Source organism: Eriocheir sinensis, chromosome 50, assembly GCF_024679095.1.
Source record: "Eriocheir sinensis breed Jianghai 21 chromosome 50, ASM2467909v1, whole genome shotgun sequence".
Taxonomy (NCBI): Eukaryota; Metazoa; Arthropoda; class Malacostraca; order Decapoda; family Varunidae; genus Eriocheir; species Eriocheir sinensis.
The window spans coordinates 6,658,449-6,730,537 of NC_066558.1; the positions used below are offsets into that span (position 1 = coordinate 6,658,449).

At 44.5% G+C, this 72,089-nt stretch overlaps 2 protein-coding genes across 8 annotated transcripts; one reads left to right on the forward strand and one right to left on the reverse strand.

The window, feature by feature from the left end:
• Window positions 1-15,360: 15,360 nt before the first annotated feature.
• Window positions 15,361-58,504, forward strand: LOC126982335 (von Willebrand factor A domain-containing protein 5A-like). Of its 5 annotated transcripts, none has more exons than XM_050834339.1 (20): window positions 15,361-17,260; window positions 19,535-19,653; window positions 25,595-25,696; window positions 28,408-28,519; window positions 30,003-30,143; window positions 30,579-30,748; window positions 30,968-31,181; window positions 33,056-33,182; window positions 37,516-37,660; window positions 38,989-39,183; window positions 39,926-40,090; window positions 42,173-42,326; window positions 44,248-44,358; window positions 48,459-48,507; window positions 49,309-49,490; window positions 49,834-49,870; window positions 50,811-50,985; window positions 52,546-52,991; window positions 53,091-54,051; window positions 57,850-58,504. In XM_050834339.1, exons 1-18 carry the CDS (start codon window positions 17,194-17,196, stop codon window positions 52,717-52,719), a joined length of 2,439 nt encoding a protein of 812 aa, XP_050690296.1. In that variant the 5' UTR covers window positions 15,361-17,193; the 3' UTR covers window positions 52,720-52,991; window positions 53,091-54,051; window positions 57,850-58,504. The 5 variants fall into 5 exon arrangements, with proteins under 5 accessions (XP_050690296.1, XP_050690299.1, XP_050690298.1 ...); XM_050834342.1 differs by having other exon boundaries at window positions 52,546-52,814; window positions 53,904-54,051; XM_050834341.1 differs by having other exon boundaries at window positions 52,546-52,814; window positions 53,954-54,051.
• A 7,069-nt stretch (window positions 58,505-65,573) lies between these two features.
• On the reverse strand, window positions 65,574-70,458 carry LOC126982352 (zinc finger protein 239-like). 3 transcript variants are annotated; one of them, XM_050834367.1, is made up of 3 exons: window positions 70,311-70,458; window positions 70,119-70,216; window positions 65,574-67,848 (listed from the first exon to the last, which is right to left on the reverse strand). In XM_050834367.1, the coding sequence occupies exon 3, from the start codon at window positions 67,826-67,828 to the stop codon at window positions 66,836-66,838; it is 993 nt and encodes a 330-aa protein (XP_050690324.1). In that variant the 5' UTR covers window positions 67,829-67,848; window positions 70,119-70,216; window positions 70,311-70,458; the 3' UTR covers window positions 65,574-66,835. The 3 variants fall into 3 exon arrangements, with proteins under 3 accessions (XP_050690324.1, XP_050690325.1, XP_050690323.1); XM_050834368.1 differs by lacking the exon at window positions 70,119-70,216 and having other exon boundaries at window positions 70,217-70,319; XM_050834366.1 differs by lacking the exon at window positions 70,311-70,458 and having other exon boundaries at window positions 70,107-70,225.
• Between the last annotated feature and the right edge of the window lie 1,631 nt (window positions 70,459-72,089).

Consider the following 72,089-nt stretch of genomic DNA (forward strand, 5'->3'; position numbering starts at 1 on the left):
GTTACGCCTATTTTCAAGAAAGGTGACATTTGATTAAGTAGTGGGTGTTGCAATGGGGTATCTTTATCTTTCAATCAGTATACGGATTACATATATGTCATATATTTCACAATATATAAGGGCATATATTTAAGGAGTGAGGATTGTTATTTAACTTTTGGTTAGTTAATATTAATTTAGGATACTTTTTCATGGCCTTTTCTTTCTTTTTCTTTTCCTTCCATTCCTCTTACGTACACTGCCTTTTTTTTCCTCTCTCTCTCTCTCTCTCTCTCTCTCTCTCTCTCTCTCTCTCGTGCCAGGGCCAAGTTTTCATCGATTTCCCCCATGAGCCACAAGTGTATGGTAATAAAAAAAAGGTCTTACACTTACGGATAATGGCACAATGTTCCCGTTAGGTTAACTTTCCTTGATGAGACTGAGGCCACGCACAGCTATAGCAAAATGCTCCTGTTATAAATAGATAGATAGATAGATGGGAAGTAAAATACATATAAGCTATACCAAGACACCTCGATCTCTATCGATCCTTTCTCGGTTTTCAAACCCCAAACCGTTGTACCCGCACAAGTAAGTATAACGATATTCAATTAAGGTTATCATTAAAACCGGTAAATGTAGATACCCTTTTCTGATAGTTATGGGTCAGCAGAAACCGGAAACTGCAGTATACGTGGTGAGTACGATAATCGTGTACGTAACATACGGTTCTCTCCAGTGGAGAGAATCGTTACGTACAAATCTTATCTATCTATCGCCAGAAAAGAGGATGGAGAGTCTCCATCCTCTTTTCTGGTGCCCAAGCAAACACAGTAACTTGACAATTAAGGGTCGTAGAAGTTTTGACCATTTCCAGGGGCCCGGGAGATTTCTGACCCTTCTGAGTTTGGTCACTTTTGTGCCATGAACCAAGGCAACACTCATGAGACCGCTTAATTGCTATTATGATCTCCTTGTCGGCCTTTGGAAAGAGTTGACGTGAGAGGTGGAAGCGTCTGCATGTTCGCGGGTTTTTCCTGTTATTTTCTTTGTTTTTGCCCTGGAGCTGCATGCTTCCTTACTATTAAAAAGAAGACTGAGGGCCACATGAGCAGATGATTGTTTTATCTCGACTTGTTTCTAAGATAAGATTAAACCACCTGGGGGTTGGGATATGACTGCAGGTTCCTCCCTTCTCCTTTGTTGTAGCTATACCTACAACAATAATTAACCTATCCATCAATCAACCGCACGTTCTTCTATAGGTGAGTGTGGACCACATGGTACACACTATATCTCTTCGTAAATGTCAGCAGGCGATAATACAGGGGAGTGAGTCCGCCTGTGCTGGGTGGGGGGAGCGATCGAGTGATCTGTATTTCCTGCCGCTTTTCCTTTCCATTCTCGCCTTGGTCCTGCCTAGAGTCCCTTGATAGAGAGTCCCGACAACCTAAGATTTAGACGCCATTATTGATTTAGATTAAGATTCAGATTTATTGAGAAAAAGGGGGGTGGTTTACAAAGGAGGGGAGGGGTACATACATATGACTTAATATAACCTAACGCTACACAAATCACATGAATGTAGTGTTATGCCGGACGTGTTACTTGGGTTCCGTGTCGCCGTCAGGATCGAGACTCCGTGGGAGGGAGATATGTAAACACCTTGCACAGCTTCTGTAGTTTAGTATTCTTCCTCAGGGATACACGGCCATGATGCCGCCGCCGCCTCAAGCCGATGATTGCACACACTTCACTCTTCCCCGATTTCAGTTTTTCGCCATGTCAAATAGTAGAGTCAAGAAGTCGGGTAGGAGTAAAGTGTGTGCAGTCGTTGGCTTGGAGCGGTGGAGACACCAAGGCTTTGTATCCTGGAGGCAGCCTCAGACGCACTCTAGTACAGCAGAACTTGAATTCTATGGAAAGTACTGCTTTGGCAGTTCACTGAGTGGCCACGTGTGCCTGTAGGCTATAGTCAATACGGTCCATTCACTCTGACTCTTCACTGACCACTAGCTTACTATATATGACTGGGACTGACTCCTCTCGCCCTCTTCTCCTATATATATACAGAACAGTACAGTCTAGAACGTTACAGTATATATATTCGATCATACAAGAATGAACATGTAGCAAAAATATGTGCGAGTTGGCAACACTTCCCGCCTGGCGCCTGGCCGCGGGCGGGACATTCACCCCCCCCCCCCCCCCCCCCACACACACACACACTTCCCTGCTCGCTCCTACTGGAGTCTTCCAGAGGCCCATAGACCCCGGGGGAAGCTTCCAGCACAACAGTAGGTAGAGAAAAAGGTGGGGGGAAGTAAACAGAGCGAAGGTAAGAGAAAGAGGGGCGCCGGGAGGACGGCTTGCTGTTTTTGTTGGCGGGGTTGATAGGCGCGTCAAGGCGGGCTGCTGACGACCTTGAGAGGCGGCAGCGCTCAGAGTGCCGATCGATATATAGAGACTTCACACAAGTCTGGTGCTTCTCTTTGAGTGTTGCTGCTGTGATGGATGGATTTGACAATACTTATCGCTGTAAAACATTATCGGCAGCAGTTGGGAAAGTCTTTCTGTTACCTACATATATCCCTTCATCGCCTGACCCTTGCCTGCAGGGAGGGACGCTGCCTCCTGAACGTCGATAAGCCTTGATAAACTTGTCATGGGCCACGTGGCTGACACACTACCCAAGCTCCATCAATGCAAAGGCACTTTGCTTCCTTTCCGTTACCTGCTTGCAGTAAACTTTAGCATATGGAGATCGAAAATTAGTGTAAACTAATTATCTGGGGTTGGAGAGGGCCCGATTCCATTACTCGCCGTGCTGCTCTCTTTATTGTGTTAACACACACACACACACACACTAGGGGTGGGCAGGTACCGGTACCAGTACCGGTACTAACGGTACCAGCTAAACGGTACGGTACCGGTACCAGATTGCTCGGTATCGGTACCAGTTGCTCGGATTTATTTATTGGATTTATTGATAATTCTTCATGTCCGATTTTTTTTTTAGGTTGTTAATATTGTTATTGTTATTAGACTATGATCGAGTACATCCATAATAACTATACATGCTATTTTTTATCGAAAAAATAAATATTCACTTCATTCAGAGAGAGAGAGAGATCACCACTTAGTAAGTGGACATCTCGGTGATATGGGTAGTGGGTACTCGATCATAGTCTAATAACAATAACAATATATATTAGCGTTTTCTAAAGACTCGTGGGACTCACTAACTTTTAACCCACGACTTCGTTTTCTTTTTACTTGCCACTGTTAAATTCGTATGACTCGTTAACTTTTAGAGAGAGAGAGAGAGAGAGAGAGAGAGAGAGAGAGAGAGAGAATACCATTTATCCAATAAAGCTTGAACGAAAAAAGTTTGAAACCCTGGGCGAGTTTTTGGATATAAAGAATTGCATGATGAATTATATAAGATGATAAAATATTGGAGGTGTAGCAGTCGAGAGAGAGAGAGAGAGAGAGAGAGAGAGAGAGAGAGAGAGAGAGAGAGAGAGAGAGAGATCACCACTTAGTGAGTGGATATCTCGGTGATATGGGTAGTGGGTACTCGATCATAGTCTAATAACAATAACAATATTTATTAGCAACCTAAAAAAGAAAAAGAATCGGACATGAAAAATTATCCAGTAACTCCAATAAATAAATAAAATAATGGAAACGGGAGCTGTGATGGAAACGGAAAGCAGGACAAAATGGTGGGAACTTGGGGAGACGGTCAGCGGGGCAGTGACTCAGCGTCTACACACAGAGCTCATACCACATGGAGGCGGGCGAGCATCGAGCGTCACTAAGATCCAAACGGCAATGCGCAGTGCCGAGTGATCATTAAGCTTCCCGGAACCAAAGTGATCATGATGCTTCGCGGTACCAGTACCGATAGCAGTTATCGATACCAGTACCGGCGAGTGATCATTAAGCTTCCCGGAACCCAAGTGATCATGATGCTTCGCGGTACCAGTACCGATAGCAGTTATCGATACCAGTACCGGCGAGTGATCATTAAGCTTCCCGGAACCCAAGTGATCATGATGCTTCGCGGTACCAGTACCGATAGCAGTTATCGATACCAGGTACCGGTACCTGGTATCGATAACTGCTATCGGTACTGGTACCGCGAAGCATCATGTGATCATGATGCTTCGCGGTACCAGTACCGATAGCAGTTATCGATACCAGGTACCGGTACCTGGTATCGATAACTGCTATCGGTACTGGTACCGCGAAGCATCATGATCACTTCCGGGAAGCTTAATGATCACTCGGTGCTCGCCCGCCTCCATGCGGTATGGGCCCTGTGTGTAGACGCTGAGTCACTGCCCCGCTGACCGTCTCCCCAAGTTCCCACCATTTTGTCCTGCTTTCCGTTTCCATCACAGCTCCCGTTTCCATTATTTGATTTATTTATTGGAGTTACTGGATAATTCTTCATGTCCGATTCTTTTTCTTTTTTAGGTTGCTAATAAATATTTTTATTGTTATTAGACTATGATCGAGTACATCCATAATAACTATACATGCTATTTTTTTTTCGAAAAAATAAATATTCACTTCATTCAGAGAGAGAGAGAGAGAGAGAGAGAGAGAGAGAGAGAGAGAGAGAGAGAGAGATTTACATAGATTTACATAGAAAATTAGACCACACAGACCCCATGGTACAGACTAGGTGGTCTGTCCTTAAACCTAAGTGATTTTACATTAATCAGAAGGCTCCTAAACGTTGCATTTCTACTCTAGTTGATATTAAGTTGAAGGAAGAGAGTTTTCTTTACAGGAAATTTGTTTGGGAATTTCATCAGAAGTCATTAAGAAAAAAAAACTCCTTTGGGTACCGGTACCGGTACCGGTACTAACGGTACTTGAGTTTTCGGTACCGGTACTACCGGTACTCAAATTAACGGTACTTGCCCATCCCTAACACACACACACTAGGATGTAGTTACTGCAATAAATGTTCTGTGCGATTCCAAGGTATTGTGAAGATAATTAAGTCATCAATGATTAGGTATAGTTCCATATCATTTAATTTAATTTAAATACTTATTGTTGATTAAAAGAATAATACAGTAAAACACTAAGGCCTTGTAAACGTGTTTAATTTTGCTTGAGGGTCAAAATAGCTAGGTTTAGAGAATACTGTAGGAAAATGTCTTCAACATAATTACAAAGACATGAGTACCCATGAAAATGAAGACTGTGCAACCTTATACATTAGGCTATTAAATAAAGATGGACTAATAACCCAACCTAGAGGCAGTGGCAGCGGATTCAGCTCCAGGTGAAAGGGGGGGGTGGGGGGGTGATATACAAAATGGGCGCCATACCATATCATATATATATATATATATATATATATATATATATATATATATATATATATATATATATATATATATATATATTTTTTTTACCAATGCCTTTGAAACTCTGTGTATTCATATTTCCACTCAATAACCTATGTGAAAAATGCAAAAAATAAAGTGCTCCACATATGCTGTGTATTCTCACGCCCATTTAGTATACATGTACATATTAAAACTATTAGTTATAAATAATGCGATATATAGAATACAAGATTATGCATAATAAATGGCATAAACCAAAAATAATATATTAATTTCCGATTTTTCTAGTTGAGGGGGCGATTCTTCAGTTGGGCAGAGTTGATGGGGCGAATCTTCAGTTGGGAACTCTGGGGGGGGGGGCGATTCTTCAATTGATCCACGTAGTATTGTTATTATTATTATCATTATAATTAGTAGGCTAGTAGTAGTGTTCACAGGAATGATAGCCCCCCAAGATCTCACTGAATCTTTGAAAGGGCGCAATGTAGGTCCTAAGGGGGGCCTGCCCCCCCCTGGATCCGCCACTGCCTAGAGGAGTTTCTTGCTGAAGACCCTTCACATGAGCAAATAGTAATCTAACCTATCACCGCTTAAATAGTAATATTTCCCTGCATTTTAAAATCTCATAAACAAGTAATAATAATGGAGACGGTTACCAGAGTGATCATTAGCAAATACGATCTAAACAAATAATGTGTTAACTTTTAGTGAGCTGGGTGTGATTCTAGAGTTTTACCAAGTCAGGGTATGGCTCGCCAAAAGCTTCTGTTCATTTAAACTTTTGTAACACATCCAGTCTATTAGACTATAGCTGTGGCTTTGATGAGTATGAAATATCCATTGTGAGTCTGTAATAACAGCTAGAGCCCTGTGAGAGATCACATCAAATAATTTTGGCCATAAGGGCCACAGCTTCCCTCATCAGCTTCGATGGCTGGACCTGAGGTGAACGATTAATTATTTCAGTCCTTGTAGATGTGCCCCTCTTACAATGATTTCCATAGACAGTACAAAGGGAGGGCGGTTATGACAGCATGACACACACAATGGTAGAGTGTGTGTCTTGCTGTCATAACCGATCGTTTCCTCCCAAGACGACTGACTGTTAGCACACCGTTGTCTTCTCAGCTACCTTGCAGTTAAATCACACACTTTGTATCCCCTCTGTGGCATGTTGCTACAGCCGAAGGCTAGGCACCACCTCAAAAATAAGAAAAAAATGACCCGCGAGACCCCGTGCTTTGAAGTCGGCGCGGTGCTCGAAGGGCCAATAATGGCGCCCAGCAGCCTTATACACAGGGCCGCTTATGTCGGGACTCTCTATCAAGGACTCTCTAGTCCTGCCCCCGCCCGTCCCCTCAGATCCTTGCAGTATCTGTACGTTAATTACTGTTTGTAATGCTGACTTGCCTGATGGGCGAGCCTCCCATAACCCACTTAGCCATGGGGGCACCTCTTTGGCCGACTGGTAAAGGAGTGGTTCTCCTGTTGCGCTGGTCGCGGGTCCGATCCCCGGCGCCGGCAAACCTTTCTTTGTCTGGATTAATTTCTCGTGTGTTTCGTTACACGCAGAGATCGTGTGGGAGTGTAGAAAAGAGCAAATTCTGGCATTTCATGTTTATTCATTTATTTCCTACATTGAGTGCAGTTATCACAAATTTCCGGCCTCTCTTCCTACCCACATTCGCCTTGGTCCTCGCATTGTCTTCACTGCTTATTTTAGCGGTGATAGATTACTGCTTTACCGGCGATAGCTAGGTCACTCCGTCTCGTGGGGTTTTGTTAGCATGTATAAGTAATAAATGAAGGGTCTCTGAGTACAGGAAAACGCAGTTCGAGGACGCGGGTTCAGGGTTCAGCAGCTGTTCCGTCACTCGAAATAACGACATTTTGCTAGCGGGCGACCCACGTGGCAATGTCAATATAAGGAATGTCGGGACACGCGCATCGGGGGGAAGGGAGGAATGGGAGGTATAGCTGTGACATATAATGGGGTAGCGATGACAAAAAATGGATGAAGTAATGCTTGAGCAGAGACTACAGTAAAATGTCAACTTTTAACGTTTATTTAATTCTTACATTAAACTTTTGTTACCACACTAAATGTAATGTTATAGGTTGATTTTTTTTTATTGTGAAGACTTGGTAATAGGTTAATTCTCATGACGATTCATATGGGTTCCATTATTCAGTAAACATGAGGATAAGGTAGGACATCTACTGCTGCAATAATTATAGTTATAAAACTCTTTGGGCCCACTCATTTATTACCATCATAGGCGGCAGGGGAGGGTGGCTTTTAGGGCTTGAGCCCCAGATCTTTCATCAAAAGCCCCAGATCTTTTTTAAGGTTATAAGGATGGGGGGCTCCCGTGGTCCCGTGGTAGAGTCTCCGCCTTGCGCTTCGGTGGGTTCGGTGAGTTCGAGACCCATCCTGTGCCATGGGGGTGGAAAGGTGGGCTCTTTCCGACACCCTCAGCACCGTTGTTGGGCCTCCTCCTTGAAAGAATTGGGTATCTCTCTACCAGCCGTCTAGGGGGTTGCGCGGCATGCACCGCCTTCCTCCATTGGGGTACATCCCCAACGAAATTCCAAAAAAAAAAAGTCAAGATATATTTTTTTTACTTAATTCATTATACAGTAACTTGATTCTAGTGTAGGACGTATCATAAATTAATTTTGTCATTATACCAAAGTCCCTTAAGTCCCCAGAAGTCACTATCTATGGGGTTGTTTTTATTTTTTTTCCCAGGGGAGCATACACCCGGACCCCTCCCCTTTGTCAGACAGGGTTTAAGTCCCCGATGTCTACAATGTCTGGCATCGCCCCTGATTACAGCAGAGGATATTATCTGATGTTGCACCAGACAGGCTATATTTAGTGACATCACTGTCATCATAAATCTGTAATTTTGCATAATATATATATATATATATATATATATATATATATATATATATATATATATATATATATATATATATATATATATATATATATATATATATAACTGCACAAGTGTTGGACATAGCGTCGATGGGGAAAAGTATCGCGATGGCGAACGGACACGACCGCAACATCACAAACGACCGTGACTTCAGAGCGACTGAGCTCTCGGCTCAGTGAGTCAGTGTACCCCAGTATACGTCATGCGCGGGAAGGGACGGTTTTATTCAAAAGAGTGTCCCGACATGTTACTATATAGACATTGCCACGTGGTAAGGTTTCGTTGTGTAGACGTGCCATTATCTCGTTTCCTGCTTCACCAACTGCTCCTGTGTTGTCCTCAGTGTCTTCTGCTAACCTTCAAGCCTTCCGGAAGACCACAGGAAGAAACATGTAGAGATCAAAACGTGTGGAAATAGCCATGATCATCGAGATAGTGTGGGAATCAGCAGCACCCATATGTTCTCAAACGTTTCGACGCCTTAAATTGGTACATCTATTTTATTTAGCTCTCGTTGAAGCTGCGGGGATTTCCATGGGTGGGTTGACATCTCGGGCGGTAGTTATGCAAGACTTCTACGTCATGAACAGGAAAAACTGATGGCAGCCAGACGGATCGATCTTCCCTGTACCACCAAGTTGGCATCAACCATCATCGTGAAAAGAGCCCGAGGCCCCGAGGCGTTGAGAGTACGAGTCCAATGGCCACAGCTAATACAATAGGAGTGTTCACGACCCTGCTAACGGGGTGTGTGTAGTGCCACGGCAACTAGCCTGATGGGCGAGCCTCCCAAAACTCCCTCTGCCAGGGGGGTACTTCTTTGGCCGACTGGTTAACCCTAGAATGGAAACCGTATGCCGTTTGGCACAAAAATTAAGGTGTTTTTGAAACTCACGCTCACTGTGGTTAACCTTGGCCGACTTTTTCAACTCCTTCATGGGCATGTATTACTATTAGTGGGTCCGGTGCCCTGTTGAGGAGAGAGTATCACAGTCCGCTGCTCCTTCTCACTTCTCTGGTATAAGTGCCCCGTGTGCCATTCGGCACAGCGTTTCCTGTAACGTTATTTTTGTTGTCAAAAAAAGTTTTGTAAGTGGCCCTTTTGGACCCAGGTGTGACGACATGTAGGAATTTTTTGGGGTTGTGTGAGTATGCATTAGCCTTTGTACTTCACAAAATAAACTATATACATAAGTGATTTTTTTTATTCGCTGATGCGTAATAACGTCCATGTTACGAGGCAGATCGTTCAATGAGTATCGACTTGGCAGCATTTCTTTGGTGTGAGGACTTTCATTAGAGTGCTTGCATCACGTTGCAAGCAGGAGAATCGCCATTTTCCCTTGTGTCATTCGGTTACATGGTTTCCTGTATCAGCGCTATGGTGAAAAACACTGTAAATATCCTATTTTTTCAATATTTTCCATATTATAAGTAAGCTCAGCGATTCGGTCCTGCTTCGACATCACATGAGAGCCTAGGAACAGGGCAGGGCCGGATTACCCTTTACGCCAAGTACGCCATGGCGTAGGCCCCCAGCACTGAGGGGCCCACAAAACCTGATAGACCCGACCCATAATTGGGCCCCCACATAATGTAAATCCCGGAAATGCCTGTAGCCTCAGGAAGATCAGTATGCTTCGTTGGACTGTTGATCGAAAAAAATAAATAGATAAAATAAAATAGCGAAAGCTTGTTTGTGTTGCCAACACAAGTCAACAGTGCTTGCAGTTTCTTTGAACTTGTGCAGGAATTATATGCATATTCAGTTGGATCAACAAATCGCTGGAATTTACTAACAAAGGGATTGTCATCTAATGAAAACGATAGAATTCTAACCCTAAAAACATTATCTTCCACACGTTGGCATTTCCATTCTGAATCCGTGAAAACACTGCACTTAAACTACTCTAGCATCTATGGTATGTTAAATGAAATTGCAGACAATGAGGAACTAAAAGGAGATGCTCGACTTGCTGCATCAGTTTTTGCAGAGAATATGTGCCTTCTTGAAAATGCATTTATGTGTGTTCTTTGGAACAAGATCCTCCAGCGCTTTCATAAAGCTAGTACTCTTCTCCAAGACACAAATAGTGATATCAACACGGCTGTATCATTGTTTCTATTGTAATGCCGGGATGTGAAGGTAGGAGAAGAAACTTAGAAGTATAAGGAAAAGACGTAGGTTAAGTCATTATAAGTGATTACAAGTAATTATAAGTGAGCATAAGTAGTTGTGAGTAATTATAAGTCACTATATGTAAGAAATTGTAAGTAGGTATCCTTAATCACAACCTATAACATAACACATCCCCCCCCCCCCCTCAGACTCCAATTACACAATGTGGTGCAATACTTGCGTCACCTTCCCGCCAGAACTTGGCGTCTGTTGCCCTTCTCTTTCCTCCCCTTCCCCCCTACCAGCGCACGCATTTTGGAATTGTTGCCAGCCCTTGCTTGTCAATGCCTTACCAGTTAAAGTCATCCACCCTTGCATAGATTTTTTCCGCTGCTCCACATGAAATTTCGTCACCTTGCACGATAAGAGACCGTACCCATATATAAACTACCCTAGTCTTCCTTTCATTTTGAATTAAACCGTAATAGATTATAAATCAGCTACTTGGCCCTTTGTCTGTGCTACGGGGCCGCCCCAGGGGGGGTATAAGATCCTGAGAGCGTCTTGATGCCCGTTCCCCCTTTTTAGGGCGTAAATCCTTCACCACCGTCTTGCCCGGGCCTCACTCACTTGCCCACTCACCCCCCTGTTGTACTCGCAGGTAACCACGTGACTCTCCCGCCTTCGCCCCCCCTCCCCATTCTTTTCCCCTGCGTGACCCCAGCGTTAATTACCGTCTCCCCTTTAGCCAATGGGTATCTTAATTATCCTGTAAATGCATTTCTGATCTCAGTAAATGAAATAAGTATCATTTCACCCTCTCACTCACTCGCCCACTCACCCCCCAGTTGCACTCGCAGGTCTGGCGCCCCCACTCTCTGCCACACCCACACCCACACACACACACCTCATATTCCTACACGAACCCATGATTCTTTCCCGATGTGTTCCTTTAGTTGTTAATCTCAATACTTCTCTTCCAGCGTTCTAGGAGCCTGGCGGGGGGGAGTAGGAACGGGGAGTCGAGCCCCCTCAAAAATTTCCGTCTTATGTCCCTATTACGGAAAGGACTTTGTAAGTATATAGATATCTACGCCATTAATCTGTGCTTTATCTCTAGAGTAAGAAGTGTTAGTAAAATAGGGGGCTGTATGGTTTGCCGTTCGACGGAAATTGTACTCGCTGTGTACGGGCCTCCCCGGAAGTGTAAAGTTCCCCTCTGAGTTTTTTTCATATATCTTATGTACCTGGTTTTGAAATAGATGTACACCCGCGCAAGGGTAAGGTTTTTCGTAGAGAATTCTCAGCCATGTTCTGATTACCATTGTGAGAGGAGAAACTAGAACTCAGTCATATGTCCATTCGCCCACTTCTGTCAGTTTCGGGTAAATCGTGCCTTCAATGAGGAATTAACTGTAAACCGTGTCGTCAGTTATGACTATGTATACCTTCTAAACTAAGTCACATGAATAAATGTAACAACCCGTATTTATAGGCCTTTATTTCTTTTCTTCTCCCCGTCGTGAGTTTTGTCCGGCCGGCTGTGGAGTTAAAGTACATCTTTACCGTCCCGAGTCCTCCCCGCTCACCACGTTACCCCCTGCCCAAGGGATCAGAGTCTCGCTCTGGGTCATTTTAATCCCTCATTAAATCCTTAGTCCTTTCTATGCATATACTTTAAGGTTCCCAGTGAGCTACCGGTGACATAGTTCATCGGTAGATCTGTGGGTGGTGGCAGCAAAACTATATACCCCCAGGGCGAGTCCCCCTTGTTCTCCCCAGATATCCATAGTTGAATTTCCTTTTTTAACATCATTTAGTGCCCCGAATTACCGGGCACGACACTATCACTTGAAAGTTTTGTTGCTGAGCTTCGTGGTCAATTTGATGAACTGGAGAATGATGCAAAAAATCTCATGGAAAATGTTCAGCAAGTATATGCATCGGAAAAGGTACGGAAGAGAAGACGGCGGCGTCAAGCTGATGATTCTGCTGAACCTGATGCAGATCTTCAAGATGCACAAAAATTCCGTGTACAGAGTTTTGGTGTTATCACTGACAAGTTTAGCTCAACGTCGCCAGGCTTATCACAAGATATCTGACAACTTTGCCTTTAACAAGTCATTGAGGGAGAATGATACTGCACAGCTGAAAGTTGATGTATCCAGCTTTGTGCAAAAATACATCAATGACTTGGAACCCCACTGCGAGGATGAATTTGTAACATTCTCATAATTTGTAACCCATTTGAAGTTGGACCGTGATCCTCGATCATGTCCTGGATCCAGTTGTAGAGTCAACATTTGCCAATGTTTCAACTGCTCTGCGACTGTTCTTAACCTTACCAGTCACAGTCTGCAAAGGTCATTGCAACAGATTTCGTTTAACAATGACTCAAAAACGACTGAATGCTTTGTCTGTTATGTCAATTGAAAATGATGTCACCTCCTCCATGACATTTGAAACCATCATTGAACAGTTTTCACACGAGAAATCAAGAAAACGGGCATTGGTGTAGCTGTTATAGTTACCTATGTACATAAGTATGGTATGTATGCTGCTAATATAGAATATAAAGAAAATAAAGATGATGACAATCTGTATTAAATATATTGTATCATTAATTCATTCCGATGTTTCAATGAAATATGAAATTGTCCAGATCTTGCCTAATTTATTCAAGGGGGGGAGGGGGAGCAAAACTGTGGGTGGCGTAGGGTCCAATGCAAGCTTAATCCGGGCCTGGAACAGGGAAGCAGTGTCACATAGCAGAAAGAGATGTTTCTTCTGTCCAGCAAAAGGAGCCAGCCAGACCAGGACTTACTGCACCTCTAGGGTCACTAAGGGCCATTCTTACAGTCGTCTCCGAATGTTCGGAAGACGGTCCCTTACACGTTCGGGTGGCTTCTACAGTAGTAGTAGTGTAACGGTCCGAATGTGATCGAGTGAGCGAGAGGGTATGCAAGTCAGTGAGTAACAGTAAGTGTAAGCGAGTACGTGAATGAACGAGAGAATGTGAGTAAGTCAGTGAGTGACAGAGTGAGTAAGTGTGAGCGAGTGGGAGCGTGAATGAGTGAAAGAGTGAATGAGTGAGGGAGTGAATGGGTGGCTAAGGAATGTAAGTGCGTAAAAGGTTTTGAGAAGATAACACGGCGAGCGAATGAGCGAAAAAATGAACAAGATTTACTGAAATCCCTCATCTCAAAGCCTCGAACCCCCCAAGAAACCAATAACTAGTTGGTTAGGTAGGTAGGGTTTGATTGTAAAAGAATGTTCCGGAAGGAGGAGAGAGTCAGTAATGCGGGGTTAAAGATCACGTGATGGGGGGAGGGGAGGAGCTGATGAGTAAGCGAGGAGGAAGACGGAAGAAGAAAGAGCGGGAGAAGGCTAGGGATGGGCAAGTACCGTTAATTTGAGTACCGGTAGTACCGGTACCGAAAACTCAAGTACCGTTAGTACCGGTACCGGTACCGGTACCCAAAGGAGTTTTTTTTTTTCTTAATGACTTTTGATGAAATTCCCAAACAAATTTCCTGTAAAGAAAACCCTCTCTCTTCCTTCAACTTAATATCAACTAGAGTAGAAATGCAACGTTTAGGAGCCTTCTGATTAATGTAAAATCACTTAGGACAGATCACCTAGTCTGTACCATGGGGTCTGTGTGGGCTAATTTTCTATGTAAATCTATGTAAACCTCTCTCTCTCTCTCTCTCTCTCTCTCTCTCTCTCTCTCTCTCTCTCTCTCTCTGAATGAAGTGAATATTTATTTTTCGAAAAAATAGCATGTATAGTTATTATGGATGATCATAGTCTAATAACAAATAAATATGTATTAGCAACCTAAAAAAAAAAAAAAAATCGGACATGAAGAATTATCCAGTAACTCAAATAATAAATCAAATAATGGAAACGGGAGCTGTGATGGAAACGGAAAGCAGGACAAACGATAGCAGTTATCGATACCAGGTACCGGTACTGGTATCGATAACTGCTATCGGTACTGGAAGCTTAATGATCACTCGGCACTGCGCATTGCCGTTAGGATCTTAGTGACGCTCGGTGCTCGCCCGCCTCCATGAGGTATGAGCCTGTGTGTAGACGCTGAGTCACTGCCCTGCTGACCGTCTCCCAAGTTCCATTTTCACACAGCTCATATATCAATTTATTTCTGACTATTATTAGATATCTATGACATGATCAGGAGATATCCACTCACTAAGTGGTCATCTCTCTCTCTCTCTCTCCTCTCTCTCTCTCTCTCTCTCTCTCTCTCTCTCTCTCTCTCTCTCTCTCTCTCTCTCTCTCTCTCTCTCTCTCTCTCTCCTGCTACACCTCCAATATTTAATCATCTTATATAATTCATCATGCAATTCTTTATAGCCAGAAACTCTCGCCAAGGGATAGAAACTTTTTTTCTTTAATGCTGTATTGGATAAATATTTTCTCTCTCTCTCTCTCTCAATCTCTCACTCTCTCTCTCGCTCTATCTAAAAGTTAACGAGTCATACGAATTTAACAATGGAAAGTAAAAAGAAAATGAAGTCTTGGGTTAAAAGTTAGTGAGTCCCACGAGTCTTTAGAAAACGCTAATATATATTATTGTTATTAGACTATGATCAGTACCCACTACCCATATCACCGAGATATCCACTTACTAAGTGGTGATCTCTCTCTCTCTGAATGAAGTGAATATTTATTTTTTCGATAAAAAAAATAGCATGTATAGTTATTATGGATGTACTCGATCATAGTCTAATAACAATAACAATATTTATTAGCAACCTAAAAAAAAAATCGGACATGAAGAATTATCAATAAATCCAATAAATAAATCCGAGCAACTGGTACCGGTACCGAGCAATCTGGTACCGGTACCGTACCGTTTAGCTGGTACCGTTAGTACCGGTACTGGTACCGGTACCTGCCCACCCCTAGAGAAGGCAGCGAGATACCACGGAGAGCAGACAGAGAATCTTGGGAGACACGAGAGAGAGCAGACCATCAGGAACGGGTAGCGGGCTGGTCAGGCCGAACAAGAGCAAGGAGAAGAGACGTAAAAGCGGAGTTGAGTGAGAGGTGTCCATCTCTCCACTCAGCCCCCCGAAAACCACCATAAACCAACAAGAAGCGGGAAGAGGTCGGGCCCAGACACCGCGACGCCATCGCTGGAGTGCGCGGGTCAGCACTCGTGGAAGCGGCCCCCCAAAACACTGCTCCAAGCTGCTCCCGCACGCTGGGCCGAGGCACACACCACCCACGGCCTGCTGTGTGAGACGGTCTACAGGATGGGAACCTGTAAGAAGGTGTAGCCTGCCCATCGGCTGCCCTTGTGGCCGTCATAACACTGCCCCAAGCTGCTCCCTACACCACGACCGGCGCCTGCCTCTCCACACCGCGCGACCGCCGCGGCTGCCCCAGATCACTATGGCTGCCCCTAACCAAGCGGCCGCCCATCACCAGGACCGCCCATCACATCGTGGACGTCCCCTGCCGAGCCCGACGCTCACGCCAGCTCCTGCCTCTCCTCCTCCAGCAACCAGAGCTAAACATTATGAGTATTCCCCCCAAATCTCCCTTGTGCAGGTAGCTAGTTAGATTAGAGGCATACAGCCTGTCAGTCATTCGTGGTTTGTTTTAGTACTCCGCTAACCTTTAAAAATTAAACCAAATACATATTGATATAAAACCTTACTGTGAGTGTCATCATTTGGAGCCTGTTTTCCTGCTCATTTGAGATTACTGAACCCTTACACACGCCCCCCCCATAGTACATTATCACCATCCAGTTTCTTAATATTGTCTCACAAGTGGTTCACACGGAAATCCTCCCACCTTCCATAATTAATCACACAACAAGTAACGCCCTTTTGGTCACAAACCTCGGAACGAGTGTTCACTTGTCCTGAAGCCTTACCATCCGGGACCAGCGCTCGGGAATGTAGACGACTACCACGCTACCACATACCATCACAACCATAGTGGTCGTCAAAAAGGGATGTAGCGACACCCATAACACCAGGGTTAACACCAGACAATAAAGAGAACGCTACAGTAGTAGTACTACTACTACGGAGACTACTAAGAATGGCCCTAAAAGACGGGTGGATTGTGAAAAAATCTCGCCATCTATGAAAATAAGAGTCCAGTCACCACAGCCATTACAATGGGAGTGTTCACGGCCCTGCTAACGGTGGGGGAGAGGGGAGGGGGCTTCGACCGCCCATAGGGTCACTATAAAAGACGGGTGGATTGTGAAAAAATCTCGCCTTCTATGGAAATACGAGTCCACTCACCACAGCCAATACAATGGGAGTGTTCACGGCCCTGCTAACGGTGGGGAAGGGGCTTCGACCACCCCTTGGGTTACTTAGGTAAAAGATGGGTGGATTGTGAAAAAATCTCGCCTTCTATAGAAATACGAGTCCGTCACCACAGCCAATACAATGGGAGTGTTCACGGCCGTGCTAACGGTGGGGGAGGGGGCTTCGACCGCCCCTTGGGTCACTAAAAAGACCTCGCCCTCTACCGATCACCAAGGCGGAGCTTCAAACTAATCTTGACCGAGCTCACTTCAAGCTTCTTTTCCGCCTGGCTCGTGCCGACCCCGAGCTTCTCTTGAGTTGATCCTTTTGGAAAGGTTTTGTTAAGTTGAGGTGGATGGTTGATCATCTGCCATCCTTGTATACATCCGTCCACCCAACATTCCATCCCCACGCTCCATCTACCCTTTAACTATTTGTTGTCCATCGTTTTCTGCAGATAAACCACCAGCATGGCCGCCACCGACACCCTGCCACCAAACCTGTCCAGGTATGGACTGATGGGCTGCTGCAAAGAAGGTAAGCAAGGTAGAAGTAGTAGTAGTAACAGTAGTAGTAGTAGTAGTAACAGTATTATTATTATTAGTAGTAGTTAGTGAAACAGGTGGCTTATGCGGATGACCTCTCAGGTGCTGGTAAAATCTTGGACACTGTGAACACCACCGGCCCTGAGAGGCTGAGATAGGATACATTCCTAACGCCACCAAGTCTGTCCTTATTGTCAAACCTGAACATTATGACCATGCCGCAGAAACTTTTAGAGGAAGTGGCGTCATTGTGACAAAAGACGGACAACGACACGTGGGTGTAGTGATCGGGACAGAGGTATATAAGAAGTTAGTTAGTTAGTGAAACAGGTGGCTTATGCGGATGACCTCTCAGGTGCTGGTAAAATCTTGGACACTGTGAACACCACCGGCCCTGAGATAGGACCAAAGTAGCTGAATGGGTGAAGGAAATAGAAGCTTCGTCTGCCATTGCCAAGACTGAGCCACACGCTGCCTATTCAGCGTACACCCGCGGCATCCAACATCGGTGGACGTTCCTGATGCGCACCATCCCCGGCATCAGTCCACTCCTCCGACCACTGGAAAATGCCGTCAAGAATGTATTCTTGCCGGCGCTAGTGAAATCTCATGCTTTGGGGGAGGAGGAGAGGGATATGCTAGCACTTCCCCCAAGACTGGGTGGGATGGGGATCACCAACCCTGAGAAGCTGGCTGATAAGGAGAACCAAAACTCCATCAGCCTTACCAGGTCACTCATCAACAGGATCATCGCTCAGGAGGCAGAAGGGGAGATAGACCAAACATAAATAAGAGAAATTAAAAGAAAAATCTAAGAAGAAAGGCAACAGGCCCAAAAAGACGAGCTGGACCGTCTTACACACCACCTGTCCACAGAAATGGGTAGAAAAATACACACAGCACAGGAGGCAGGCGCCTCTAACTGGCTAACGTCATTACCAATTAGAGCAAAGGGCTTTAGCCTCAACAAACAAGAATTTGTCGACGCCGTTGCTCTGAGATATGGCTGGCCGATTGAGGGACTGCCTGATCTCTGTGCATGTGGATCACCAAATAATGTCACCCCCACCATGACATGTAAAAAAGGAGGCTTCGTCTGTATTCAACATGATGAAGTGAGGGATCTGACAGCCAGCATGCTCAGGGAGGTATGCCAAGACGTCACTTCCGAGCCGGCACTACTTCCCCTGGACGGCGAACCCCTTCGGTACAGGACGGCCAATACCTCACAGGAGGCACGGGTTGATGTCCGCATATTCGACTCGATGGCTGCCTGTCACCGGGAGCTGCCCCTGGAAGCCGCCCACCACAGGAACGAGCAGGAGAAGACAAGGGCATACGGTGAAAGAATCCAACATGTGGATCAGGGCAGCTTCACCCCCCTCGTCTTCACCACATCCGGCGGGATGGGTCCGGGTCCCAGGGCCCAATGCTTCTACGCACGCCTCGCGGAACTTATCTCAGAAAAGAAGCATCAGCCTAGGAGCCACGTTGTCGCCTGGATGAGGTGTCGCCTCTCGTTCTCCCTGCTCAGGTCGGCCATCCTATGTCTCAGGGGCACCAGACACTCTGGCCCAAAAGCCACCAACATCTCCAATATGGACTATGAAGCCACAGTGGTGGAGAGTGACATTAGGGTGGGTCGGGAGTGACTTGAGTATGGAAGGAAAGGGGGATCTGGACGTAATAGATGATAGGTGATTTAGTGCTAGGTAGTATTAGTGATATGGTTGGATGCCACAGTCATTAGCGAACAGAGTTGGGGCTAATGACCTCCAAGCTATGGAGCCCTCCATGATTATGTGTCGGGAAAATAAACGTGGGTGGAGGTATCATTTAAGTAGTAGTTAGTAGTAGTAGTAGTAGTAGTAGTAGTAGTAGTAGTAGTAGTAGCAATAGTTGTAGTAGTAACAATAGATGTAGTAGTAGTAGTAGTAGTAATAGCAATAGTTTATTATTTATAAATTAGATTTTCTAATAATTTATTGTATATGAACTATTTTTCTTTAATTGACATTTACCTATTAACCTATTTATCATTATTATTATTATTATTATTATTATTATTATTATTGTTATTATTATTATTATTATTATTATTATTATTATTATTATTATTATTATTATTAATAATAATAATAATAATAATAATAATAATATACCGTAATTGTTAATTTATCATTTATTATTATTTGCTTACTTTGTGTATTAACACACGTCCAGGGGTTCTGTCGTATTCTGGTTTTACAGTGACCTTTTCCCCCAGGGTTATCGTGGTCCATTCTGGCTCTGGAGTCGGTGAGCACAGAGGTGAGGATCCGCGGCTTCGTGGCCCAGGTGTGCGCCAAGCTGGTGTACCTCAACAACTCCCCCGAGACTCTGCAGGTGTGTGTGTAGCCATTCACTTAGTGCCTTTGTAACATACACACAGGTCCACACCAGTGCTGGGCACTTGCGGTACTTTTTGCGGTACTGCGGTACTACCGCACTACTAAACCGGTACCGCAGTACCGCAGAGGATTACTTAAAGTACCAGAGTACCGGTACCATGTTCAAATTTCCTGCGGTACTTTTCGCGGTACCGGCAAACACTTTAAAGAAAAAAATAGTCATGATAATAATTAATGAATAAATAAATATGTAAATAAAAATAAACAATACCACTGTTTGAGCAGGCTGGGGGGGGGGGGGCACCTGACCCACCAGACAGACAGACAGACAGTCGGACATACGAACAGACCCGTGGGAAAGAGGGGAAGCACTTTCACTGAAAAGGATAGGTACTTATTGTTAATTAAAAGGACATGATTTTTCATCGGAGGGAGGTTGGAACCAGGATTTTTTCACCTATGCTTTTCTAGGAGGAACCATACATGCTTCTAAAATTAATCAATACCTCATAAATCCTATAGTACGTTAAATCAATTCATCTTTAGTTGCGTGCGCGCTGATTATATATATCTTGCTATAACTGGCAACAGAGAAAGAACACAAAGGAACACAAAGGAAGAACAAACAACAGCAGACCTGCTGGTCCTTACGAGGTTGTTTGTGACAAGCTACACTAACTATCTAATCAAAGGTGGAAGATGAAGGACAGCAAAGGCGAAGGCTCCTCCCCACCCTCCCATCCCTCCAGCCAAAGCTGGCAGGAAAGGAAAAAGAACCATGCAGCATGGAAAAACTGCATGGAATTTATATAGGAAAGAGGAAAGAACTACCATTACTGCTACCACTAACCAGGCGATAAAAGCGGACAAGGACACCAGTATTCGAAAGAACTTAACGTTATTACGACAATGAGTAATATCTTAGTTGCTGATTGGATTCAAAACACTTGTCTAATCTATTCTTGAAGGCCGTAACTGTTGTACTATCAACGACATCACAAGGTAGAGAATTCCAAACATTAACAACTCGATTGAAGAAGAAGTGTTTAGCTTTGTGCGACGAGAATCTTTTACCACTTATCTTCAAATTGTGATTTCTTCTTGTTCTATTTGATCGATCAATTGTAAAGTAATCTTCCGCATTAATATCACTGAATCCTTTAAACATTTTAAACACTTCTATTAGATCGCCTCGCATTCTTCGTTTTGATTGGCTGAATAAATTTACTTCTTTAAGCCTTTGTTCATATGACAAATTTCTCAACCTAGGAATCATCTTTGTTACTCTTCGTTGGACCCGTTCCAACTTTTCTATGTCTTTTCTGTAGTAGGGAGACCAAAACTGTACACAGTACTCTAGACGGGGTCGAACCAACGAATTATACAGTTTTAATATTACTTTTTCTGATTTATTATTAAAGACTCGTCCGATGAAGCCAACCAATTTGTTTGCAGTTTTAACTACCTCTGAACAATGCTGACCGGGCTTTAAATCGCTTGATATAGTGATTCCAAGATCCTTTTCTTTACTTACTGCAGAAAGTTGTTTGCCATTCATTACGTACCGAACGCGATTGTTATTTTTTCCGATGTGCAACACTTTACATTTCTCAACGTTAAATTTCATTTGCCATTGATTGGCCCAACGTGCAAGTCGATCTATATCTGATTGTAAAGCTTCTTCGTCGAGTGTCGCAGTTACTTTACTAGCAATTTTTGTGTCATCAGCAAATTTTGATACTTTACAAGTGAGCCCATCATCGATATCATTAACATAAATTAAGAAGAGCATGGGGCCAAGCACTGATCCTTGAGGTACGCTGCTTTTGACATCGAGCCAGTTAGATGTAACGCCGTTTAGAACTACTCTCTGTTTCCGCTCAGAGAGCCAGTCCGCAAGCCAATTGTGAATGTTACCCGAGATACCGTGCGCCAGTAGTTTGTTGAGCAATCGTTGGTGGGGGACCTTATCAAATGCCTTTTGAAAATCCAGATATATGATATCTACTGATCTGCTTTCATCGAACACCTCAAAAATATAGTGAAAAAAATCAAGTAAGTCAAACACGAACGTTTACTACGGAAGCCATGTTGCGAATTATTTATTATATTATTTTCTTCGAAGAATTTCACCATATTGTCGCGAATGATAGTCTCCATTAACTTACAAACAATAGATGGCAGGCTAATTGGTCGATAGTTTCCTGGATGAGACTTGTCCCCCTTTTTGAAAATTGGTGTGACATTTGCAAGTTTCCAATCCGACGGAACTTTTCCAGCTGTTAAAGATTTATTGAATATGATGGAGAGCGGTTTACAAATTTGATGTTTGATTTCTTTTAAGACCCTAGGGGTAATTTTGTCTGGACCAGGAGCTTTGCTTACTTTAATCTTTTCAATTGTGCGTAAAATGTCACTTTCTATGATGAGCACGCCACTTAACATCTTTTCGGTCCTTCTAACCTCCGGCGGTTGAGGTAACAAACAATCTTCGTCGGTAAATACGGATGCGAAAAAGTTATTTAGGATTGTAGTCATTTCGTTTTCATCGTTCGTGTGGTTACCATTTTCATTAGCGGTCCGATACCACAAGTGAGTGACTTTTTTATTTACATAGCTGAAAAATTCTTTAGGATTAGATTTACTTGTTTCCGCTATATATTCTTCAAGATTTTTCTTGCTTCATTTTATTAATTTCTTGGTTTCATGGCGAATTCTGTCCAACTCTAGTTTGTCAGCCTCGCTCTGAGATGATATGTACCTACTGTATACGCGTTTTTTAAGAGATAGGCTATTTTGAATTTTGTTATTCCACCATTTGGGTTTCTTCTTAGAAGCTGAACGTCTGTTACGATAGGGTACGCATATGCTTATGGCATTGTTCAATATTGTGGTGAAGGCCCCCCAAGATTTATCAATATCTGTTTCCGCCGTGATTTCAGTCCAGTCAGAATTATTTAGAATTGATCGGAGTCTTACGAAATTCGCTCTGATAATCAGGCACCTTTTCTTTACTAGGAGTTACTTTACTTTCTTTCATATTGATGCTGAATGTGATTGTTCGGTGATCGCTAGAACTAAAAATTGGACCAACATTTACTTCGTTAACTAGATCAGCTGTCGTTGAAAAGATAAGATCAAGTATATTATTTTCCCGAGTCGGTTCTTGAACGTGTTGATGTAAATCACTTTCTAGTAAATTTGTGTACAGGTCGAGCCCTGTATGACAGTTCAACGGTTCACCCCATCTTTTCACTGGCAAGTTAAAGTCCCCAACAATTACCGCCTCGCAACTGTTACTTGTTTCTAATAATAATTCACTTAATGCGTGGTCGATATCAAGAGTCTGCCTTGGTGGTCTGTAGATAAGTCCAATTACTATTTTACGAGATTTATTTTTAATTTCAATGAAGACCGTGTCTACATTGGTTATAATATCTGTTTTCACGGATACTGGATGGAGAGAGTTGTGGATATAAAGATAACGCCTCCACCCTGTCTGTTCTCTTTCATGACTAAAAAGGGTATAACCTGGTAATCTATATTCCGCAATGAAATCTCTATTTGAAGTGTCTATCCAAGATTCTGTGACTCCGATGATGTGATAATGATTTGTAGCTGCGAGGACTTCTAAGTCTTCAAATTTGTTACGTAGGCTACGAGCGTTTACATAGCAAGCTTTAATGTGATTCGAGTCGGGAGTTTTGCGGGTTGAGTGCACCCTTACGGTGGAGCTGCTGGTGTTCTCGCCTCCGCGTTTTTGGCTTTCAAGAGCCACTTGGTCACAGAGCAGCCTCCCGAAACGGCTGCTCCAACAGGGTTTAAGTGAATGCCATCAGGAAGGAACAAGTCTGAATCGTAGTAAAAATTGTTCCACAAGTTAGCGAACTGGACGTTTTCTTGTGAGCAAAGGGACTGAAGTCTGTTGTTTGTGCTGAAGGCCTTACTGTAAAAGCTAGATTCGGCACCGACCCTCGGGAGGATTCCTGAGATTATGATGTTATTGGCATCCGTTTTACGTTTATACTGCTTGAGCCTGCGGCGGTATTTCTCAAGCAGTTCCTCAGAAAGGGTTGTCTTTACGTCATTTGTCCCCGCGTGAATGACAAAGAGGGTGTTTCGGTCGGCATTTCTCGTGACATCATCGCACGCTGCGGTGATGTCGTCCAGTCTGGCACCTGGATAGCAGTAACGTTTTCTGCGGCCGTTTGATGAACGACCACAGAACTCAACCAGCTGGCCACGCACCATGGAGTCCCCAACTAGGCGAGTCTCGAACTCATCCTCCATGGTGTCTGCCAGCACCTGGAACCTATTGAAGATAGTGGGGGTCAGTAAATCCTTGGTTGCCTGCTTCGGTTTGGCTCCATTCCTTACAGGTTGGAACTCGACATCCTGTGAAGCAGGAAGAGAAGCGTTAAGTGGGGCAGGCTGGAAGTTGTCCTGTGAGGCAGGCTGGGAGTTAGCCTGTGTTAGCCTGTGAAGCAGGCTGGGGTTAGCCTGTGAGGCAGGCTGGGGTCAGCCTGTGGCAGGCAGGCTGGCGGTTGTTCTGTGAGGCAGGCTGGGGTTAGCCTGTGAGGCAGGCTGGGGTTAGCCTGTGAAGCAGGCTGGGGGTTCGCCTGTGAGGCAGGCGGGGTGTCAGCCTGTGAGGCAGGCCGGGGGTTAGCCTGTCAGGCAGGCTGGGGGTTAGCCTGTGAGGCAGGCTGGGGGTTAGCCTGTGAGGCAGGCTGGGGGTTAGCCTGTGAGGCAGGCTGGGGGTTAGCCTGTGAGACAGGCTGGGGGTTAGCCTGTGAGGCAGGCTGGGGGTTAGCCTGTGAGGCAGGCTGGGGGTTATCCTGTGAGGCAGGCTGGGAGTCAAAAAGGGGGAGAGAGACACGTTACTAATTAACGTGTACCGTGCTAACGTAGACGGACTTAGAACGTGTAACGTTCTAAGTCCGGGCTCAAGTTCACTACTGGGAGGTCGGTGAAAGTCTTGCTCCTAGGAAATAATTTATTAAATAATTACCTGTATATATTATTGTTATCTATAACATTATTATGTTACTTATTCCTGGCACATCTTTCCTACTGGATAGTTTCCACCTAATCTCATGTGGCGTTTATTTATTATTATTATTTTTTTTTACATATAGGTGTTTTTGGTAATTGGTGTTGCAGAGCTAATTTTTTTCTCTTTTTAAGTGCTGCTTTAGAAACCAGGTACCGCAGTACCGCGGAATGCACCTGGGGGGGCGGGAAAAGTACTGGAGTACCGCAGAACGCATTGGGCATGCTGAGGTACCGCAGTACCGCGTAACGCAACCCCAAACTTTTGGTACTGCGCCCACCACTGGTCCACACATGAGGCGCTTAGTGTAGACGAGGCGACCAAACCTGTTAAGTGTACCTCAACAACACCCCGAGACTCTGCAGGTGTGTGTGTAGCCATTCACTTAGTGCCTTTGTAACATGCACACAGGTCCACACACTAAGCACTTAGTGTAGACGAGGCGACCAAACCTGTTAAGGCGGTATTCCATTTTTGGCGGCATCTGACAGCCGAATCTTGCTGACACAGCCTCTACCAAACCCTTGCCAAACTATCACTAGGGCCACAAAACCACCCATGGAAGTACTAACACAACCTTGACGAAATCCTTTGATGTGGGTGTTTGAGCCACTAAAGGTTGAGAATATGGACCTTCCTTACCTCCTGGCAGTACAGGCAACCACTTAACATATACAGCAAGACAATTAGATAAAAACAGACACCCCTCCATGTGATATTGACTGCTCTTCTGGCCTTTTAAGTCTATACTCTTTTATAGGAGCAGTGCTTAGCGGGCCCTTTTCGTTCATTTTGTTTTTGCCCTTTAGCTGCTGCCTTTGCTGTAAAAAAAATAAGGAATGGAGGCAGCAAAGTTTGTTGATCGGCAATTGGTCTCGTTCCTCAGGTGCAAGCCGTGTACCCCGTGGACGAGGGCGCCGCTGTGTACCAGTGTGAGGTGTGCATTGGAGGCCGAACCATCGTCACTCACTGCATGGAGAAGAAGAAGGTGAGACGCCCTACCTTTTTTTTTATTTTTTTTATTTTTTATTTATTTTGTTTTTTATTTATGTGTAGGTATCTGGGCCCGGGGGTGAGGTGGGGCCTGGGGGCTTCTTTTCTTCCAAGGGGGCTGTGGGGGGCAGCAGCCTCTGTCTGCGGCGGCGCGAGAGTTTATAGTGGTATATTCTTGCATTGGCTCATGCTGCCGAAACTCGTTCTGATTCGCTTGGATGGCTCTTCTCTCCCTTGAGGGGTGGTTTGGTGGTTTTTCATGACAGCATGGGTAGTTTTAAGCCACGGCGGTGACTGAAAAAAAAGTGGGTGCGTGAGGATTGAACCAACCATCATCCTCCATCGAAAATGTGGGTCAGTTTCCCTATCACTTCGGCCACCGCCTACCCATACCTGCCTGACCTATCTACTTATACGTATTTAACTACCTGCCTGCTGACCTAGGTTAGGTTTGGTTGGATTGAGTTTGGTTAGGTTACATTAAGCTAGGTTAGGTTATTAATGACAATTATCCTGTTACAGAATAATTAACAAAGTACACTGAACCCCATAATATACTACACCAAGTATATTAAACTATTTAGATGATGATGATGATTCTGGGTGATGATGATGTATGACGGGGATGTGTTATTGGGGGCAGGGGGCAGTGTTGGAGCAAAATGTTATTGGGGGCAGGGGGCAGGGTGCAGTGTTGGAGCAAAATGTTATTGGGGGCAGGGGGCAGGGTGCAGTGTTGGAGCAAAATGTTATTGGGGGCAGGGTGCAGTGTTGGAGCAAAATGTTATTGGGGGCAGGGGGCAGGGTGCAGTGTTGGAGCAAAATGTTATTGGGGGCAGGGTGCAGTGTTGGAGTAAAATGTTATTGGAGGCAGGGGGCAGTGTTGGAGTAAAATGTTATTGGAGGCAGGGGGCAGGGTGCAGTGTTGGAGTAAAATGTTATAGGAGGCAGGGGGCAGGGTGCAGTGTTGGAGAAAAATGTTATTGGGGGCAGGGTGCAGTGTTGGAGCAAAATGTTATTGGGCAGGGGGGCAGTGTTGGAGCAAAATGTTATTGGGGGCAGGGTGCAGTGTTGGAGCAAAATGTTATTGGAGGCAGGGGGCAGTGTTGGAGCAAAATGTTATTGGAGGCAGGGGCAGGGGGCAGTGTTGGAGCAAAATGTTATTGGAGGCAGGGGGCAGTGTTGGAGCAAAATGTTATTGGAGGCAGGGTGCAGTGTTGGAGCAAAATGTTATTGGGGGCAGGGTGCAGTGTTGGAGCAAAATGTTATTGGGGGCAGGGTGCAGTGTTGGAGCAAAATGTTATTGGAGGCAGGGTGCAGTGTTGGATTAAAATGTTATTGGGGCAGGGTGCAGTGTTGGAGCAAAATGTTATTGGGGCAGGGGCAGGTGCAGTGTTGGAGCAAAATGTTATTGGGGGCAGGGTGCAGTGTTGGAGCAAATGTTATTGGAGGCAGGGGCAGTGTTGGAGCAAAATGTTATTGGAGGCAGGGTGCAGTGTTGGAGCAAAATGTTATTGGGGCAGGGTGCAGTGTTGGAGCAAAATGTTATTGGAGGCAGGGGGCAGTGTTGGAGTAAAATGTTATTGGAGGCAGGGTGCAGTGTTGGAGCAAAATGTTATTGGGGGCAGGGTGCAGTGTTGGAGCAAAATGTTATTGGGGGCAGGGTGCAGTGTTGGAGTAAAATGTTATTGGGGGCAGGGTGCAGTGTTGGAGCAAAATGTTATTGGGGGCAGGGTGCAGTGTAGGAGTAAAATGTTATTGGGGGCAGGTGCAAAATGTTTGAGTAAAATGTTATTGGAGGCAGGGTGCAGTGTTGGAGCAAAATGTTATTGGCGGCAGGGTGCAGTGTTGGAGCAAAATGTTATTGGGGGCAGGGGTGCAGTGTTGAGCAAAATGTTATTAGGAGGGCAGGGTGCAGTGTTGGAGCAAAATGTTATTAGGAGGGGGCAGGGTGCAGTGTTGGAGCAAAATGTTATTGGGAGGCAGGGGTGCAGTGTTGGAGTAAAATGTTATTGGGGGCAGGGTGCAGTGTTGGAGCAAAATATTATTGGGGGCAGGGGGCAGTGTTTGGGCTGAGTGTTACTAGGAGGAAGGGGGCAGGGTGCAGTGTTGGAGTAAAATGTTATTAGGGGGCAGGGGGCAGTGTTGGAGCAAAATGTTCCTGGGGGCAGGGGCAGGGGCAGTGTTGGGGCTGAGTGCTACTAGGAGGAAGGGGGCAGTGTTGGGGCTGAGTGTTACTAGGAGGAAGGGGCAGGGTGCAGTGTTGGGGCTGAGTGTTACTAGGAGGAAGGGGGCAGGGTGCAGTGTTGGGGCTGAGTGTTACTAGGAGGAAGGGGGCAGGGTGCAGTGTTGGAGCAAAATGTTACTAGGAGGAAGGGGGCAGGGTGCAGTGTTAGAGCAAAATGTTACTAGGAGGAAGGGGGCAGGGTGCAGTGTTGGAGCAAAATGTTACTAGGAGGAAGGGGGCAGGGTGCAGTGTTAGAGCAAAATGTTACTAGGAGGAAGGGGGCAGGGTGCAGTGTTGGGGCTGAGTGTTACTGGGAGGAAGGGGGCAGGGTGCAGTGTTAGAGCAAAATGTTACTAGGAGGAAGGGGGCAGGGTGCAGTGTTAGAGCAAAATGTTACTAGGAGGAAGGGGGCAGGGTGCAGTGTTGGAGCTGAGTGTTTTCCTCTTCATCCCTTCCTCTCTTCCCTCCTTATCCCCCAGGCTGAGAAGGAGTTCGAGAAGGCCGTGGAGGCGGGGTATCGGGCCGTGATGACTCGGGAGCATGACGACACCAGCGACATCTTCAAGCTGGACCTAGGCAACTTTCCGGCAGGTGTGTGTGTGTGTGTGTGTGTATTTACCTAGTTGTGACATATGGGAAAAGAGCTACGCTCGCGCTGTCCCGTCTCCATATCCTCTCTTATCCAACTTTTCCTTAAAATCATGAATGTTTCTTGCAGAAACCACCTCCTCCAGTCCGTTCTACAGCTCAATGCTTCTGTTTGGGAAGCTAAACTTTTTCACATCTCGCCTACACGTGGTCGCCCTCAACTTCTTTCCATGTCCTCATGTTTCTCTCTCGCTCCACACACACAGGTCCTCTCTGTCCAGATTCTCCACCCCTCTCGCCACCCTGTACACCGCTATCAGGTCTCCTCTTTCTCTTCTTCTCCGCAGGGTTGTGAGCCCCATGCTGAGTCTCTTCTCGTAAGTCCGATCCCTAAGGGCCATTCTTACAGTAGTTTCCGAATGTTCGGAAGACGGTTCCTAACACGTTCGGGTGGCTTCTACAGTAGTAGTAGTATAGTAGTAGTAGTAGCAGTAGCAGCAGTAGTACTAGTATGACTACTACTACATACTAGTAGTACTACTACTGTTGAAGCCACCCGAACGTGTTAGGGACCGTCTTCCGAACATTCGGAAACGACGGTAAGAATGGCCCTAAGTTACGGTACCATCTTAGTTGCCACTCTCTTTACTCTTTCCAGCTTTCTTATCTTCTTCTTTTCGTGAGGAGACCAGACCACTGCTACATACTTCAACCTTGGCCTTATCATTGTAACTATTATTTTCTTCATCATCTCTTTGTCCAAATACACAAAGGCCGTCCTTATGTTCCTCAGCAAATTCATAGTTTGTCCCGTTATCCTGGTGATGTGTTTGTCCGGTGACATGTTCTCTGAGATAGTCACTCTCAAATCTTTTTCTTCCATTCCTCTGCATATTATCTCACTTCCCATCTTATAATCATATTCACATCTTCTACCACTCCTACCAAACTATTTTTTTACATTTCATAAGGTTGACTTCCATATGCCATGTAGTACCACTCCACTCCCATATTTTGTCCAGGTCCCTCTGCAATGCTTCACAGTCCTTCACATCATTGACTCGCCTCAATAGCTTTGCATCATCTGCAAACAAACTCACATAGCTGGTCACTCCGTCCACCATATCATTATTGGTGCCAGCACCGAATCTTGTGGGACCCCACTCCTCACTGGGCACCAGTTGGAAACCCTGTCCTTGATTATTGTCCTCATCTCCCTGTTAGTTAGGAAGTCCTCCAGCCACTTAATCAGTCCATCAGTGTGTGTGTATATAGAGGAGGCAGCTTAAGGGAAAAAAGAAAAAAGAAAAGAAAGAAATAAAAATTACTCTGGCACTGTTCCTGTAAATAGTGGATAGTGAGAGAGATAGAGTGTGTGTTTGTGTGTGTGTGGTTCCAACCCTTATGCTCTTTATCTCATACACATACATTTTTGGCCTTCTTATACATCCTGGAGTCTTATAATCCATCCCTCTCCTTTTCACAGAGTCGCGTGCCGAGATAACTCTCAAGATGGTGATGGAGCTGAAAGTGCAGACAGACGGAGGGATCAGCTTCGTCTTGCCAACTGTGCTCAACCCACGCTACTGCCCCCCCGACCACCCTCTGCGGGATGCCAGTGTTAACAGTAGGCGGAATATAACGGTTTGATCTTTGGGGTTTGGTATCGTCGTTGTTCCTGTCTTCATTCCTCCTCTCTGTCTTCTGTGCCACGACCTTCTCTGTGACGCAATAACTGACTGATGAATTTATAATAACTGAGATGTTTACTATGGCTGTTTCTGCTTCCATTGCTACTCTTTATTATTTATATCACTACTTTCTCTATGTGGTAACAGTAGAAGGATATAGTTACGGTGTCTGAGTTGTTTACTATCGCCTGTTCTTGCTTCTACTTCTTCTGCTGCTTCTTTTATTCCTGTTTCTATTCATCTTTGTTATCTTCTGTGCCACAACTCAAATGTACAAGTTTGTTGATGGAGGATTATTATGACTCACAAATACACGTACAAATCTCAAATCCTAAATCCTGAACAATTACAGTCCCATAAATCCTAAACAGTCAACTACCACAACCCTCCGCCATGGTACGCCGAGCACATTGTGCACGTGCCAAAGCCCTTCAGCATTGACGTGAAGGCGACGGTGAGCGGCAGTCACAGGATTGCCCGCATCATCTCCAGCACCGACAGCATCATCACCACCCTTGCCGACGATGCCCTCTCTGCCCAGGTGAGAGAGAGAGAGAGAGAGAGAGAGAGAGAGAGACTATGCACCATTTTCCTTTCTAAGTGTTATTATTATTTTCTTCATACTTTCTTTCCAGTTTCATGTCTAAAGCTACAGTTTCCTGTCTTGAGCCTTAATCTCCTGTCTAAAGGCTCATAAAGTGCCTGTCAGTTTCCTTTCTAAAGCCTCAATCTCTTGTCTAAAGCCTCCATCTCAACCCAGGTGGGCCAGGATGGAGGCTTCAAGTGTGACCACGACTGGAGTTTCCTGGTCTACTACAACAACCCCTACGCGCCCCACCTTCTGCGGGAGACTGGCGACCGCTCCGCCACGGGCCTCATGAAGGACGACCTCCTCATGCTCAACGTCTTCCCGGAGGTCCCGGAGAACACCTACTCAGACAAGAACGAGGTCATCTTCGTCATTGATCGCTCAGGTAAGCAGTACAGCTCCTCACGACACTCAGGGTAATGTTGCACTGTTATTCCTTGAGTTACGACCTATTTGACTTACGACCTATTTGACTTACGACCTATTTGACTTGCAACCTTTTAGACTTACAACCTATTCAACTTACAACCTATTCGACTTACAACCTATTCAACTTACAACCTATTCAACTTACAACCTATTCAACTTACAACCTATTCGACTTACAACCTATTCGACTTACAACCTATTCAACTTACAACCTATTCAACTTACAACCTATTCGACTTACAACCTATTCGACTTACAACCTATTCGACTTACAACCTATTCAACTTACAACCTATTCGACTCACAACCTATTCGACTTACAACCTATTCAACTTACAACCTATTCAACTTACAACCTATTCAACTTACAACCTTGACTTACAACCTATTGGACTTACAACCTATTCAACTTACAACCTATTCAACTTACAACCTATTCAACTTACAACTTTGACTTACAACCTATTGGACTTACAACCTATTCAACTTACAACCTTGACTTACAACCTATTGGACTTACAACCTATTCAACTTACAACCTTGACTTACAACCTATTTGACTTACAACCTATTTGACTTACAACCTATTCAACTTACAACCTATTCAACTTACAACCTATTCAACTTACAACCTATTCAACTTAAAACCTATTCAACTTACAACCTATTCAACTTACAACCTTGACTTACAACCTATTGGACTTACAACCTATTCAACTTACAACCTTGACTTGCAACCTATTTGACTTACAACCTATTTGACTTACAACCTATTTGACTTACAACCTATTCAACTTACAACCTATTCAACTTACAACCTATTCAACTTACAACCTATTTGACTTACAACCTATTTGACTTACAACCTATTCAACTTACAACCTATTCAACTTACAACCTATTCAACTTACAACCTATTCAACTTACAACCTATTTGACTTACAACCTATTCAACTTACAACCTATTTGACTTACAACCTATTCAACTTACAACCTATTTGACTTACAACCTATTCAATTTACAACCTATTTGACTTACAACCTATTTGACTTACAACCTATTCAACTTACAACCTATTCAACTTACAACCTATTCAACTTACAACCTATTTGACTTACAACCTATTCAACTTACAACCTATTTGACTTACAACCTATTCAACTTACAACCTATTCAACTTACAACCTATTTGACTTACAACCTATTCAACTTACAACCTATTCAACTTACAACCTATTCAATTTACAACCTATTTGACTTACAACCTATTCAATTTACAACCTATTTGACTTACAACCTATTCAATTTACAACCTATTTGACTTACAACCTATTCAACTTACAACCTATTTGACTTACAACCTATTTGACTTACAACCTATTCAATTTACAACCTATTTGACTTACAACCTATTCAACTTACAACCTATTTGACTTACAACCTATTCAACTTACAACCTATTTGACTTACAACCTATTCAACTTACAACCTATTCAACTTACAACCTATTCAACTTACAACCTATTTGACTTACAACCTATTCAATTTACAACCTATTTGACTTACAACCTATTCAATTTACAACCTATTTGACTTACAACCTATTCAACTTACAACCTATTCAACTTACAACCTATTTGACTTACAACCTATTTGACATACAACCTATTCAACTTACAACCTTGACTTGCAACCTATTCGACTACAACCTATTTGACTCACGACCGACCTGCTGATCCCGCACCCCTTCGCAACTTGGGGACTTCCTGTAATGTTAATGCAATAGTGTATTCAAATGTTGAGGTAGTAATGTTCCTTGACGTCACCAGGGAGCATGACGGGCGACAAAATCAAGTATGCCAAGACAACGCTGCTCCTGTTTTTGAAGAGTCTACCGGCCGGGTGTCTCTTCAACGTGGTCAGCTTTGGTGAAGACTACTCCCTCCTCTTCCCTAAGTAGGTGTTGAGGGGGACTGAGCATGTGTCGAGGGGGATTTCATGAGCATGTGTTGAGGGGGACTTCATGAGCAAGTATTTAGGGGGGCTTCATGAGCATGTACTGAGGGGGACTTCATGAGCCGTCGTGCAAATCTGTTGTTGGCCTCGCCGGCGTTGCTTGGCCTCTCGGTTGGCGCTCCATGTGTCAGGCGGGCTTTGGGTGGGGGTTTCGGCTCTCATCACTTGGGTAGGCGGTGGCTGAAGTGGTTTCGTGTTGGGCCCACATTCACCACGTGATGGATGACACGAGTTCGAATCCCCACGCTACCACCTCGGATTTTTCAGTCACCGCCGAGTGGCTTAAAACTACCCACATGCTCTCCTGAAGACCACCCATCAACCTGGACTCTAGATTTTAGGGGGGCTTCATCAGCATGTGTTGAGGGTGACTTCATGAGCAAGTATCTAGGGGGGCCTCATAAGCATGTACTGAGGGTGACTTCATGAGCATGTACAGAGGGTGACTTCATGAGCATGTATTTAGGGGGACTTCATGAGCATATACTGAGGTGGACTTCATGAGCAAGTATTGAGGGGGACTTCATAAGCATGTATTTAGGGGGAGTTCATGAGCATATACTGAGATGGACTTAATGAGCAAGTATTGAGGGGGACTTCATAAGCATGTACTGAGGGTGACTTCATGAGCATGTACTGATGGTGACTTCATGAGCATGTATTTAGGGGGACTTCATAAGCATGAAGGGGGACTTCATGAGCATGTATTTAGGGGGACTTCATGAACATGTACTGAGGGGACTTCATGAGCAAGTATTGAGGGGGACTTCATAAGCATGTACTGAGGGTGACTTCATGAGCAAGTATTTAGGGGGGTTTCATTAGCATGTTTTGAGAGTGACTTCATGAGCATGTATTTAAGGGGGCTTCATCAGCATGTGTTGAGGGTGACTTCATGAGCAAGTATCTAGGGGGGCTTCATAAGCATGTACTGAGGGGACTTCATGAGCATATACTGAGGTGGACTTCATGAACATGTACTGAGGGGACTTCATGAGCATGTATTTAGGGGGACTTCATGAACATGTACTGAGGGGACTTCATGAGCATGTATTTAGGGGGACTTCATGAACATGTACTGAGGGGACTTCATGAGCATGTATTTAGGGGGACTTCATGAACATGTACTGAGGGGACTTCATGAGCAAGTATTGAGGGGGACTTCATAAGCATGTACTGAGGGTAACTTCAATGAGTATGTGTCTTAGGGCTTGTTCACCAACTGGTACGAATCATCCCAATCATCACTCAGCCCAGGAAAAAGCTATTGTGCTAAATTGAACTGAGCTGTCAAGAAAATCACTGTTCTCTCCTCCTCCCTGAGTAGGTGTTGGGGGCGGCCTAGCCAGGGGCTGTTTGCTGGTTTGTGCGCATCACCCAACTGTTGCTGGTCCCAAGAAAAGTGTTGAAGTAAACTGAACTGAGGAGTGTTTGTGTGTTGCAGAGGAAGTCACATGTACAGAGTAGTTGAAGAGTTATTAATACCATAGCTGGGCACGATAACAGAAAACCTTATTCCCGATAACCGATAACTGATAATGAAAAACCTTAACGGTGATAACCGATATTCGTTAACTGGAGACACAAATATAGGCGATAACCGATAACCGATACCCGATATAAATCCACAAATCCGATACTAGCTAGCGATAAGTCTGATAGGCGAAAACGATATTATATTTATATTTCAATTAAAAAAACATAGATGAATTCAAATTTTCATTATCCGTATTTTAGAAAACTTACAAAACCTGAAAACCACACGTTGACACGAACCTATGGACGGTAATACTAGAAATGCCTGAGCCGGTGTTGTGTTATTTGGCGTCCCCACCGTCAAAAGCTGGCGCTTTTGTTTACAAACACTGGTCTCTCGTGAACTGCGCATGCTCAGACCAGCAAGCGTAGACCTGTACAGTCTCACAAAGCTTTTAAACCGTAATTAAGAGTTGCTGGAAGGCTGAATCAGACATATAGTACCACTACCACCATCCTCGCTGTTTCTAGAACGACACTCTGTACAAGTTGTATTTATATGTACAGAGTGTCGTTCTAGAAACAGCAAGGATGGTGGTACTCTATGTTTGATTCAGCTTTCCAGCAACTCTTAATGTGTTAAAAAGCTTTGTGAGACTGTACAGGTCTACACTTACTGGTCTGAGCATGCGCAGTTCACGAGAGACCAGTGTTTGTAAACAAAAGCGCCAGCTTTTGATGATGGGACACCAAATAACACAACACCGGGTGCCTTCAATACCATGGCATGCTCACAAACGAATATGGAATATCAAATTTGAGGTAATGAATAATTATTTTTAGGGCAGAGTGAAATGGTTTTTCTCTTTGATATATTGATTTTTTAGTGACAAAAAAATAACCTAGTGTTTTAATTTTGATGATCTAAGTATGAAATCTCTTCACCGAAGATATTTCATACCCCGAAGTTTTTTCATACAACACCGGGCCACGGATGCGCAGTAGGGACAACGTTTTTTTCTGAGAGGCGGAAAAAGTAGCGATTATCGGTAGTTTGCTTACAAAAGTAACGAAGATACCGATATATATTTAAATAAGTAGCGGATGGCCGATAACCCGATTTTGTTATCAGCGATAAAGTATCGCGATAACTTATCGCGATAACGCCCAGCTATGATTAATACACACAAAGACATGTATGGGAGTTGTATATACATAGTTGACGGAGGTTATTGGGCTACACAGTCACATGGACTTGTACTTTTCTCACCCCTGTGTGTGTGTTGTAGAGGAAGTCACATGTACAGACTAGTTGAAGTGTTATTAATACCATAGCTGGGCGTTATCGCGATAATATGTATCGCGATACTTCACTGATAACAAAATCGGGTTATCGGCCACCCGCTACTTATTTATATAAATATCGGTATCTTCGTTACGTTTGTAACCAAACTTTCGATAAACACTTCTTTTTCCCGCCTCTCAGAAAAAGAAAATGTTGTCTCCTCCCTACTGCGCATGCGTGGCCCGGGCGCCCGGTGTTGTATGAAAAAAACTTCGGGGTATAAAATATCTTCGGTGAAGAGATTTCATACTTAGATCACAACATTAAAACACTAGGTCATTTTTTTTTAGACTCAAAAAACACTATATCAGAGAGAAAAATAATTTAACTTCACTCCCAAAATGATTATTCACGCTTCGGCGGGTTGCTAGGGCGTGGGTTCGAGACCTATCCCGTGCCGTGGGGGTGGAAAGGTGGGCTCTTTCCGACACCCTCAGCCCCGTTGTTGGGCCTCCTCCTTGAAAAGAATTGGGTATATCTCTACCAGCCGTGTGGGGGGTTGCGCGGCATGCACCGCCTTCCTCCATTGGGGTCTATCCCCAACGAAATACCAAAAAAAAAAAAAAAAAAAAAAAAAAAAAAAAATCACTGCCTGATATTTGTGATCCCGTTGTAAAGAGTGCAAACAGAGACCAGCGGCTTGTTAACACGTGGCGGCGTGGCGCGTGGCCTCTCAGCTGCGTCTCGAGTGACGGAGTGAGTGCCAGTGTTCCAGTTCCCAGTGCTTCAGTGCTTCTTTACTGAAGTGACTGTTAAAGTGTAAATGGTGATAAGTAAGAATAACTGAATAAGTAGTGATGGGCCAGTTCACGAGAGACCAGTGTTTGTAAACAAAAGCTCCAGCTTTTGACGGTGGGAACGCCAAATAACACAACACCGGTACAGGCGTTTCTAGTATTACCGTCCATATGTATGAGTCAACGTGTGGTTTTCAGGTTTTGTAAGCTTTCTAAAATACAGATAACGAAAATTTGAATTCATCTATGTTTTTTATTTGAAATATCAATATCGTATCGTTTTCGCCTATCGGACTTATCGCTAGTTAATATCGGAATTGTGGATTTATATTGGGTATCGGTTATCGCCTATATTTGTGTCTCCAGTTAACGAATATCGGTTATCACCGATAAGGTTTTCCATGATCAGTTATCGGGTATCGGGAATAAGGTTTTCTGTTATCGCACCCACATATGATGAATACACACAAAGACATGTATGGGAGTTGTATATACATAGTTGACGGAGGTTATTGGGCTACACAGTCACATGGACTTGTACCTTTCTCACCCCTGAGTGTGTGTTGCAGAGGAAGTCACATGTACAGACCAGTTGAAGGGTTATTAATACACACAAAGACATGCACGGGAGTTGTATATATATAGTTGACGGAGGTTATTGGGCTACACAGTCGCATGGACTTGTACCTTTCTCACCCCTGTGTGTGTGTTGCAGAGGGAGTCGCACGTACACCGAGAAGACGCTCAAGATCGCCCTCAACCTCCAGGCCACGATGGACGCTGACATGAGTGGCACTGAGATCCTGAAGCCACTCCAGAGCATCTACTCCAAGCCTCCAAAAATTGGCTACTACCGACAGGTGTGTGCGTCTGCTGTCTGTTTCTTCTTCTCCTCTTTTCATTTATCTTTATTATCCCTTGTGGGGCTGGACAGGCTGTGAGTCTCCCCCACTCCTGGTCAGCCTGTGTCTTCTGTCTGTTCTTCTCCTCCTCTTTGTTTATCTTTATTTTTCCTTGTGGGGCTGGACGGGCTGTGAGTCTCCCCCACTCTTTGTCAGCCTGTGTTTTCAGTCTGTTTTTTCTTCCCTTCTCGCTTATCTTTATTTTCCCCCCGTGGGGCTGCGAGTCTCTCCACTCCCGGCTGCTAATCTAACTTTTATTCATTACAGGGATAGAGTGAAGCAAGAGTTGTGTATTCAAATACAAATAGTTCAGACTCCAATGAATATGAATACACGACCACTACACGTCTTCCCAAGAAGGCTGGAGCTGTAAGGCACAACGGCTGGTATTGCTGATGATAAGATTTGAAGTATTTGTCAGATTATTCACAGAATACAAATAATTTTCTCTTGTATTCCAATACGAATGAGAATACTTTGATTTCTACCAATAATTATTCAAATACGAATACAAATACACTCAAATACGGTATTCGAATGTGTTTGAATACAAGTACCGATCGAATACGAATGCTACATCCCTTTTTTTTTTTTTTTTTTTTTACGTTGTTGCCTATTGCGCCGGTAGGCATCTTCCCGGTGGGGCCTGATGGTCGGCCCAAGGCTTCTTCCAGGTGGGGCCTGATGGTCGGCCCAGCCCGTTCTGGCGCAGGCGAGTGTTTATAGTGGCGCCATCTTGCATTGGCTCATGCTGCCCCCCGCAACTCTTTCTTGATTCGCTTGGACTGCTTCCTCTAGAGTCCGGGTTGATGGGTGGTCTTCAGGACAGCATGTGGGTAGTTTTAAGCCACTCGGCGGTGACTGAAAAATCCGAGTGGTAGCGTGGGGATTCGAACCCGCGTCGTCCATCACGCGGTGAATGTGGGTCCAGTACGCTACCACCTACGCCACCGCCTACCCACCTTAAAACCTTTCTTCGGGTACAAATTCTCAACGGATAAAATGTCTCAGTCTGTCTCTATTTCTGTTGTAATCTTTAATCTGTCATTGTTTTGTTTCACAGTAAGGGAAGCAGCTCAAGGCAAAAACAAAACATAAATAATAAGCCGCTTGTACTCCTTCCACTCTGCTCCTTCCACTCTGCTCTCCTTGGCCACAGATCATCTTTACTTGTTATCTTTAACCATTGTTTATTGTTCACAGTAAGGGAAGCAGCTCAAGGCCAAAACAAAACAAAAAACACAAAGCCGCCATTACTCACTCCATTCTCCTCTCCTTGGCCACAGATCATCCTGATCACTGACGGGGAGGTGTGGAACGTTAGTGAGGTGTGTCAACTGGTGCGCCGCCATGCCCACGAGACGCGGCTCTTCTCCATCGGGGTGGGACACGGCGCGTCCACGGCCCTGGTGCGCGGGACAGCCAGGGCCGGGCGGGGGCGCTCGGAGATGGTGGCCGAAGAAAGTCACCTGCAGCAGAAGGTGAGGCTGTGGGGTGTGCTGTTTGGGGTGTGTAGCAAACTGTGTAACAAAAGGTGAGGCTGTGGGGTGTGCTGTTTGGGGTGTGTGTGTGTAGCAAACTGTGTAACAAAAGGTGAGGCTGTGGGGTGTGCTGTTTGGGGTGTGTGTGTGTAGCAAACTGTGTAACAAAAGGTGAGGCTGTGGGGTGTGCTGTTTGGGGTGTGTAGCAAACTGTGTAACAAAAGGTGAGGCTGTGGGGTGTGCTGTTTGGGGTGTGCAGCAAACTGTGTAACAAAAGGTGAGGCTGTGGGGTGTGCTGTTTGGGGTGTCCAGCAAACTGTGTAACAAAAGGTGAGGCTGTGGGGGGGTGCTGTTTGGGGTGTGCAGCAAACTGTGTAACTAAGGATTATCAAACTTTTGCTGCACTTTTCTCAGCATTTGTGATTAGAATAGTTGTTTTCCTTTCTCTTTTCAACCAGTAGTTATTCCTGCATTCTCTTTTCTTGTGCAGGAAATTATGGAAAACAAATTCTTGCTCATCAAACTTTTCCCTGAGCATGTCTGATAAGGAGACATTTTCTTCCCTTTAGGAGCAGAAGTCATCCTCACTCTCCTTCTTATGTGCTTTCTGATTTACTTGTCTTCATGTCTGTATGATCATTTTCACTCTTGACTGACTCCTCTGATGTAAAAAAAATTACATGATGTTTTTTTCTGTGTGTGTGTGTGTGTGTGTGTGTGTGTGTGTGTGTGTGTGCTGCAGGTGATGGGGCTGCTGAGCTCCATGCTGCAGGAGAGTGTGCAAGAGGTCACCATCGCGTGTGAGGTGGAGCCACCCACGCAGGTCAAACTGGTGCCCAAGGTGCCGCCCGTCATCTTCGGCGGCCAGCACCTCATCCTCTACGCCCGGGTGCCGGCCACGACCCAGGTGAGTGGCGGCCAGCCATGCGCCAATCACTGTAACTTGTTGAATAAAGTCCATATTATTTAATGTACTGAGCTCCCATTACAACTTTATGTTTCCCAAGGCCACATATAAGACTAACCAGGTTTTCCTTTGGTGACTTTTTCCATTCAAGCTTCAGAGGCCGGGTAAAACTATCACCAGGATCACAACACAGTCACTCTCTCTTGTAAGGCCCAATTATTAAATGTACCAAGCTCCCTTTATCACTATTTTCCAAGGCCACATATAAGACTAACCAGGTTTTTCTTTGGTCGCTTTTTCCATTCAAGGTGTAGAGGTTGTGTAAAACTGTCACCAGGATTTTGAAACAGTCCATGTAATCACAGCAACTTTTCCGAGAGGCTTTCTAAACAGGCAAACTGAGGGGTTGATATGTTTAACCCGTACAGCGTCAGATACCTACAACATACGTATTATTTTTTAATACCATTGAGCGTCGGATATGTATGTCGTCTGTATTTAATGTATTATTTTTTCCCGTCACTGGAGTGTGTCGAGGGTGATTTCTGTGGTGGTGCCCTAGTAGACTGATCCTTTGGGAATACTGACCACCCAATATATTTCATTTATTGCCATAACTGGCAAGCCTGGCAGCCATTATTCTGGGTACACTTTTTTTTATTTGTGTGGATGTTGGAGGTGGTTTTGGAGATCGTGATGTGGAAATTGAAGTGGTTGGTGGTTGGAAAGTGGTTTGACAGTGTTGTGGGTGAGGTATAGTGGGTATACTGACGTCCAGAACTGGCAATTTTGTACCGGCAATGTTGGTAAGGAGGGGGCCGCATATAAACTGTAACTGCATGAGCGAACACTCTTGTGGGTGACTGTACATTGAGTTGAACTCTCAAAAAGCTCAAAATGAGTTACTCTCTAACAATATATATAAGTCTGTGCTAAAATGTCGAGAGAAAACGATTTACTCGGATACGCACCATCAAATCCAAGAAAATCTACGAAAATCAACACAACCATTTTGCTTCCCGACTCGATAAAAATTGGCCCAAAACACAGAGTTCTAGGCGATGGTAAGTTATATTTCTCCATTTTTCATGGTTTTAACTGTTTTATGCAAAAAAAATAAAATTGATTTTTCCTCTGACGCTGAGGTGGGGAGGAAATTACAGAATACCAAAACGATGTATGGGTCAAAAATACAAACATAATTTATTGTATCCGCAGCAACTTAGATTTCACGCGGCTCTCTTAGTAACAACACGATGCCAGCGTGAAGGTGGGCAAGCTCTCCTATCATTTGGCTCTGACCTTACCTACCCTAACTTACCTAACCTATCCAAGCTGCCCTTCTTCATCCCAGCCATACACCAGTGAAGCGAGCATGTGGCTCTGACCTTACCTACCCTAACTTACCTAACCTATCCAAGCTACCCCTCTTCATCCCAGCCATACACCAGTGAAGCGAGCATGGAGCAGTCACCCTTTTTCTGGCCTTGGTCTACACAGACATGCAAACATGGACTGCCGGCAGGACTTGGAAACTCATTCTTATAGTCTTCCTTTATCCCTGTGATGTGGCTTCAGACAAAGAGTCGCCCGTTTTGTAGCTGTGGTAAGTGTGGCGTGAAAGTGAAAGGAATTGCTGACCTCAGCAAAGACCCATATCCCAACCTTTACGACTCTTTGCACTAAAGCTTCAGTCATTGCATTCCTAGCTTAAACTAGTCTTAAGACTATTATACATAGTATGTGAACACTTTATAGCATAACATTGTGCTATAACAGAAAATTTAGCAAAAACACATTGACCTCCAGTGCGACAATTTGAATCACAGCCCAATCCCGCTGAATAAGCACTCTTGATCCTTATAAGTGACAGACCCCGCCTCACTCAAACAAAGGAACATCGGCAGTTGTGCGTTGGAGTTCTTAACAGCACCTTAGGTTCATTCTAATAGCACCATACAAGTTCATCCTTATAACACCATATAAATTCCGTACATATTAATATTTACATAATAACAATGAGGTATATTCATACCAGTTACAATTAACCAGCCTCACCTAACTCCACACCTCCCTGGACAGGTCAAGAATGTAACGGTGCGGGGTCAGCTGGGCACCAAGCCTCTGCTCAGCACGGTGGAGGGCCAGCAGGTCACCACAGTGCATGACGAGGCCAAGTCGCTTCACCGCCTGGCAGCACGGGCCCAGCTTCTACAGTGGGAGCTGGATGAAGAGGGTGAGTCCATGTTCTTAATGGACCCATGAAGAGGGTGAGTCCATGTTCTTAATGTACCCATGAAGAGGGTGAGTCCATGTTCTTAATGTACCTATGAAGAGGGTGAATCCATGTTCTTAATGTACTGGACACCATTACAACTAGTACTTCCCAAGGCCACAGAAATGATTAACAGGGTTTTCATGGCTGGCCTTCACGTTCAGGGTCCAGAAGTCTTGTAAAACTGTCACTGGGAGCACAAAACAGTAAAGCTGTCACTGGGAACACAAAACAGTAAAGCTGTCACTGGGAACACAAAACAGTAAAGCTGTCACTGGGAGCACAAAACAGTAAAGCTATCACTGGGGGCACAAAACAGTAAAGCTATCACTGGGAGCACAAAACAGTAAAGCTATCACTGGGGGCACAAAACAGTAAAGCTATCACTGGGAGCACAAAACAGTAAAGCTGTCACTGGGAGCACAAAACAGTAAAGCTATCACTGGGAGCACAAAACAGTAAAGCTATCACTGGGAGCACAAAACAGTAAAGCTATCACTGGGAGCACAAAACAGTAAAGCTGTCACTGGGAGCACAAAACAGTAAAGCTGTCACTGGGAGCACAAAACAGTAAAGCTATCACTGGGAGCACAAAACAGTAAAGCTATCACTGGGAGCACAAAACAGTAAAGCTATCACTGGGAGCACAAAACAGTAAAGCTATCACTGGGAGCACAAAACAGTAAAGCTGTCACTGGGAGCACAAAACAGTAAAGCTATCACTGGGAGCACAAAACAGTAAAGCTATCACTGGGAGCACAAAACAGTAAAGCTATCACTGGGAGCACAAAACAGTAAAGCTGTCACTGGGAGCACAAAACAGTAAAGCTATCACTGGGGGCACAAAACAGTAAAGCTATCACTGGGAGCACAAAACAGTAAAGCTGTCACTGGGAGCACAAAACAGTAAAGCTATCACTGGGAGCACAAAACAGTAAACCTATCACTGGGAGCACAAAACAGTAAAGCTGTCACTGGGAGCACAAAACAGTAAAGCTATCACTGGGAGCACAAAACAGTAAAGCTGTCACTGGGAGCACAAAATAGTAAAGCTGTCACTGGGAGCACAAAACAGTAAAGCTATCACTGGGAGCACAAAACAGTAAAGCTGTCACTGGGAGCACAAAACAGTAAAGCTATCACTGGGAGCACAAAACAGTAAAGCTATCACTGGGAGCACAAAACAGTAAAGCTGTCACTGGGAGCACAAAACAGTAAAGCTATCATTGGGAGCACAAAACAGTAAAGCTGTCACTGGGAGCACAAAACAGTAAAGCTATCACTGGGAGCACAAAACAGTAAAGCTATCATTGGGAGCACAAAACAGTAAAGCTATCACTGGGAGCACAAAACAGTAAAGCTATCACTGGGAGCACAAAACAGTAAAGCTGTCACTGGGAGCACAAAACAGTAAAGCTATCACTGGGAGCACAAAACAGTAAAGCTATCACTGGGAGCACAAAACAGTAAAGCTGTCACTGGGAGCACAAAACAGTAAAGCTGTCACTGGGAGCACAAAACACTCCATGAACATCCCAGCAACTTTTCTGAGAGGCTTTTTAAACACTAACTACCCATCTCCTTCCTTGTCCTTCTCTTCTCCCTTCTAGGCTTTTTAAACACTAACTACCCATCTCCTTCCTTGTCCTTCTCTTCTCCCTTCTAGGCTTTTTAAACACTAACTACCCATCTCCTTCCTAGTCCTTCTCTTCTCCCTTCTAGGCTTTTTAAACACTAACTACCCATCTCCTTCCTAGTCCTTCTCTTCTCCCTTCTAGGCTTTTTAAACACTAACTACCCATCTCCGTCCTTGTCCTTCTCTTCCTTATTCTTCCCATCTTCTTCTTCTAATTGAGGTTCTCTTTTCCCTCTTGCCTCCCAGATGACGTCGCTGAGGACATGGTCTTACTGAGCACGGCCAGCGGTGTGGTGTGTCAGCGCACAGCACTTGTTGGCATTGATCAGGAGTCGGGGCAACCAGTCGGTCAGTCTTGTAAGTTCCATATTTTAGATGTACTGACCTCCCATTACAACTGTTTTCCAAGGCCTCTGACAAGACTAACTGGGAAGGGAGGGATTTCATGGGGAAGGAGGGGAAGGAAGGGATTTCATGGGGAAGGAGGGGAAGGAAGGGATTTCATGGGGAAGGAGGGGAAGGGAGAAATAGACAGACAGACAGACAGGCCACTAAACAACTTACCAAAGGACACACACACACACACACACACACATATGGAGTGGTACATGGCAGATGGACTTCAACCTTGTGAAATGTAAAAAAATAGAGTTTGGTAGGAGTGGCAGAAGATGTGAATATGATTATAAGATGGGAAGTGAGATAATATGCAGAGGAATTGAAGAAAAAGGTTTGGGAGTGACTATCTCAGAGAACATGTCACCGGACAAACACATCACCAGGATAACGAGACAAACTATGAATTTGCTGAAGAACATAAGGACGGCATTTGTGTATCTGGACAAAGAGATGATGAAGAAAATAAGTTACAATGATAAGGCCAAGGTTGAAGTATGCAGCAGTGGTCTGGTCTCACGAAAAGAACATAAGAAAGCTGGAAAGAGTACAGAGAGTGGCAACTAAGATGGTACCAAAACTTAGGAATCTGACTTACGAGGAGAGACTCAATAGCATGGGGCTCACAACCCTGGAGAGAAAAAGAGAAAGAGGAGACCTGATAGCGGTGTACAGGGTAGCGAGCGGGGTGGAGAATCTGGACAGAGAGGACCTGTGTGTGTGGAGCGAGAGAGAAACGAGAGGACATGGAAAGAAGTTGAGGGCGACCACATGTAGGCGAGATGTGAAAAAGTTTAGCTTCCCAAACAGAAGTATTGAGCTGTGGAATGGATTGAAGGAGGAGGTGGTTGGTGCAAGAAACATTCATGATTTTAAGGAAAAGTTGGATAAGAGAGGATATGGAGACGGGACAGCGCGAGCGTAGCTCTTTTCCCGTATGTCACAACTAGGTAAAACACAACTACGTAAACACACACACACACACACACACACACACACACACACATGGGGAACTACTCTCTGATTAATGAAAGAATCATGAAAAAAACAGAGGAAAAAGATCTGGGAGTGATCATAAAAAAACACGTTATCCTTTGAAAAGCATATAAATCGGATAACTGGGGAAACATACAATCTTCTTAGAAACATAAAAGCAGCATTTACATATTTAGATGAAGAAATGGTGAAGAAACTAATAACATCAATGATACATCCAAGACTAGAATATGCAGCATTAGTGTGGTCACCTAGATTGAAAAAAGAAATTAGAAAGTTGGAAAGAATACAAAGAGCAGCGACTAAACTACCGGAAACTCTGAGAGAACATACTTATGAAGAAAGACTGGAGAAATTGGGACTAATAACACTGGAGAGCAGAAGAGAGAGAGGGGACCTAATAGCATTGTACACGATACAAGAGGGGATGGAGAAATTGGACAGGGAAGATGGTGGTATGTGACAGGGGTGTGACAAGAGGCAATGGTAAGAAATTGAAGAAGAGCGACTGTAGGAGAGACATCAAGAAATACAGTTTTCCATACAGAAGCGTAACAACATGGAATGGACTTGACGAGGAGACTGTGTGTGCAAAATCAATTAATTAACTTAAAGCCAAACTGGATAATGAGCGTTATGGAGACGGGACAGCACGAGCCTAGTACGGCTCTTTTCTTGTATTTCACAACTAGGTAAACTAGGTAAATACACACACACACACACACACACACACACACACACACACACACACACACACACACACACACACACACACACACACACACACACACACACACACAAAAAAAAAAAAAGATTTGCCTTTTTTGCATTTTCATCAAGTTGCTACAATTGATGTTTCACCGCCTTGGAATTCAGGGATGGTGCCATTTCACGGTAAACAGGCAAAGTTGGTGCCATGTGCTATAGCTGCGTGCGGCCTCAGTGCTCATCTCCGTAACACTGGCAGTGGGCTTATGTATATAGTAACGGTTCACATCAAAGGAAGAGAGTATAGATAGGACTGTGGGTTGATGTATACGATTGTTTCAATAGCCTGCAGAACATTCACTTTGATGTTGTTGTTGTTGCTTGAATTAAAGGACTTATAGTAGTAGTAGTAGTAGTAGCTTATAGTAATAGTTCACATCAAAGGAAGAGTATACGTAGATATCGCTGTGGGTTGAAGCATTCGTTTGTTTCAATAGCCTGCAGAACATTCACTTTGCTGTTGTCGTAGGTTGAATTAAAAGGCTGTGTTGTTATTATTATACAGTGCCCTCTCGAATTTCGCGCTATCCGAGTTTCGGGATCCTCGAGTTTAGCGCTTAGTCGTAAATTCTTACCATCACGACTTTCGCGCACTACCACCACGAGTTTCGCAGTGCTTTGACTTGTACGGGTCACGTTTACCTACCGTCGGCGTCATGCGTGCTGCCTTAAAAGGTGGTGTCCAACCATTGGGGCTATGGCCAACCGTGGTTGCCTGTATGCCCAACCGGGAGCGAGTTGTTGGTTGTCCTTATGAACGGAAAAAGGGTTGTGAGTACGAGCGTGGGTACTTGGGTACCGAACGGCTGCATGTAAACAAATAAACGACGGCAGTGGCTGAGGAGCAGTGGAAGATGGCCCACCAATTAGAGACTCGTAAAATGGACTGGCAGAGCTGTTTTGCTTACTACTTGATTAACAAGATAAGAGAACACCCCGTGCTGGGGAACCACAGTCCAAAAAACTTTTTTGTAGATCTCCCGGTGTTGTTTTCCTCCTCTTCTTCTTTTGACCTGTAATTCATGGCAGCGACGGTGAAAAGTAACAGTGGAAAATAGCAAAAAGGCAGAGAAAACCAAAATCAGGGAAAGAAAAGAACAGCAAAACACGTAAGTTCAGGGTGAAGTGTATAAGTGCGCACTGTTAAGTAAATAAGGGCCGCTTTCACAGTCACTGTTTGTTTTGATCGTTACCAATGGCGGCGATCGACGCTATAGTTTTCCACGTGAAATTGGCCTATGGGGTAGTGGTGGCTGCAGAGAAAGCGACAGGTGTTGAGAGTGTGTGGTAAGGTGCGGGGCAAGGCTAACCCCGCAGCCGCCACGAGGTGCCGTTGTAAAGGCAACACCTCCGACACCATCACATCACATCACTACCCATCGGCCAGTTTCACGTGGAAATACTGGAGCGGCGATCCCCGCGACTGATAACGATCAAAACAAACAAAATGACCGTGAAAGTGGCCCTAAGTGCATGTTGTGAAGTATAAAAGTGTGGAGAAGGAGGACCTAAGGAGCGATACAAAACATTACAGGTCAAAAGAAGAAAAAGAAGGTCCACTATACACTGGCCGGTGTTGCAAGAACTATCTCCCCGATGAAATTAGTCATTCTGCTGTCCACCACGCATGCGCGCTGTGGGAATACACAGCATTACAAGTGTTAATTTGCCTGGATTTGTTCTTTTTTGTCCGCTTGTGGTCTTTGTGAGCGGTGAGGGAAATATGGAAGCAGTAAGCAAGTTGAACCTCTCTGCGAGTTATTCTGCGATTGCGGCGGCAGTTCACGTTCAACAGGCATCGACAAGTCAATCATGATGTTAGTGATTTGATGATATATAGCAGAAAGAGTTAGCAGAGTATACCATAACACACAGAAAACTACCAGAAGCTATAGGTTTGTCCAACTGTACCACGGGTGACCGCGAGCAACCGCCCTTACTTTAGCAGACGACACCACGTGGATCACAAGCGTACGTGTATTCATAACTGCCAGCCAATTGTAAGGCAGCCGCCTTCAACTGCGGCTTCAGAACGACCTGTTCTCACTTCCTATTTTCTGACCATTACTATTTTGAGATAACATTAGAGTAAAGTCGAAAAAATTGTGATATCAAGGGAGTAAAGTTGAAAAAAAAAGTAATTTTTTTCCATGGGTCGGAACCAATAAGCGCTTTTTCATGTATTTCAATACCTCGAGTTTCGCGATCCTCGAGTTTAGCGCTATACCTTCGGAATGAAGCAAGCGCGAAACTCGAGAGGGTACTGTATATTCATGTGTGTTCCTCTCTTTTCCCAGCCCCAGACGAGGAATTGCAAGGGGACGTTTATTATGATGAATGTCCGAGGTAAGAATTTGATCCTCTCTGTCCATCTCTTTCTGTGTCGATCTCCCCCTCTATCTCTGTCCATTTCTCTTTGTCTGCCTTTCTCCTTTCTATCTCTGGCTCTATCCATTTCTCTGTCTCTGCCTATCTCATTTTCTCTATCTGTTTGTCTCTTTTTGTCCTTCTGTTTCTGTCTATCTCTTTGTCACTGTCTGTCTATCTCTCTCTCCCTCTCCCATCAAAGCTAAATCACTGGTATTCCTATTTACAATGTTTATGCCAGAGCTCATTACTATAATCACAACGTTGGTGGTTCATCAGTTCTGTTGCAACACCTCATTTTTCATTCTGTTTTGTAAGGCTAAATACATGCGTTCATATGCCAGCCTTGTTCACAGTGGCAGCAATACCTCATTTTTCATTCTGTTTTGTAAGGCTAAATACATGTGTTCATATGCCAGCCTTGTTCACAGTGGCAGCAATACCTCATTTTTCATTCTGTTTTGTAAGGCTAAATACATGCGTTCATATGCCAGCCTTGTTCACAGTAGCAGCAATACCTCATTTTTCATTCTGTTTTGTAAGGCTAAATACATGCGTTCATATGCCAGCCTTGTTCACAGTGGCAGCGTGTTAGAGGTGTTGGTAATCCATGGTGAGCAGCAACATGTAATAGAACTGATCTTTTTGTAGCTTCAGTGGAGGTGGATAACATATATGCCAAGTAGTGCATTTCATAATTCATTAATCTTTTGAAAGTGTGATGATGGAGGTGATGTTGTGATGTGTACATAAATATACCTAACTTTGTCTCTTCTTTAGTTCTGGTTACGATACAAAGCATGCTATCAAGTACCAAACTCGACCAAGTCTTGGTGACCTTGCTCACCAGCTTAAAGGATCGTTAGCAAAGTTTTTCTCAACACGGCTAAAACACAAAGGCAAGCATTCAAGTTCACCAGAGTCGGCACCCGTCAGCGAGGCTCCAGACACTGCTGACGGAGGTAAGGCCAACATTCTCAAACACGTCGGGGCTCACCCACCCACATTTGGCAAGGCTTTGGTAGAGGCTGTGTGTACTATTTTCATGGGCAGTTTTATGAGCCTAGCGGTAGGCTGACAAGGCTTCTGTACCGTGAATGTGAAGAAACACCCATGTGAACTTGACTTATCTCCTTTGTGGCCTTTGGATATAGTTGTCCCGAGAGCTGGAAATGTCTGAGAATACGGACAGTGGGGGTCACGGCAATCTCCTTACCCTTGCTTGACACCAGCTGACACACTTCTCAGGTTGTCACAAATGCCCCCAAAAGGCCAAGCTCTTACGTGTGTCTGTCTGTCTTGCAGGAGAGTGTGAAGGACTGTCAGCGAACAAGTCTGCGTAGTGAGTACAGAAATGTGGCTCTATTTTGTCTGCTTATTGTTCTTTCTCTGTCTCTCTCTTGCATAAATAACTATAGGGCACAGTACTTTTGGTGGGTGAAATTTAAGAACGTTTAAGTGATCCATGGCACATAACTCAATCATGTAGCGATGGCTGCCTGTACTGGTGCTGTGGGGTGACTGGGTACATCCTGAACCATGACTGGCATGGTGAAAGGATGTCATTCAGTGGCTGCCTGTGTACTGGTGCTGTGGGGTGACTGGGTACATCCTGAACCATGACTGGCATGGTGAAAGGATGTCATTCAGTGGCTGCCTGTGTACTGGTGCTGTGGGGTGACTGGGGACATCCTGAACCATGACTGGCATGGTGAAAGGATGTCATTCAGTGGCTGCCTGTGTACTGGTGCTGTGGGGTGACTGGGGACATCCTGAACCATGACTGGCATGGTGAAAGGATGTCATTCAGTGGCTGCCTGTACTGGTGCTGTGGGGTGACTGGGGACATCCTGAACCATGACTGGCATGGTGAAAGGATGTCATTCAGTGGCTGCCTGTACTGGTGCTGTGGGGTGACTGCATCCTCAACACTGAGTGGCAGGGTGAAAGGATGTCATTCAGTGGCGGCCGGTAATGGAGCTGTGGTGACTGGACATCCTGAACCATGGCATGGTGAAAGGATGTCATTCAGTGGCTGCCTGTGTACTGGTGCTGTGGGGTGACTGGGGACATCCTGAACCATGACTGGCATGGTGAAAGGATGTCATTCAGTGGCTGCCTGTACTGGTGCTGTGGGGTAACTGCATGGATGTTATATTGGAATTTTGATCATCCAGAATTTTGTCCACAAAGCCAGATATCTAGGAAACCGAGGCCTGTAACTTGCATGTCTTCTGTATATGCTTGCACTAATACACTGATGTCTTCTCAACCAATATCAGCTCCTGGGATCAATCAGCGTTTGGACATTCCCCGTCCCCTTCACCTGTGAAACAACCTTCAGGCCTCCTAGAGGTGGTCAGGCTGCAGAAGTTTGATGGGTCATGGACCCTGAAGGATGCTGCAAAGCTTACTGGCATGCCCTTTGATGTCCTGTCTGCCAGCAACCCTGCCAAGGTGAGTGTGGGTACTACTTAGTTAAGAGAGGTGACATGATTGCAGCTTCCAGGGCAGTGAAGGGAACAACAGACAATCAACAGACCTGTTCCCATGAGATGTGGGAGTAACTAGTGTGTGTGGGCACTGCCCAGATAAAAGAAGAGAGGTGACATGATTGCAGCTTACAGGGCAGTGAAGGGAACAACAGACAGAATCAACAGACCTGTTCTCATGGGATGCGGGAGTAACTAGCAGCCATGCGAGATATCAAGAAGCACAGCTTCCCCAACAGATGCATGGAACACTGGCACAGCCTGGCAGAGGGACTGTTCAGTCTAACGACTTCAGTGAGTTTAGAGATGAGGTGGTTGAGCTTCACCCACGAGTGCCGCTCATTTCCTGCACATCACGGCAAGGAACAGCCGTCAATAAAAGTATCGAACACCCGCGGGTCAGCGGAATAGAATCTGAGTGAAATATTTAAAGGTGGTGTTGCGTTGGTTAGGTTGGTACTGGTGGGTAGACTAGCCAGAGGTACCAACCTAACTGACACAACACCATGTCTATAGATTTCACTCAGATTCTGTTCCATCAGCCCGTGGGTGTTCAATGCCTTTCTTGCTGGCTGTCCCTTGTGATGTGCAGTGATCAGCTGCACTCCTGGGGTGAAGCTCAATCAACTCATCTCTACTCAGTGAAGTCTTTGTTGTGATGTGCAGTGATGAGCTTCACTCCTGGGGTGAAGCTCAATCAGTTCATCTCTAAACTCAGTGAAGTCTTTGTTGTGATGTGCAGTGATGAGCTTCACTCCTGGGGTGAAGCTCAATCAACTCATCTCTACTCATTGAAGTCTTTGTTGTGATGTGCAGTGATTAGCTGCACTCGGGGGGTCCCGTCTGTAGCTCAATAAGCTTGTCTCTAAACTCACTGAAGTCTGGACTGAAGAGCCTCTCTGCCCAGGCTGTGCCAGTGTTCAGCCCATCTGTAAAGGGAGCTGTGTTTCTTAATATGTTTTGAGCGTCTCATCTCTTTCACACCCCAGTCATGGCTTCTAGTTACTGCCCCGTTCCATACGAACAAATCTTTATTAATTCTGTCTCCTTCCCTCCCTTCATTGTCTTGAAAACTGCCCAGGCTGTGCCAGTGTTCAGCCCATCTGTAAGGGGAGCTGTGTTTCTTATATCTTCTGAGCATCTCATCTCTGTCAAACCCCTTTCATGGCTTCTAGTTACTGCCCTGTTCCATATGAACAGATCTTTATTAATTCTGTCTTTTCCCTCCCTTCATTGCCTTGAAAACTGTAATCATAACACTTCTCTTCTTCTAAGTCTGTATCACTTTCTCCACCATCTCTTGGTTATGTTGTGAATCATGTTTGATCATGCTTGTCAACAGATTATGAGTTGAGAAATTATTCTTGACTGGCACTCCCACTCTGTGTGTGTGTGTGTGTGTGTGTGTGTGTGTGTGTGTGTGTGTGTGTGTGTGTGTGTTTCTTTGAGGGCTCAGTCCAGCAGCATCCTGTGTGTAAGGGTTGGGTGGCTGTGTGTGGCAATGAGTGTGTGTTTGGACCCACAGAGCGAGGCAGCCTGGGCCACGGCCTTGGTGCTGGTGCTGCTGGAGAGGAAGTGTGGCCATCAGAGGGAGCAGTGGGCCCTGCTGGCCACCAAGGCACAGATCTTCATCACCGGCTGTGGGGAGCAGGTGGAGGAGCTGCTGGCCAAGGCTCGCGACACCCTCCAGGCCCAGTGAGCGGTGATGGCAGCAGCGGCATCTTCTGTGTTGGCAGGCACTGTGATTATTGCTTTGTCTGTCGCAGCGTCAGTGTCATGTGTGTCCAGCATGAGGTGAGTTGGCTTTTTCTGTAGTGTTGTGTCTCAGTAGCAGGGAGCCAGACTGTCCTAGTGCATGGACATAGTTTGGGGTAATTGAACGTGAAGCTTTGCAGAAAGTAGTGTTAACCCGTTCACTGTGATGGGCACGGATTTGGCCTTCACTGGTAGCCTGGTAACATACACTCCCAGGTCTTTCTCTGCCTCTGTGGTGGATAGTGGAGTGTTTCCCATGTGGTATTGGTGTGCTGGATATCCCATCACTGGTAGCCTGGTAACATACACTCCCAGGTCTTTCTCTGCCTCTGTGGTGGATAGTGGAGTGTTTCCCATGTGGTATTGGTATGCTGGATATCCCTTCACTGGTAGCCTGGTAACATACACTCCCAGGTCTTTCTCTACCTCTGTGGTGGATAGTGGAGTGTTTCCCATGTGGTATTGGTATGCTGGATATCCCTTCACTGGTTGCCTGGTAACATACACTCCCAAGTCTTTCTCTGCCTCTGTGGTGGATAGTGGAGTGTTTCCCATGTGGTATTGGTATGCTGGATATTCCTTCATTGGTAGCCTGGTAACATACACTCCCGGGTCTTTCTCTGCCTCTGTGGTGGATAGTGGAGTGTTTCCCATGTGGTATTGGTATGCTGGATATCCCCTCCCAAGGTGCATGACTTTACATTTTTCTTCATTGAATTGTAGCAGCCACTTTTTGTTCCACTCCTGTAGCTTGGTGATGTCTTCTGGTAGGAAATCTGTAGTCAACGGGTTAAGGATCATGAAGCATGTCACATAATATTACATGACATTGTTTACTGATGGGCCCTTTGTGTAGGTGATTAGCAGCCCATAATGGCACAGTTTTTAATTTTCATTACCTGTACCTGTACTGTTAACGAGTAGCCACCACTTGAGGCTACACCTGTTTGTGTGATGTACTATTGAAGGTCTCAGGAGTTACTCTTGGTGGTACACTAAGCATGGATTCTTGGGAGTTGCCACCCACTGACCACACTAATGCTTGTTATCCATAAATTAATATTGCTCTGAGACATCACAACAAAAATGAATAAATAATTGTTACATGCAGAATGGTTCACTTTCTAGGCCTGTCTGAACTTGTGGTTTATTCACCATCAAATGTGTTTACTTCCAAGATTATGCAGCGCAGACCTAAAGACACTGAGCACATGACAGAATGAGCTGCAGTGGACTGTAAGTTGGCGTGGGAAAAAAGTCGCCACCTTGTCTTAAAGTAGTTATGATACCTACTTACGTGTGTTGAGAGTTTCATGACAATATATGAAAAGAAAGCGAAAGAAAAAATTATTTTCCATGAAATTCATTTAATTTTTTAACCTAATTTAATCGATTACTACTCAGACATTTTTAAACATAGAATGATTTTAAAATTATCCCTGGTAAAGTTAATCATTCATAAATATTTTTTGCCAGGAACTTCTTTGAAAATTTGCTTTGTTATGATGAAAAAAAATGTTGAACATTGATAACTTTGATGCCGCTAAAAAATACGCAAATGTCCTCGATAAAAAATATATGTATTTGACCAAATCCAAAATTTTCTGGCAAAATTTATAGAAAATTTAATGATGAATATAAAAACACAAAAATGAAGTAAATAGAAGAAAAACTAAAGGTAGAGTATCATTTTAAAGATCAATAACTTACATTTTGAGAAAACGGCGTTAGAAGGTGCCAGACAAGTACTGGTGCAGGTGGTCTCTCAGTTTCTTGTTTCTCATCCTCCTCTTGTGGGGCAGATCCATTCTCTTGTCCTTGTGTGACAGGTAGTTCTTCATTGAGGTTGTCCACTCTATCCCCAGCCTCTCAACCAGGTGACTGGCAACATAGCCGGCGTTATAGGTGGAGGCAGCTGTTGCAGCTGCGAACACTACCTTCCTCTTGGTGGCACGTAGATGTTTGGGGCAAAGTCTCCATACTCTTGAGTGGAAGTGCTCATTTCTATTTTGGGTCACATCCTTCAGGCACCGAGTCATCATCTCGGTGGAGGTAAGACGATCACACACCTTTTTTACTTGTTCCTTTTCCTCTTCACCCAAATGAAAGAAGACTTTCATTTTTTTATGTGACTGGTGTTTCCCCATGTGCCATGCTTCTATTGTAAAAACACCAAGAATTTTCTCCCTTGGCACACATCTCATGTTGGGGATTCTCATCTGTGGAGGTGTAATGATAAAAAGTTGCCATTATCTCCTCCCTCATCTCTTTGGCGCTTGTGCCAACCTTACGGGTGAGAGATACTTGAAAATAATGCTGCAAATGGTCAATGACAACATGTCAATTTGTTTTTCCCCCCAAATGATTGTTTTTTCTGTTTTCCAATGTTTTTTACTTTCTTCAATCCTCTCAGTCCAGTCCCAAGTCTCTTTGATACATGGTTTATGCATTCCATTTTCTCAACTCTGCACTTGTCACCGTAGGGCCCTTTGCCTCCATTCAAAGCACAAACTGCATAGAATGCTGCACTATCTCCATCTGATACAAATGTTTCATATCGCATGTTATAATCTAGTGATCTTTGCCACATCTTCACTGCACAAACTGCCTCCATGCCACCAGACGAGCCTTCATAATCAGCGTCACATTCTGAGTCCAAATGTTCGCTCAACCACATCACATAGTCCGTCTCAGTTATATTTTTAATTGTCAAGGCCTTTTCCTTAGCTATACATTTAGAACATAACTTAGAGCAGACTTCATAGTCTAGTAGAAGTCCACTGTCCAGCTCAATTACGGCACCAATTCCGAAGTTTGATTTATGTCCTCTCTTGTGCCACGAATCGTCTGTGGTCACCCCCACATTCACAATACCGTCTCCATCTATTTTATGTTCATTACTTTGCAGCACAGCCTCTCGGCACTTATTCATAATACTTTCAGCATGTTCAGCAGCTTTCTCTGTGATGTAGGTAGCGTACCTAATGTACGTTGACTTTTTGAAGTGATTCAAGCTCCAGAAGGAAACCAGTTTACTCGCCCCATCATAACCAACACCTAGTAACATCATTGTATAAACAAGCAATAGAGTCATTGGATGGAAGTTTTTCTTGTGAATTTGTGCTTTGCTCATAGTGTCAGTTATCACCTCACCACACTCACACTTCACTTGTATGTATGAGTCAACTTGGTGGCGAGTAAATTACTTTACTTTAACACAGCGAGAAGCGCAAGCATTTTATTTTATTATCTCTTGAATCATCTTCCATCAAATCAAGCAGCTTTCTTGCATGAGGTTCTGGCTTCTCTTCTTCCTCTTCCTCGAGAATACAGGATTTGCGCTTCTGGGAGCTTGTTGGTGGCCGGGGTAGGTGAGCCGCGTGGGTGGAAGATGAGGCCTCAGCAACAGGTTACCACTGAATGTCTTCCTCACGTTTCTTCTTTCTGGCATGTAGAGCCTTTGCAGCTTTCACACCAAGCTCACTTGCTCTTGCTGTACAGGTGACCCATTGGAGAGTCAGGCCTTCGCATCGGCACAACCTGTAAAAATAAAAACAAAACAAGCAGTATCCATTATAAGTCTTCCAATTCCCTATTTCTTGCACTCCACATCTTTTCCAGAAAACTCTTCATGGCTTCTATAATTCTATCATTTGCTTCATCACTCAGTCCCAGCAGCAGCAGCATCCATTCCCTCTCTGTTCTTGCAATCCTCCCATTCACATCCCAGCCCATCTCACTCAGTGCCACCCTCATCATCTCCATCCTTTCTCTCCGGTACCTCCCACACACCAGTATCACATGCACGACAGTTTCAGCCACACCCCTGTCACACATCTGACACACTTTGCTGCGGGACTCAGACCACCTGTAATTTCTTGCATTCACATTCATACACTGCGCTCGAGCTTGGAAGAGAAGATCACCACCCAGGCTTCCGTCATACCAGCTGACGCACTGCGGGGCTTCCTTTTCCCTGTACCACTCCAAAGTAGTCTTTCGCTCCATCGCATGTTTCCACCTCCTCAGACCGTCACCTTTCACTGCACTGTCTGTCTCTCTCTTCCACTTTCTCACATCCCATTCTAGACCCTCACTATTCCTGTCAGTCACCTTCCATTCAAAGAAACGCCTCCCTTCCTCTCTGCTCACCCACCTGACTCGCATACCACTGTCACCAACCATTCTCATGCAGTTCTTAATCCATTTGCTCTCATGCACACTCCACAAGTAAACCTTCTGTGCCAGTCTCGCGTCATCCATTCGTTCCAATCTGACTTTGTATCTAAGGGTAGCCTTCCTAAATCTTCCCCTAAAGGTACTCCACCCCATATCACCCCTCAAAGCTTCCACCGCTGCATACCTTGGTGCATTCAAAGCTAACCTACCGATCCTATTTTGCCCTACTTCCAATTTATCCATTTCCAACTCACTCCATGTAATCACCTCCATCCCATACATCACACTCGGCACTGCTACACTCTTCCACACCTCTCTCAGCACATCATACTGTAACGTACCCGCCGGCATACCAACACCGCGGAAGCCAGTTAAAAGCCAGCTGGGAAAATTGGGAATACCGCCTTGTACATGGCCATGGTTATTTACCGGATCCAGTTTCTCCTCAGCCGAAACAATACCCGTAGCGGTTAAAATGATATAAGTAGATAAGTAGATAAGGGAAGAGAACGAGAAATACGAACCACAGCTTGGGTTGGCACCCCTGATATAAATCCACTCGTTTTTATATATATTTATACGTTACTTCCTAGAAAATAAGGGAAAATTAAGTTTAGAATTAACACACAAAAAGACAACCTCAGAAAGGCAGAGGAAGGATAGATTAATGTACCAAGCTGAAAGGCGAGAAGGGAGTGTTGGAACCTGGTGAAGGCCACGTCAGAAGCCAAGGTAACGAGGCAACTGCTCCCGCTGGCAGATTCATTCTAGACTTAACCTTCCACGGCACAGGTAAGCTCACCGCTCGCTAGAGTCCTGAGTGCCTGGGAGTGAGAGATAGCCCTAGCCGGCGTTCATTAGTGATTCATTCTGGACTTAACCTTCCATGGCACAGGTGAATGGCGAGAGACAGCTGAAGGCCGGTGTCCCGGGCTAGGCAAGGCGAGTGGCCCGCCATCTTGAACCCGCCCAAATGAGAGTCGGGAATAGACCCAGACGCCAGTGGTTAACAAGGGTCATGCCCTCAGTCATGAGTGCCTGAACTGAGCAAAGGTAAGGGCGAGACACTCCAGTCCCTACCGCCCCCCGAGACCAGCAGGCTTGTGATGGGAGTAAACGCCTCCAAAACCCCCCCTTTAGGCACGGCACAACAGCATATAGTGTAGCTTTCAGGCCTCCACCAAGCCAAGGAAATTGTGCCAAACGGGTAAGGGGCACCCGCTGTGTGGACGAGGGGCTAGCAGTGACCTCACCCCCCCTTTAGCTGTAACAGTCTGATCTTTCCCTCATACTAAACCCTTTTCTTTCTATTTTTTATGAGTGTTTTTATTTGTGTGTGCACGCCGATGCAGGAAGTTGAAATTGGATTGTCTAGTCAATCGGGCGGTAGCCCTGTGATATATACCTACATATGGTCATCTCTCTCGTGTGTAGCATTTATCCATAAGAATGTTAGGAATTAGAAGAAAGATTTTCAATTTTGTATTAACCAAAACATGCTACCCTCCCATCGGGAGTGAGGATTAAACCAATAAATTGTATTCTGTCTATGTCCTGTATTAATGCATACAGCCTTCCTAGCCTAAGGTGCAGTCTCGCAATCTCCCCCACGACGACCTCCGAAGGTAACCACGACCCCATGCACACTACCAGACTTGGGACTGAGGATACCATCTACCTCAAGGAACAACCCATAGTAAGCTGGGGAGCAGCAGACACTATCTACCAGGTGGGACAGTTGTTAAAGTCAAGTGTTGCCAGGCCTGCCAGGGCAGGGCGAGTCTGGGGACTAAACAGTTAGTTTAGTTCCGCCCCACCTGGTTCATAGAACTGCCGTTCCTTGCTTGCAGGCTTTGGAGGTTGTGCCATATTACAACCTCCTGGTGGCAGCTTACAGAGAGGGAACAGCAGGGAATCGAACCCAGCCGTACACTCTCTGTGAGGTTGAGGAATCATAGCGTCACTATTCTTCCTCTTCCTCCCCTTTTTTTAATTTTTTCAACAGGTGATGGCCAGGGGTTGAACCCGGGGCTGTTATAATACTTACATGCTCTCATTCTTGCTGCACTTCCCAGACGGCCCACCCATTGATTTACTAGGCTAATCTTCTCATTCTTTGTCCTTTCACATCCGCTCGGACTCATCCATACACCCAGGTACTTGTCTGCATCTGTTTGCCCTAGCTCTGTGTCTCCTAGCCTCCAGGTCCTATTTCTCTCATCTTCTGCCCCATTCACAACCATTATCTGACTTTTCTCACTACTATATTTTACTCCAAAATCTCTCCCATACTCATTCACCACATCTAATAGTTCCTGTAGTTCCTCCGCTGACTCACTCATGACTACCACATCATCTGCATACAGAAGCACACTTACCCTGTCTTCTCCCACTTTTACTCCTGCATTCTTTCTCCTCATCCTGGCTGCCAACTCCTCAGTGTACAGACTGAAGAGAGTTGAGACAGGATTAACAGGTCTTTCACTCCTCACCCACTCTGTCTCTAATGCTCCTAACCTATACCTGGCTCTCGTATCCACATACATACTCCTAATGATTCGCACTATCTGATCACTCAAACCTACTTTCTCCAATACCTTGCACATCACCTCCCTGTTTACTCTATCATACGCCTTCTCAATATCAAGAAACCCAAGATACAACGGACTTCCATTCCTCTTTTTCCTCTCTATCATCTCATTTACCACATACATATTGTCCTCTGCCTTCCTGTCAGTGCAAAAACCATTCTTCTCCTCACCCAGCACTCTCTTTCAATCCACTTACACAGCCTTTCATTCAATACAGCACAGAAAATCTTTCCCACCGTATTTGCCAGGGCTATCAGCCTATAATTCTTCAGCTCTTTCTTACTCCTATGTCCTCCCGTGTGTATCAGAGTCACTCTGCATTCGTTCCATTCCCGAGGCACTCTCTCATTCTCCCATGCACAGTTGAACAGCTCAGTCATCCTGTCTATCACCATCTCACCTCCATTCTTATACAATTCATACGGGATCTCATCCAGCCCTGCTGCCTTGCAATTCTTCTGCTTCTTCAAACATACCTCGACTTCCTCTCTGCTAATTCTCTCATTCAGCTCATCCGCATCCCTCCTCTCAAGCGTTACACATCCCTCTCTCACCTCAAAAACTTCACCCAACCCTCCAATCTCTTCCCAGAAACCTTTTATACACTCTTTCATTCTATCTGTGTCCCTGATACCCTCACCATTTACTTTCAGGCATTCCACGGTTTCACTGTCAGTCACACTCTCACCCCTCAAGAATTTATACCATTCACGCCCACCTTCTAGGCCTTTTTCTTTCAGAGCCTCAATCACACTCCTCTCACACCTGACCTTGGCCTCCCTAATCATCCGTTTAGTGACCCTCTGTTGCCTTACATACTCTGACCATGTATTCTGATATTCATTCTCTGCCTCAATGTTTTCATGTCTCTCTTTCCTCAGTCTCCTACAAACCTTATTCCGCCTCTTTCGCTCCTTCCTAGCATCCCTGATCTCCCCATTCCACCACGGCTTGTACTTTCTCTTCCTTCCATTCGTACTCACATACCCAATCCGTCGAGTTGCGGCTCTCCTTACATTTCCTACAAACTCACTATTGGCTCCATCCACGTCATGCACACTTCCATTTATCCAGTCTAATTCCCTCGGGTCTACCTGGAAATCTTCCCATCTAACATCCCTCAACCTCCATTTCTTTCTTTCCCTCTTCACTTCACCTTCATTCCTAGCATACAGGTCACATTCCACCACCAGCATATTGTGATCAGACACCACATCAATCATTCCATCCTCATCTATCCACATACGAGACACACACTCACGCATTCTCCCATTCACAACACATAATCAAAAGCAGACTCCTGATCCCTCGCACTCCACGTCACACGTCCCTCAGCCATCGTCACATTCAAGTTTTCCAGATTCATTTCATCCACAAACTCATCCAGCATTTCCCCATTCCGGTTCATTCTCTCCCCAAGCACACCCACATGTGCATTCATATCTCCCATGACCATGGAGTTTCAAGGTACAGAGAATGCAACTGCTTAGAAAAAAAAGGCAGTCAATACTCAAAGGACTTGTGTAGAGTGGTGCGAGCTGTGGGTCTGTATGTGTGTAGTTTTACCTATTTTTATAATTCTTGAGCAGTTCAGAAGCTCATGTGTCCCAAATTTGAAGGCTTTGTTTTTAAACTCCTTGGCTATTTACCTTTGTCTGGCTCTGGAGGGAAGTAACTGGGCATATATTCACTGTTGGCTGGACAGGTACGTGTGTATATGTATGTACGTATGGAATAATTAACCAGCCTGAAAGGAAGGAGGAACAGCAGGATGAGCTGCACAACGACTGCCTGGGACAGGATTTGAACCCAGGCCTGCAGATTCTTATTTAGGGACACTAACCACTCACTGCAGAGGCGCTTAACAGTATACGTACAGCTACCACCCCAGAATTACACCCAACTTACTCTGGTGGTTGACATTAGGGTATTATTTCAGTAGTACACTCATCACACTGCAAAGGACATCTTTGTGCTATACAAAGTACTTTGAGCACATACAACACACTATTGTATTGTTTTCCATGGTAAATCATTTGTTTGTGAGGATTACTTCTTAAAATAATGTCTGGGAAGAGGGATATGAAAGGACTTTTCTGTTCATCACATTTCAGCAGCAGAGCACGGGTCAGGTATAGTTAGGTTAGATTCAGGTATGTCAAGTCAGGTTAGATTTTAATGTATTAAGTAAATAGGTTTACAGTTTATAATAACTAGTTAAAATTTTGCAAGGTTAGTTTTTACAAAAGTTAAGAGTTAAAAGGTACAGAGAAAGTAAGTGCTCGAGTGAAGAGAATTCTTTCATCAACCCAAGGACTTGTGTAGTGTTGCGAGCTGTGGGCCTGGCGGGTTACAAGTGGTCGATATTATAAAAGGAGGAATTTTTCACCTAAGTCACGTGGGAGAGAGAAACAGCTGTCTCTGAACTCCTGAGTTAGCAGAACAGGCCACTTGTATGTTAACTAAACCACCGATAAATGCGTTCACAAGCTTCTGGCTAGCCTGCGGGCAGTGGGGGGAGGTGAGAAGTCGACGGTGTGAGTGAGTCTCCCTCACACACCTCCTCAACCTCATCCCACAGGTATGTTGAACCCAGCTCCTAGGGACCAAGCTTGTTAGTGTGTTATCTTGATATAATGTTAAGGTTACTTATAAGAGTTGAACTGACACACCTCCTCAACCTCACCCCACAGGTTCCCTAGCATACTGACTGAGCTGGTACCTCACTTGTTGTGTGTCATTATATAGAATACGTATGTGAGCATCCCCTTTTGTGTGGGCTTATGATCACCCCCTTGGTATCTTAACCCCACACAAACACCTTGCTCCCATGATCATCTTTGTGAACACATATCAGTGGTTGAAGGGATACATTTTATTGTATAATTATGCATCATAGAAACTTGACTAGGGTAGTTTTGTTAGCTATATATATATATATATATATATATATATATATATCTATATATATATATATATATATATCTATATATATATATGTTATAAAAAAAAAGTTCTGTGATGGGTATGCCCTACTGGTGATTGGAATGATTAGTTGTAATTAGTATTGTAAAGTAACTCAGTAAAAGCTTGCTACCAATACCAAAAGAAGAATGAGTTGTCAATAGCATTGTTAATTAACTTCAGTAAGCTCGCTACCATTACCAACAGAATGATGAATTGTAAATAATATTGTTACTTAACTTCCATAAGCTCGCTACCATTATATACCAACATAATGTGAATAAACCTCATAATAATTTAACCTTGTGTTGCATAACCCTAACAACCAGGAAGCACACTTCTAGTAAGATCATAAAAATAGAGGATCGAAGCTGAAGGCAACACACTTTGACCTAGTGGATGGTAACCTATCTCTGCCAATGTTGTAACCTGTTGCCACTGAGGATAGTAACCTATTGTTGAAAAGGAGTAAACTATCACCCTACATATGACTCACCAAATCAACTTTACTACTTTCATAGCTGTTTCCTGGTGATAACAACTACTATTTCACATAAAAGAGCATGTTAGTTTACCCAGAAATTAATATTCTGTCTCTGAAATAGCTAGGTCACTCAAATCTGCTGAACAATGTCAAAGGCATCATCATCATCATCATTTCATCGACGCTTGCTCCTAGGAGCTCCCACCAGGGGACGGCCACAACAGAAGAGTTTCCAACTTTCTCTATCCAGACACTCCCTCCTTGCCTGCTCAAAGTTTCTCAAGGATCTTTCACCCCTCTCCCTAACATACTCCTGCACCCTATCTCTCCATTTCACTGGAGGTCGTCCTCTAACATTCCCTCCCTCTATCTCACTCACATCCACCCTTCTGGTCATCTCACTCTCCTCCATTTGCTCCATGTGGCCAAACCACTTTAAAGTCTGTCGCTTCACTTCTTCCACCACTCCACACTTCTTCCCTTCACCCCAGTGACACATTCCAAAATGCTCATACACACTTTCATTACTCATTCCATCCATTCTACTCACACCACAAGCACTCCTCATATAACTCATTTCCACTGCCTGCACTCTAGACCTGACTTTCATTCCAGGCCCACGTTTCACTTGCATATGTGAGGGTTGGTACTATTATTGTATTTCTCAAATCCCTCTTTACCTCCATGCTCACACTTCTGCCATTCATGGTTCGTCCCAATGACCCTACCACCCTTCTTCCTTGCAATGCCCTTTCTCTTGTCTCTCCCTCCGTACCACCATGCTTACACATAACTGATCCAAGGTACTTAACCTGGTAGCAGCGACGGGGCAAATTTGTGGCTTTACCGTGTAGCAGTGATGGGCCAAATTTGTGCTATGATTTAAACCCCCAAAATAGATGATACATAATCTGATCACACATGCTTTGTTATATATTATGAAATGGTTTGTGTGAGGGGTGATTTTTTCTAATTTTTCTCGCTTGGGGGGACCATTAAGAAACGTGATCCCCGCTGCTACCGGGTTAAGCTCATTGACTTCCATTTCTTCACCATTCAAAATTATTTTGCATTCTTTTTCACATTCAATTCCCACTCTACATAGGCATACAAAATCTACAACCTCACTTCTACTCCGCTCACAAACCATCACTACTTTTGTTGACACTTACTTTCAATTTTCTCCTATTACAGACACTATCAAAAACACTGACCAAATTTTGTAAGTTACTTTCATTTTCTGCAATAAGCACTTTGTCATCAGCAAACAGGATTGAGTTAATCACCCACTTCCTTCCCTTAGCATACATTTTTACCCAAACTTCCCCAACTTTGCCCAAAACTTTGTCAAAGGAATAATTGTAATGCCGTGGGGGTTGCACGGGGGCTCATTTTTCTTTTTGACAGCATTTAGAATTGGGTGAAATGAACACTGAAAATTGGGCTGATTAAACTCAACTCACGCGTGACTGAGTGTTACTTGGTATGCTGCCACCACCCCAAAGATCTGTCGATCGATCAAGAGCTTGATGGGAAGAAAAGAATGGAAATAAACTTGACTTTTGAAATAAACTACACTCAATCACGTCGGGTGAGAAACTAGATATTCTTGGGTAACGCGGGAGCTAGTTATGTGGGAGGACATGAGGCTATTTTTCCTGTGTACCGTCTGGCCAATCTACCATACCTTTAAAACTGAATAAACGATAATTGAAGACAATAATATAATTAAGGGTTTACTATAATAAATTACAAAAATAACGACTTCCATTGACTAACCGTGGAAGGCCTAGGAACCGCTCACAAGGTGATGAACAAACGACTTAAACTTACACTAAATATCCTTGGAGGGCCAAAGGAACCGCTCACAAGGTGATGAAAAAAGCAATTATACATTTTGATGATTAATTGGGGAACAGGGGGGAGGGCATATATATATATATATATATATATATATATATATATATATATATATATATATATATATATATATATATATATATATATATATATATTTTTACAACAAAGAAGGCAGCTCAAGGGCACACAAAAAGAAAACAATAAAAAAAGCCGCTACTCGCTGCTCCTAAAAAGAAACAAAAGAGGTGGCGAAAACAAGATCAAATACGGGAGGAGGTGTCCTGATACCCTCCTATTGAAAGAGTTCAAGTCGTAGGCAGGAGGAAATACAGATGAAGGAAGATTGTTCCAGAGTTTACCAGCGTGAGAGATGAAAGAGTGAAGATGCTGGTTAACTCTTGCATAAGGGGTTTGGACAGTATAGGGATGAACATGAGTAGAAAGTCAGTGCAGCGGGGCGGGGAGGGGAGGCATGCAGTTCGCAAGTTCAGAAGAGCAGTCAGCGTGGAAATATCAATAGAAGATAGAAAGAGAGGCAACATTGCGGCGGAATTTAAGAGGTAAAAGACTATCAGTATGAGGAGGAGAGCTGATATATATATATATATATATATATATATATATATATATATATATATATATATATATATATATATATATATATATATATATATATATTATATATATATATATATATATATTTTTTTTTTGGTATCAAAAGAAAGCAAATTATATGTATTATTCATAAATGGGAAGAAATAGGGTTGAATACTAAATAAAATATAAAATAACATGTATAATAAGGCATTTAATATTGGTTGATTTGTATAGTGAAATGATTATATAAAAATAGTAGCTTTTTATATAGATATCTTAAAATGATTTTAATACAAGATGGTCAACATATTGAAGTGTTCATATGTGAATTTGTATGCAGATATATTAATTTTTGTGTCGTCAGGAAGGTTTTTCGTCACGGCGCGTGAAATGAGTCAGATTTGGCGAATTTTCGTTGCGACTTCTGGTCAAGCTCGAGCAAAAACTACTGAAGCTAGGAAGGTGTGCATGGTGGCAAATTAAAGCTCTATCAATACAGATTAATAATCAGAAAAAAAAAAAAAAAAATGGAAAGCACTAACTAAAAAAGTTATAAGCAAAAAACTAGGACGTGTCCAAATCGTGGCAAAAGGGCTGAAAAACAGGCTATTTTGTGACGGCTCGACGACAAACTTGGAATTGATCTATCAAAAAATCCTTCAAGCTGGTCAAACTACATTGCCAATAGGTGCTACATGCCAAATTATAGCCTTCTAGAGGCAATAGCAATTCCACACTAGACAAAAACGGCAAAGTGTCTGGAATTCGTCAAAATCGCTCTCAAAAGGGTTTACATTTCAAGCTCTAGCAACGAAACTACTGGGAGTAGGGAAATGTTTTGCATCATATTGGAAAGCACATTGGTAGGGCTAAATTATTTGTTAAATAAGTTTTTTGAAATTCTCAAAAAATTAGTGGGTTTCAAGGTTGGGAACTCAAAAATAGTATTTTACCAGTTATTTATTGCGAATTTATTTGATTTTTTACCCTTTCAAGTCGTTTTTTGAGCCCGATCGCTTATTAAAAAATATAGCCCTTTCACTTTGCCGTCGACTGATACCAAAAACATTTCTGTAGCCCCAGAAATAAGGGAGTTATGGCGATTTGCACCAAAGCAGTTGATTTTCCAAAATTCGTGGCTTAATGACAGGGCGGGGGCAAGTTTCCCGTCCATAGTGTAGGGTTCACTGTCTGTATACTATAAATAGGTCAATACACACACACACTCAAAGACACTTACACACAGAAATTCATTTAATATTTTACTATAAGGAAAATAATTTGTAAACCTTAGCAAGAAATAAATTCTGATTCATGAAGACAAACAGACAAATTTGGCGTTTGAAAACCTTCAGAGCATAACACTGTCACACACAATAACATAACTACTGTAGATAAACACTTTTGAAGTGAGTTTTCATGTGTCTGGCAATGTCGGGCTTTGTCTTAAAGAGCCTTCCACAAATATCACACTTGAACTCTCTAAGGCCATAGTGCCTGAAGATGTGTCGATTGAGTTCTGATTTGACACTGAATCTCTTCCCACACTCTTCACACTCATGACTTCTTACACCAGTGTGTGTGAGGGTGTGTGTATTAAGGTGACTCTTCAGGCTGAATTTTTTCCCACATTCCTTACACTCATAGTTCTTTACACCAGTGTGTGAAAGGGTGTGTCCATCAAGGGTACTCTTCAGGCTAAATTTTTTCCCACATTCCTTACATTCGTAGTTCTTCACACCAGTGTGTGTAAGAGTGTGTCTATCAAGGTTACTCTTCCGGCTGAACTTTTTCCCACATTCCTCACATTCATAGTTTTTTACACCAGTGTGTGTAAGGGTGTGTCTATTAAGGGCACTCTTTTGGCTTAAAATTTTCCCACATTTCTTACATTCATAGTTCTTTACACCAGTGTGTGTAAGGGTGTGCTTATCAAGGGTACCCTTTTGACTGAATTTTTTCCCACATTCCTTACATTCATAGTCCTTTACACCAGTGTGTGTAAGGGTATGTGTATTAAGGGTACCTTTTTGACTGAATTTTTTCCCACATTCCTTACATTCATAGTGTGTAAGGGTGTGATATCTGAGGCCAGACCTTGTATTGAATCCTTTTTCACACTCCAGACACACAAACTTTCTCTCTTTTTTGTTGCTGGAGTTGCCAGCAGCAAGTTGCTGCATCTGATGACTGTTGACCCTCCTGTCCCCTGCAACAGCCTGCTCCTGCTTGTCCTGGCCACCCATGCTGCTGTCCAGCCCCGCAGGTGAAGCAGCCCAACCTTTGCAGCGGCTGTGTTGTTGTCCTCGTTCTCTTTTCCTCCACACACTGGCGTGGTGGGCGGCCTGTCTGGCTGAGGAAGGCGGCCCGACTAACATGTAGGAGAAGTAGGCGTGGTCTGTGAAGCACAAGGGACATATATTCTATATTGTTTATACTTCAGTGTATGCAAATTAATCTATTGAGCATTGGAAATGGTCTTGAACATATGTTCAAAGGGTGGGGGGGTCGAGTGAAAAGGCATATACATGCATTTGTTTTGGTGACGGCGGCGGCGGCCATTGGGAGGTGAGCAGTGTTGCCAACGATCTGGTTAGCGATGGTATGCTTGGTTAGCAATTAGCCCATGCATGTGAGACCAGGTCCACCATGCGTGGTTGTTATTTTCTTTTTAGAACACGCAGCCCAACGGCTGCCGTGCTGAGGGCCGGGTATATTATTAGGTAAATGTATGTGTTTAAAAAAAAAAATAAGAACCACGTGTGGTGGACCTGGTCTCACATGCGTGGGCTAATCACTAACCAAGCGTTGGATCGTTGGCAACACTGCTCACCTCCCAATGGCCGCCGCCACCACCAAAACAAATGTATGTATATGCCTTTTCACTACCATCGCTTACCATCCAACTTTATAATTAACGAGGCCGTATTATTCTAGTGTTTGCCCATACTCACCCCTCGCAACCAAAATTGGCTAGGGGGCCATTGAGACTTCGGGGAATGCAGTGGTAAACATGAAATGTGTCGCAAATGCATAGTTTTTGAGTTATGAGGGTTGAAAATACCTACAGATGTAGGGAAATTCCTTACAATTACTTAGATGTAGGGAAATTTCATACATTCCGTGTTTTTTTTACAACGTACGGAAACCACGCAAGGTAATTATTGAAAATCACTCCGCACCTCGAAAATACGATATTACGCCTCCATATTTTCCTTAAGGGCATATTATACATACGGACGATGTGTTTACATGGCGACGCCATTGCAATATGAGCAGCGTTGCCAACAATCTGGTTAGTAATGATACGCTTTATGAGACCAGGTCCACCACGCGTGGTTATTTATTATTATTTTTTTTTTTTTGAACACGCACCTTTACCTAATACTATTTCCGATGGTACGCTAGGTTAGTGATGGTACGCTTAGTTAGCCATTAGCCCACGCATGCGAGACCAGGTCCACCACGCGTGGTTATTATTTTTTTTGAACACGCACTTTTACCTAATACTATTACCGATGGTACGCTTGGTTAGCGATGGTACGCTTAGTTAGCCATTAGCCCACACATGTGAGACCAGGTCCACCACGCGTGGTTATTTTTTTTTTAGAACATGCACCTTTAAGAGGGGGGGGGTCCAGGGGGGGGCACAGCCCCCCCTTGGTTAGCAGGGGGGTGCTCCCCCACCCAAATACCCCGAGTTCACGCAGGTCCCCCAAGATCGTTGGGGGAAGGGGATTAATTCGGCTTCTTTACTTTTAAGTCCTTTTTTTTTTTTATAATTTTTTTACTATGATATATGGAGGCGTATTAACGTATTCTGGAGGCGCGGAGTCAATATCCACAATCACCTTGTATACTGGGAATAAGAGCCCGTGAAGCAGATTCAAAATCCGGTCAGTAAGGATTCACGTGTTTGAACAGCTTGGGCAAGAGGTTCGAGAGCCTGCACTTCCTGCACAAGCCGCAGTATTGTTAAAGGTGCGGTGTTGGATGGATCCTGGCTAGCCGGTGGATTTACTTGTGTCAGTGATAAACAATGAAGATACACTGTGTTTGGTGCCACGGACTCTACTTGGAGGACAGAAACCTTGTGATGAGGTGACAACCTACTAGTGAGAGGGCATGAGTGTGGTGGAGGCGGTTTATGTGAGCACAGATGGCCGCCGGTGCCACGCCAGATGGTGAGGTGAGCATCGTTTGGTGGGTTCACTACGCTTCTCTCCCAAAACAAGCTTGGGGATCCACTGAGTGCGAGGTTTTCGTATGGGAAACACTAAATTCGTCGCAAACACTTATTTTAGTGGTGGTGGGAGGAAAAATTCCCTAAATTTAGGGAGTTTTTATCCCCCCCCCCACTAAAAAATACGCGAATGCGACGGATTTCGTGTCCCCCACCCGAAACCCCGCATTCCCACCAGGTCCCCAGGCTTGTATGTGGGGGAGGGGGGAGTATGGGCAAACACTAGAATTTTACCAACGAGGCTTGCCCCCCTGGCCCCTCCTCAAGGTAAAACGTATATGAAAATGTATTATAATAATAATTCTTTCACGTGCTAAATTACTGGTGATCCTTAAGATTAACCGTCATATTTTGCCCATGAAAACATAATTTGTGTCTTGATAATAATATGCCTACTCCTGCTACTTTTTTACCGCGGCCCCAACCTTGGCGGCGGCGGAGTGTGTTGCTGTTGTCCTCGTTCTCTCTTCCTCAACACACTGGCGTGGTGGGCGCCTGTCTTGCTGAGGAAGGCGGCCCCAACCTTGGCGGCAGCGGCTGTGTTATTGTCCTCGTTCTCTCTTCCTCAACACACCGGCGTGGTGGGCGCCTGTCTTGCTGAGGAAGGCGGCCCCAACCTTGGCGGCGGCGGAGAGTGTTGTTGTTTTGGGCCGCGGCGATCTAGTCGTTCACATGAGCTGGTGTCGTCCTGTGAAGGCTTCACAGGCGCGTCAGCTGCCCGGTCTTCCTAAGGAAGGCGCCGGTGAAGCGGATATCAGTTCTGCCGTGAGGGGTGGACGCCTGCCGCCGCCAGCAGCGTGGGCAGGTCAAGGGTGGGCACGTCCAGGGCGCGGAGTTGGTGTCGGAGCAGCACTCGCTGGGAGTGGTGGCGTGGGCAGGGCTGCAGCAGGTGGTCAATGGTGTCCTCGACGGTCCTGCACCAGGGGCAGTGAGGGTCGGGGGCCAGGCCAGGCGGTGAAGGCGAGTGCTGTGTGGCCCAGGCGGAGGCGCGTCAGGGCCACGTCTGGGGCGCGGGACGGTTTCCTCACCCACGGCTGTGGGGGGGAGATGGTGCGGTACTGCCCCATGGAGGTGGTGCGGAGGGCGTTGACGAGCGTGTCGTCCCATGGGGCGCGGCAGGTGCGGGAGATGAGGCGTGTGGCCGTGGAGAGTGGCAGGTGAGCGGCGTGATGGTCACCTCGGCGAGGGCCATCTTGGCGGCGGCGGCGGTGTGTGTGTGTTATTGTCAAGGAGATTTGGTTAGTGTCGTCCTCGTTGAAGGTTCGTTCCCTTGTGGTGGTGGCAGACTGGCAGTTCGGTGTGGTGTGGTTTGTTGGTCCTCCAGACCTCGACGAGGTGAATTTTATTGCCATGCTAACACCTTTTCTTCATCTCCACTTCATTTCCTTCTTTTGCTCTCCGTCTCTTTTTTCCTCTAATTTTCTGGCCCGTCCTCCCTCCTTTTCCCTCATCTTTTTTTCCTTCCCTCTCCTTCCTTCTTTCCTTCTCTCTCTCTTTTCCTTCCCTTCCCTCTTTTCCTTTCACTTCCTTCCTTTTCCTCCCTTCGAACTCTCCTCTTCCTCTTGCCTCTCAATCCTCTCCTTCACTTCCTTTCATTCCCTTCCTTTCCCTTTCTTCCTTTTTCCTCTCCTTTCCCCTTTTATTTTCTCCTTTTCTTCCCCTCATTTCCATATTACATCCCTCTTTTTTTTTCTCTCTCTCCCTTATTTTCTGGCCCGTTCTCCCTCCTTTTCCGTCACCTTTTTTTCCGTCTCTCGTTTCCTCCGTAAATACACACCCGAATGAAAATCAGCAACAAGTTAAAATACGTACTAAGCCATAATAAAATAAATAAGTCAGTCATTCAGGTCAACTTTACCCCCGCGGTCGCTGTTGCTGTTGGTAACGAAACAAACAAACACAAATTTCAGTGGGCCAGTGGTGAGTTCCGTACGTGGATGACTTGTGACCCGTGGTGACCTCCTGCGGCTGGTCATGGCGCGGAATGCCTACCACTCGGGCGTACGTGTCGGGAACTGGTACGAGAGACGCCTAATGGAGGAGGTCAGTCGCCCATTAATTACTCCGGTCATTAACTGCATATATATTTGCCATTATCTATCACCCATGTTTCTCGTTAGCTGTCTTTACCATTATGACGTATTTTACCCAGCTCTCTACACCCATTCATCCATATTAGCGTGTTCACTTAATTAATGGAGGGTAAATATGGAGAATCACGATATGCGTACCTCCAATACTGCTTATATGTTTCTCTCCAGCTGTTTTTACCATTGTTTCGTATTTTACACAGCTCTCTACACCCATTCATCCATTTTAGCTTGTTCACTTGATGGAGGAGGAATAATTAAGTCGCCCATTAACTACTCCATTAACTGTATATATTCGCCATTATC

Excerpts from the sequence above, each read along its gene's own strand:
- LOC126982352 (XM_050834367.1), bottom strand. The coding sequence starts at position 67,828 with ATGTTAGTCGGGCCGCCTTCCTCAGCCAGACAGGCCGCCCACCACGCC.
- LOC126982335 (XM_050834339.1), top strand. The coding sequence starts at position 17,194 with ATGGCCGCCACCGACACCCTGCCACCAAACCTGTCCAGGTATGGACTG. Across the intron at positions 42,327-44,247 it reads GTGGGAGCTGGATGAAGAGG|ATGACGTCGCTGAGGACATG; the intron begins GTGAGTCCATGT and ends CTTGCCTCCCAG. Across the intron at positions 49,871-50,810 it reads TCAGCGAACAAGTCTGCGTA|CTCCTGGGATCAATCAGCGT; the intron begins GTGAGTACAGAA and ends AACCAATATCAG.